The sequence below is a fragment of the Camellia sinensis genome, chromosome 1, assembly GCF_055761805.1.
Source record: "Camellia sinensis isolate YWXY chromosome 1, ASM5576180v1, whole genome shotgun sequence".
NCBI classification, from domain to species: domain Eukaryota; kingdom Viridiplantae; phylum Streptophyta; class Magnoliopsida; order Ericales; family Theaceae; genus Camellia; species Camellia sinensis.
Window position 1 is genome coordinate 209260754 of NC_138961.1, and position 72089 is coordinate 209332842.

Sequence of the window (72089 nt, forward strand, 5' to 3'; positions counted from 1 at the left end):
ATATGAGAATAAACCAAAAGTAAAATTAACACCTCTGCTTTTTTTTCTTTTTTAACTCATGATTCAACTTTTGAATTGATTGAACATTTACGAGCCGTTTATTTTACATTTATAGGTTTTCAAAAAGTAAACACGTTTATCATGCCGAAGACATTTTTTATTTTTTATTTTTTACAAGCCGTTTATTTTACATTTTATAGGTTTTCAGCAAGTAAACACGTTTATCACGAAGACATTTTTTATTTTTATTTTTTTCAGAAAATGCTTAAAACAATTCTTAAGGTCTCAATTGAGGACTAAACATTTTAGTGAAATAGTTATTATAAATTTTTTATCATTTTTTCTATTTTTATGTATATTTTTTTTTAAAAAGTCAAAAAATTATTACAATAATATATTTCTAAACGAGACCTAAATATTGAAAAATGTATTAATATATCACTACTAGAAAAAGGACCTTTTGCTACTATATAATTTGCGACCACTTGATCAGCCGTCGCAAATAACCAATTTATTCCTCTTTTACCCGTTTTCCTTCCTTATATTTGCCCTAGTTTTAGAAAAATTAAAACACGGATTGTTCTCTCTCTCTCTCTCTCTCTCTCTCTCTCTCTCACACATTACAGACATGCATAGCTCTGCTCTCTCGCTCTTCCGCTCGCCATTGTCGTCTGAAGATCTCCATCGGTATGAATCACTCTTTCAATCTCGCTCTCTTTCTCTGTCCCTCAATCTCCCTCTCAATCTCTATCTCTCTGTCTCGCTGTCTCTCTCTCTCTCTCGTTTTCTTGAGTTCTCAAGCTTGTAATATACTTGTCAATTTGTTGAATTTCAGGTGATTTCATTGCAAATCAGGTGATTTCATCGGTGTCTTGTAAGAATAGAAGTAAATTTGCAATCCTCAACCTCCTCTATCGCCTCTGCTTCTCTCTATCTGACTTAGGAAATCTAGGTTTTCAATTATTTGCAATTCTTTTCTCATATGAAATGTTTCTATCTATTTTCAATCTCTATCTTGATTTGAGAACTTGTTTAGCTCCTTATGTGATCAAATTGATCATAAACGTTTGTTTTTCCTCAAGTGAGACTTGAATCTCAGTTTGTTTATTGTGAAAATGTTATAAAACGAGAGCAAAAAAATGTATTTTTATTGTTTTTTTTTTCCATTTTTTAGAGCCAAAAAAATACTATAACCAGATTCAGAAATTATTTTTTTCTTTTCTGTTCTTTTTTCCATTTAGTTTAGGAATACTGAATAAAACTGACAATTTTCCCATTCTTCTATCAATGTTATAGCGATATAGATACACATTATTTATATAATGCTTCTATCAATTTTCCATTGTTTAAAATGCTTGAGGACAGTAAGAAGCTTAAACAGAAGCAACGTGAGAGGATGCAGCCAAAGATGGGAAAAATGGATATTGATTATCAGGTTTATCTCAAATCTTGATTTATACTATCTTAAGAATTTGCAATCTTTCTTTTTTACTCTTGAAATTGAAGGTACAATTTGTTATATATATATATATATATTAAAACCAATGAAAATAAAAAATATAATTTATTGTTAATATTTTTTTTATTTTTTATAATCCTACTCTTTTGCAGTATTGTGACATGCCCCTATGCCTATGGTTTCTGGTTGCAGGTTCTTCATGATGCATTTTTTAAATATCAAACTAAGCCTAAGCTGACTGCACATGGTGATCTGTATCATGAAGGAAAGGAGTTTGAGGTATGAATAGTATTTATTACATCAATAAACAGACAAATGTATGTACAGTTTTGATGTTCTTCAAGCATACTTGATGTTCTTAGTTTTCCCCTTTATATAATTTTGAGCATTCCCTTTGAAGGGCAATTAAACTTTTGTGTTTTTTTAACAAAGCAATTAAACTTGTATTGATGTTTGCTTTTTTGATGTTCTTCAAGCATACTTGGTGTTCTGAGTTTTCTCCTTTATATAATTTTGAGTATTCCCTTTAAAGGGAAATTAAATCTTTGATATATTTCTTGTTCTTTGAGTATCCTTCCTTTCTCCTATATAGATATATGTATGACCACTGCAATGTAGTAGGCCTTGTAGGCATCACATCTTCTCCAACTCAGACAAGGATATCAGTGTGGTGAGTTTCCAATGATGTACATCTTCAAGATTGGTCATTGGGGCTATAGGCTAGCCTTATCAGGGACACATAAATCACCAAGTTTGACAGCTTGGCAACTTGCGTGCTTGACACCGTAGTTTTGAGCCATGCTGCCAATGAACGAGCACATAGCATCGCAGCTGGGGCATGGGATGGAGCATCTCGAGGTGTGGCCCAAAGAACAGTTTGGCTAAGCCAATGATTCTCTATTTGACCATGCCATCTCCACTTGGTGGCAACGTGGCTCAACATCTCTGAGCTTTGCCAAATGATTTTTCGCTAGGGCATGATCCCCCGCAGCCACCCCCCCATTTCTCGTTTTTCTTTATCCAATAGATTATCTCCTACATATAAAGGTATCTCCATCAAAGTTGAGGCTTTGATTTTTTAGATGACACTCCTGAAAGGCTTGCGCATCACAATTTGAGGTGTGCGCTTTTGGTGCACCTTGTATATGGAAGGCTTTTCTTGGACTGTTATTAAACTTAGTCTAATACATGGTTTGAAGTTTGAACATAAAAAGATCCTCTTTTGTGACTATAGTCTGGTATATGGTTTGAACATAAAAACATGTATTTGGTAAAAACAAAAAATCTTTAATCCCCACCTTTGAGCTGTCACAGTGTAATGTAAGTGTTGATGTGTGCATGGTTGCAGTTTAACTGTTCGATAAATTTTCCCATTGAATATTGGTTTTTGGTACCCATAAATGTTTTTGAGCTCTGAGAAATCATTGCTTTCTAATTGTTACAACTAAAACCAGTAACACCAGAGCTGTATGTCCCAACTTAACTAGTTTTTTTTTTTTTAATCATCTTTTAGTTTTCGAAAAAGTGTCCATACATTCAATAGAAGGGAAGTTACATCCCTGATGCTGATACTGGAAATGATTGATTACATACCAAAGGTTTCAAATATCAGAAGAGGTAAAGTAGAAACAGCTATGGTTCTAGTTAAACATTAATTTAGCTCATTTAGTCAAGTCTTCAGTTGCAAGCTTATGTGCATACAGCTTCCACAAGTCTGCTACAGACAAATTTAATGAAGAATTTTTAGACATTGGATATGTATTATGAAAACATATTTGGAAGAATTACAGTATGTTTGGAATTTATTTTACTTGAAGCCAAAACTGGGTCGAGCAATAACACATTGCGGCTTGAAATGTCAGCTGGTAGCTTCTCATAGATTAACTGCAGCAATGTCACAGGTATAAAATCTTACAGAAGCAGTTGAGAGAGAGAGAGAGAGAGATCTTAAAAGCATCTTTGTAGAATTTGCATATGCATCTTGGAGAAGATAGAGCTAGCACTCGTGAATGAATACATGGTTTGGTTACTACTGCAGAATTATGTTAAATTGATGAATTTTACGAATTTGCATATGCATCTGGGAGTACGAGCTTGAGAGAGGTACAATACTTACAAATTGACGAATTTTACGTTTCATCAATTTGTATATATACGTATGGAAATTATTAACACATTATACTAACATATTGTAGGTGTCAAATGCATCTAGTGGGCAACAAGCTTCAAAAGAAAATGAATAAGTATGCCACTCTGCTCTTCAAAAGGAAATTATTGACACATTATACTAACCTATTTCTCTGCTTTTAATGAATGTTTGTTTATATATGGAGTGGGGTCCTTAGAGCTTGCTGGTAATCTTCCCTTAGTTTAATGCAAATACCATAAGTCCTTTGCTGTTGATCAATTCTTTTTCCCAGAAGAATAAATAAAATTAAAAAAAAAACTATCCACCAAGTATTTATGAATTTAGTCAAATTGATGGGCCGTTCCATATGTATTTGGATCTTGAAAGCTTAGTTTAATTAAATGGTAGAAATTTATGATGAACAGGCTTTGCTATTGATAGTTGAATTGTTGTTGAATATTTACTTCAAAGTTGCAAGCCTTTGAAAAATACCAGTGGATGATGGCTTTGAATTCTCTCTAACACACACACATGGTTGAAATTGTCACCATTCGCTTCAGATGAAGTGAGTTAGAAAGAAGCATGTTAGTGTTGGTCATTATAGTTATGTTGGATGATGTGGGCTTTCATATAATTATTGTAAGCATCGGAATTAGTGGAATGTTGGACCTATGGGCTTCTTTTTTTCTGAATTAAGAAATATACATAAACCATAACCTTCCTATGGCAGATTGTTAGTTGCATTGATGGTGCTTATTATTTCCGACACATGGGCAACTCTTTTGATAAAAGGTTTCCAAAATTCTTCATTGCTAATTCTTGAATTACATAGTGAAGTCAGGAGTGAACTTCTAAATAGTGAAGTCAAATTTCTTCTTGTTGTTTTGGTATTAATCTATGCTAGGACAAAGATTATGTTAATCATGTTCATTTTTCAAATTCTTTGGTTTATTCATTAATCTGATTGGATTGGGTGACCATTTTCTTATCTATTTATTTGTGCAAATTACGAATTGGCATCTATATTTTTATACTTTACTTCAAGCAAAAGAATTTAGAGAATGAACCTTTTTTTTTTTCTCTTGACAATTTCTTTTCAAATAGTTTTATTTTTATTATTTCAAGTTAAACTGCATTAAATTTTCAAGTCACGTGTATATGTTTTTGCTGGTTTTGTTGAGGGAGTAGTTGATATAATCGAGCGGCTGATGTTTGGGAGCCAAACTGAGATTATGTTGCTCTTTCTTTTCTTTTCTTTTCTTTTTTTTTTCTTTTTCTTTCTTCTTTTTTTTTTTTTTTTTTTGAGGACTTGAATCTTTTAGCACAATATATTTTAAGAATGGTTGATGGATATTTCTTTTGCATGTATGAAAGTTTATATTTTGTTTGCACACTTATATGTGAATGTATTTCTATTATGAGTTTAAATTAATTTGTTAATTTTGTTATTTTTTATTAAAAAAAATTGTTAGGTGTTTGCAATTGATTTTTTTGTTGTAATAAACGTATATATGATTTTATTATAAAAATAATTATTTGCGACGGTAAAAAAGAAGTCGCTAAAAGTGTTTTTGAATTTTTTTTTTTTTGTTGCGACGACAAAATAGCTGTTGTAAAAAGTAGGTTAGGCAGTCGCAAATAGTTTGCGACTGTTATTTTGCGGTCGCAAAAAGTATTTGCCACCCCCACATTCGCGACCCTCATTTGCCGTCGCATGGGCCGTCGCAAAAAGTCTTTTGCGACTGTTTTTTTATTATTTGCGACGGCTTGTAGCGGTCGCAAAAAGTACTTTTTTTAGTAGTGTATATAATATGAACGTAAGTAAAAATATTTTGAAATAGATAAAAAAAAAAGTGTTAAAATATAAATTTTTTTAATATTATGTGCTTTTTAATAGGAAAATTTACCCATAAATCTCATATGGGGTAATATTGATCCATTTAGTCTTAAGAATTTTCTCATAAATCAATTAGTTATTTTTGTTTTGAAAAGTTGTATTTATTTGATTTTCATTTGAGTTTAAGTGAATACCCTTTGGTGATTTGTTTTTCCAATTTGTTAATTCATTTTTGGGATGGGAATAGAAATGTGAGGTGTGGAACAGTGTTTTTGGGGGAATTGGTGACTGAAGTATTGGTTGTCGAACGTAGAAATCTACATTTCTACTAGTATGGTTTTTTAATATTATATTGGAATGTTACGTTAAAGTATTACGTTTTGTGTTACATTAATTAGAATGTTACATTTAAAAAAAATCTACTAAGGAGTGTTTTTGCAATATTGCGTTGTTACGTTTGAGAAAAATATATTAATGAGTTTTTTAGTGTGTTACATGTCAGTGTTACGTTTGGAGAAAGTACAAGAGTTTTTGTGCTATATTGATTGAAGTATTATGTTTGAGAAAAGTAAACTAAGGTTTTTTTTAATGTTACGTTATTATTTTTAAGAGCAGTACACTAAGAAATTTTTTATTGTATTATACTGCAATGTTACGTTTAGGATAAGTACATTAAGAAGTTTTTTTAGAATGTTGCGTTGTTACGTTTGATAAACGTACATTAATGAGTTTTTTAGTGTTATATTGAAGTATTATGTTTGGAAAAAGTATATTAAATTTTTTATTTATTTTTTTTTTGAAGTGTTACATTTAGTAATTTCAACATTATAAGGAAACCTACATTTATTCCTTAACACATAACACATGCACGTTTATACTTAGCTCTTTATGTAATTCATACTAAAATGAGGTTTTTCGGTCTAAAAAAAAAAAAAGACCAAACAATTCATAATAAGATTACTATTTGAGATTTATTAATGGTTTACCATTTTTAATAATAGTCATTTAGACTGTCATTAGTTTTTTTTTTTTTTTTTTTTTTTTTTAAATGAACATTTGGAATTGAATACATTCCTCATTTCAACATCTGCCTAAGGTATTAATGTCATTATCACACAAATGGTTATCTTGTTCGGTTTTCAAATTCAAAATTTATTTTTGAATATTTTTTCATAATTTTTTTTTTTAATTTTAGTTTTTTTTCATACTTTTTTTCAATTTTTTTTAATGTTTAAATGCACCTATTTTTTTTTTGAAGAAAATTGAAATAAAAAATTCTAAAAATAAAACATTTTTATATTTTTCATAAATATTTTATTTTTAAATATATCTAAATTAGACATATTAAAAAATAATAAAAAATGAATAGATGAAGATATGAAAAACAAGTACTAAGCTTGGGATAAATAAGTCATAGTTATTGGAATTCCTTTTATATATAAACTCTCTCAAATCTTCGTAGAATGAGATCCACTTACAGCTGGTCTGGGATGTGAGTTAATTTTTTAGTTTTTTTAATTTTTTGATTATTTTAATTTAGAATTAAAAAGTTTTCTTTGGAATAGATTTTTTTTTATTTTTTTTTTGATTTTTGTGAGAGAAAAAATAAAATAATTATGAGTTGAATGTGACAATTTATCTTATTTGATTAAAATAGATTATTTTATCTTACGCGACTATTTTAGCCCCAATGAGGCATCCCAAACAAGCTCTCATATGTATATTTAATTTAAATTAAAAAATAAAAAAAAAATAATATCATACACTTTCTTGTCAATCACATACTTTTAGGACTTAGTAAGAAATTTATGAAATCCGTAATTTGATCTGGTCTAGTTCAATCCAGTAGGTTTGAATTGATTTTTTGAATCTATGGTTTGGTTCCGAATTGAAAAATTAAAAATCTGTAGTCCACGAATCGGTTCCGGATTGAACCCCACAGTTCCAGATTGAAACCGATCCAGACTGTATACAAATAACCTATATTTGTATTATACACCCTCCCGCGTAGTATCTTCTCCTATTTCATATAAAACCTAAATCCGCATAGTATCTTCTTTTATTACTTTTGTTTGTTGGTTTTAAGTTTTAATTTATAATGGTCTAAATGCTTATAGTGGATCTAGTTTTCTTATAATTGTTTAAATTCTAGAACGATATGACGTAATTATGGAAATATATATTGTTATTTTGAAACTAATATAATATTATGTTTATGTTTTTATGAAATTAAAATGTTCTATATTTTTTTTATTATTTAATTATGTGAATCCGTAATCCTCACCGTTCAAATCCGTATTTAAATAGATTAGCTCGAATAAGTTTCATGATTTAAACAGATTAAATTAACTCCAATTTTTCAAAAACTATAAATAACAAATTAATTCTAATTTTATTCCAATCCAAATCAATTCGAATCATGCACACTCCTACGTAATTTCAAACCTTCTTCCTCTCTCACACGCACAAGGTATGCTAACTTGTTCTCCCCCATTTGCACACCACGACGTTGACTTTTTAATCAAAATAATAAAAAAAAATCAAAACACATAATTACATATTTTTTTTAAAAATAAAATAGCTAACCTTTTTTTTAATTGAAAAAAAAGATACTCTAAGGTGTCATCACGACATTCATGAGCCCAAGCTCCGAGGCAACCGATTGTCGACCTAATTTGACCCAACCCATAAAAAGGGACCCACCACTAAAGTACCAGCAGAGTTTAACCATACACCACAAATGAGCCTAGATTTCAATCAAATTATAGGGCGAGCTCTTCGAAGAGAGTCGGCTACAAAGCAACCATTTTTCGTCCCTTCTAGAATTCGAACTTAGGTCACGTTTGTGAAAAAAGATCCCTTCTGCACTAGGCCACCACCCCCAGTGGTAAATTTACCTAAAACAGTCATTTTCCAAACATCCTCTCATCACTTTAGCAAATATGGGAAATTACCTGTCAGTGGAAGCAGCAGATGTAAACCACAAATCACTAGGTAATATTGGGTAACGTTTACGTTTTTAGTTTATATTTATAAAAAATTTATAAATTAGTTTTTGTTTATTTTTAAAAAAACATAAATTACAAATGTGTTTGCTTTGAACAAAATATTTCAAAAATTTTTAAAATATAAACTAAAAAATATGTTTGCTCAAACCTAAAATATTTATATTTATTTTTTATTATTTATGACAATGGAATCATACACATTATAATTGAAATATATATATATATATATATATTTGAAAAAAAATAATTGAAAAAAAATTAATTGGAAAAAAAAAATTTATTAGTCAAATTTTTAAATTTATATTCAAAAGCCAGAATAAACTCATTTTTTGAGTTTACGTTTTTTTATCAAATTTATAAACTGAGACAATCATTTAAAGGAAAATCTTTCGTAGCTCGAATCTCTCTACCCTGAATGGCTTGACTGTCCAAAACGACGTCATTTTTTATAGGATTTTATTTTTATTTTTTTTTTCTATGTCTGAAACAGAGAGCAGAGAGAGAAGAGAGGAGAGAAGAAAAGGAAGAGAAATAGAAAGAGATGAGAGAGAAGAGAGAGTAAGAGAGAATAGAGAGAGAGAGGGTCGATCGCCGCCTCCGATCTTCGATTCTTCTCCACCGCCGGGCCTCCGATCTCTGATCTCTGCCTTCGATCTGTGTATGATGATGATGTGTTGAAATTTTTTCAAATTTTTACATTTTTTTTTAGTTGATTTCTATGGGGGGATTTGTTTTTTAGTTGATCTTTATGTGTGATGATGATGATGTGTTTGGTTGATGATGATGATGCTCTCTCTCTTTCTCTGCTATGTTGATGATGATATGTTAGGTGTGTTGGGTGGGTTTGATTTTTGGTTGACGATGATCTCTCTGCTCCTTTCCTCTTTTCTTCTTCTTCCTTCTTCTTCTTCTTCTACTTTGTTCTTCACCCAATTATGGAAAGAACGAGAAAAAAATATTAAAAAAAAAATTCAAAACGATGACGTTTTGAATTCAGGCCAAATTCGAGCTCAGAAATTTCGAGCTATGTAGTGGAACTGATCATTTATAAATCAAAAAAATTATCAAACAAGTTTTTATGACAGTTTTTTAAATTTTTGTTAATACAAACTGAAAACTAAAAACGAAATAGTCATAATAATTGAGACTCCCCCTTTTCCCCCCACCCCCTTTGACCCCCTCTCTCTCTCATTGGTTACTTTTTCTTTTTCTTTTTCTTTTTTTTCCTGCTCCTCCAATCACCCCCTGCCACGTGGCAAAGGGGATGAGGGGGTGACCCCCAAAAGGGGGTCCCAAGCATTATTCATTTTATTTTACATATAATTTTTAATATATAAATTCAATTTTTTTAATTAATATTATTCAAAAAATATGAACAAAATATTTAAAATGAGACTAATATTAAACATATTTAATAAAAATTTAAATTAATAATTCAAAGAATATATATATAAAAAAACTTACTTAATTCAAATAATTTGTATGATTTGAAATTAATGTAAATAATAATTATTTATAATTACTTTTTGAATAGAAATTTTTTTTTATTTAATAAAAAAATGTAAAGACTAATAAAAATTAAAATATTAACTCAAATTGTACAAAATAATAACAATAATCAAACCATATAAATGTTAGCTTAGATTGTCTAAATAAAAAATAATAATAAATCATACAAATAATAATTAAACCATACAAATAATAATAATAATTTATTATTATTATTATTATTATTATTATTATTATTATTATTATTATTTTGAAAAAAATTGTATAACTTTTAAACTACGAATAATTTTTTTTTATAAAATTAATACTGTTAAAATATATCAACAATGCATTTAAAATGATATTAATAGTAAATATATTTATTAAATTTAACATAATAATTTAAAAGTACATTTTTTAAAAATATTTAAATGATTAAAATGAAATGTCTTATTAAAATTGATATGAACAAAAATTGAGCTCATTTGAGAATGAATAAAGTTTGGTAGCTCAAAATTTTCGTGGCTCGACTGGCCCAAATTTCAAAACGACGTCGTTTTGACTTTATTTTTTCCCATCTCTTTTCTTTGTGAAACAGGGAGAAGAGGAAAGAGAAAAGAAAGAAGAAAGAGAAAAGAGGAAAGAAGAGAGAAGAAAGATCCACCCACCAGAGTTGTCGCCATTACCGTCGCGATGGTCCTCTGTGTGTATACACATATGGATCTGTCTCTGCTCTATCTCTTTTCTCTCATCTTCTCCCCTCAGTAGTAGTGGGTTTGTTTTTGGATTTGATTTTTATTTTGATTTTGGATTTTGATTTTGATTTTTTTGATTTGTGTAGATTTGGTAGATTTGTGTAGATCTATGTAGATTTGGTTTGTTTTTTTGATTTTGATTTTGATTTTGATTTAAATTTTTTCAAAGAGTAGAGTAGAGCAGAGCAGAGCAAAGGGGGAAGGAAGAAGGGGAAGAAGAGAGGGAAAGAAACAAGAAAAAATAAAAAAATAAATAAAAAGGTGCCAAATGACGTCGTTTTGGCATCTCGAGCCATTTGAGCCACAATGAATTTGAGCTACCTAGCGAGACTGTTTGAGAATTGACAAATTTAGTTGATTTTTAAAAAAATTATGAAAAATGTGCAAAAAAACAAAGAGAAGAGTAATGTTAGAGACCCACTATTTGGATCCTCAAATTTACCCACAATGATGTGGCAAGAAAGATAGGCTCTACACAATTGAATATATGATAAATCAAAAGGTGACATGCATCCTACCATATCATTGTCGATCAAATTGTAAGAGATTATTTGCGGGTCTTAAATATTTTTCTATAAACTATTTAAATTACTTAAATCAAAATAATTTTTCAATTTTTAAGACTTTAAACACTAATGATCACTATTTGGTTACGTTTTCAAAATTATTATTTTTTGAACTATAAATAAGTTTGATGAAAAAAAATTATGTTTTTTTTAATTTAAAAATATATTTTATAAATTTAATTTATCAAAAGTAATTTTTTTTATCAACTTTAGCCACACATCACATTTTAATTATTCAAATATTTCAAAATAATGTAACTTTTATTTTTTTAATTGTTATTTTATATTTTTTTATTAAATATTCTTGATATTACTGCTGTTTTAAAAGTATGATCCATATCATCTCAATGCTATTAATTTTTAAAAAGATTAGATTTGTATTTTAAAATTTATACATAATTTATAAAAATAAAAATAAAAAAGTCAATAAAATTATCAATAAAAAGAATAGTTATAAAAAAAAAAAGGACTGAAACATAAAAATATTAACTCAAATCATATACTATAAATAGTTACAAAATTAGTTTAAAAAAATTAATCACATAGTATATTTCAATTTTATAAATAGTTATAAAAATAGCAAAAAAATGTTAAAAAAAATAATTCACATAATATATTTGTAGCTTTAAAAATATTTGAGTGGGGTACAATTTAATTGCCTTGCAGGTCCAATCTAGGTAGGGTGCAAGTCCATTTTGTATGGGGTGTAAGTCAAATTTGTGTGGGAGTGCAAGTTTAGTTTTGTATGAGGTGTAAGTCCAGTTTGTATGGATTGCAAGACGAATATGTGTGGGGTTGTAAGTCCAGTCCGTTTGGAATGCAAGTCAAATCTATGTGCTAGTACAGTGCAAGTCCAATTTGTGAATTAATATTTGTATGGTTTGAATATATATATATATATATATTTTATTTGTATGATTTGAATTAATATTTTATTATTAATATAAAAATTATTTATAGTTTAAAGTTGAAATATAATATAAAAATTATTTTTTGTAACTAATATTTGGTTGAAGCTTAAAAGTTGAAATAATTAATTTAAAATATTACAAATAATTTAATATCTGTAAACATTTTATATTTTCAACTAGGATAAATTACACTGACACCCCTTAAGATTTGATCCGATTACATCCCATCCCCTAACGTTATAGAAATTACATTCCCACCTTTACGGATACGGTTAATAGTCTCATTTTACAAACCCCCTATTTATATAAAAGGTAACAACTCCTTATAGAAAACTACGGAAATTATATTGAAAAAAAGAGAGGAAAAAAAGAAGAAGTAAAACAAAGTAAGAAAAGAGAGAGTGTATGAATTTAATGTCTTTTTTATACCAACGTTAATCTCGTCTAAATAATTACAATGACAGGAAGCTCAGTGTAATTTACCAAACATCAAGGGTGATATATATTAAACTCAAATCTCAGGGGGTGTAAGTGCAATTTACCCTTTCACTATTTTTATCATATATATGGGATTTGATTTAATATTATACAAATATTAATAAAAATAATAATAAATAGTGTTCCACCTATATAAATATTAATTCAAATCATACAAATTTGCACCCCACAAAGACTAATTAGCACTTTCGACTTACATCCCACATAAACTGGACTTGCAGCCCCACATATTTGACTTGAACCCTTACACAGATTCGACTAGCACCCCACAACTTGCACCCATACACACACTAAACTTGCACCCCACACAAACTAAACTTTCAATTAATCATATTTGATTAAATTTTGTCTTCTATCATATGATTCTATTTTTTTGTTTAAAAAAAAATAAATTATTTTCCTCCCAAAAAAGATAGAATCATATGAAATTGATTTTTTTTTACAAATTAGTTTTATTTTTTTTTTAAGAAAGATAGAAGTTAGAATTCAATAAAAAATGATGAATTGAATTTCTCATGTCCTAATTTTTTAAAACTATTTTTAATGCTAAAATATATGTTACTATTTTTTATTTTTTTGATTATTTTTAATGAACTTTTTTGTATTAATATGTATTATTTTTAGGGAAAATTGGTCTAACATCTCTCTGCAACTTTTAGTAATGGGAGAGGTCCACAATAATTTTTTTTGAAACCTAAGGTCCCTCACCCACACCCATATATAACACCTACTCTCTCATTCTCTCCCCTCTCTTTTCTCGCACCAAACCTCTCGCTCTCCTAGAACTTGATCGGAAAATTCATCTCCCTCCACTGAAAACCCTATATAAATTCGCAAAATTTGGATCATGAAATCAAATATTCATCGAATTATCTTCCAAACTCACCAAGAACAAATATGTATATATATATATATATATGTATATATATACAAATCAGAGCAACAACAACTAAATCTACAACAGTAGTTGGGTCCCAAAAGCACTAAACTCACCAGAATTGGCAGCAAATTGAGGTTGGATGAAGAAGAAGAAGAAGAAGAAGAATGGCAGCAGAAGCAACAACAGTGATAAGGAGAATCACCGCACAATGCCGCTGTCAACGGTGGTGTCAAACTGCGTGAAGCGGTGGTTCCAAGAGGCCAAAGCCGGCTACTTCTCTAGTGAGTTTGTTAGAGAAATTGTCGATGCCATCAATGTGAGATATGGAGATGTTTCCCGGGTGGACAGCACCAATTCCATTGACAATGCAGCCCAGGAATCATGTTGAATTTTCTCTAGATTGTGTAAATTTTCTTTAGATGTGGGAACTGTGTGAATTTTCTCTGGTTGTGACCATTTTTTGTATTTTTATGAATTTTCTCTAATTGTGTGAATTTTTTCTGGTTGTATGAATTTTCTCTCATTGTGATCATTGTATGAATTTTCTCTGGTTGAGGTTATTGTTTGTAATTTCGTGATTTTTCTGTAGCTATGGTCACTCTGTGAATTTTCTCATACACTATGGGATTTTGATGTTTCTAGAGAAATTTCAAAGAAAATGCCTAGAGAAATTCTAAACATGAACACACAAACACACTTAAAAAATTTCTAAGAGGATTTTGATGTGTCTAGAGAAATTCCAAACATGAACACACAACCACACTCAGCGAAATTTCTCTAGTTTCGAAATATCTCTAGATCGAAATTTCTCTAGAAAAATTTTGAGGGACTCTAATTACTATGAAATATTATGTCTTTTATCCTATAAAATCTTAATACAATGGACTGTAAAAAATTTTTCCTTATTTTTATTGTATGATTTGATTTAATAAAAATATAAAATAATATTTGCGTGATTTAATTATTATTTGTATGATTTACTATTTTTTATTTACACAATCTGAATTAACATTTGTGTAGTATAAAAATTATTATTTTGTACCATATGAGTTAATATTTTTATTTTTATTAGTCTTTACTTTTTTTTTTAGTAAATAAAAATAATATGTTTCTTTTCATAAAGTAATTCTAAATAATTATTGTTTACATTAATTTTAAATCAAACATATCAATTTAATTATGTAAGTTTTTTTTATATATTTTTTGAATTGCTAATTTAAATTTTTATTAAGTATGTTAAATATTAGTCTTATTTTAAAGATTTTATTGATATTTTTTTGAATAATATTAATCTTATGAAAATTAAATTTATACATTAAAAATTTATGTATTTTATTAAAATAGAATAAAATAAAGGGGCCATTTGGAAATATCCAAAAAAAAGTTAAAAATCAATTTTTAATTTATTTTGGATTATATTATCTTTTATACCAAGAAAATTTAAAAAGTTAAAAAAAAAACTTTTAATTGTCTTTTTAAAATAAAATATGTTTTGTTTTTTAATTAAAAAAATGTGAGATGAGTGATGTGATGTGTAATCTAGAGAGAGAGAGAGAGAGAGAGAGAGAGAGAGAGTGTGTGTGTGTGTCTGTGTGTGTGAGAGAGAGAGAGATGTGAGATGTAAGAGATTTGAGAGTTAAGGATAAAATGGTAAAGAGTGGGTAAGAGCGCTAATAAGAGTATTCGTGACGTAATAACTTAAAAAAATAAATAAATAAATAAAGGCTAAAATATCAAATCATATACTGGGACTCACAGATGATAGCTCTTCTAGAGCTCATAATTTAGAAATCTAAAACATTTTTCAATGGCAAATGATTATCAATTTCTCATTCCTTTGTAATTTTCAAAAATTTTCTATTAATTGAAGGTTAGAAAATATTATAAGTTCTAAATTTTTTATTAAATAAATAATTAAATATCTCACATAAGTGTAGGGTCTACAAAATTACGGATCTCATATTTATACAAGACATTTGATTATTTATTTGAAAGAAAATTTAATATGCCTAAACCTCTATTTGGAAAGATGGGTTGGGTTTAAGATTATTTTAGTCACAAAAAAATAAAATAAATTTTTTCATCTAATAAAGTAAAATATCACATTTAATTTATAATCATTATATTTTTTTCTCATTAAAATTTAAAAAAATCAAAAAACGCTTTTCAAATAAAAAATTTTAATTCTAAATTAAAATAGTAAAAAAAACAAAAACATCAACTTACTTTCCCAACAAAGCCTGGCATTGTTTACATCTTCTGTCCCCACTGTTCACCTAGCACAGTGTCTAGAGCCTGTTTGGGAAGGGAGTTACGGGCTAAATTAGCCACTACAGACGAAATTGGCTAAATTAGCCACTCCAGGACAAAAAGGCTTCAGGATTGCATCTTACATACAAGGAGGCGTGAAATTACCAAATTACCCCTGGGTCTTTGTTCACACTATCCCGTTCTCGGGAAAAAAAAAAAAAAAACATTTGCCACGTCATGTGTACAAAATCGTGAACTGAGCCACGTAAAAAAATAAAGTTAAAAATTAATGTATACAAAAAAAAAATTACCAAATTAATGTACCAAAAAAAATTTACGCGACAAATTAATTTACCAAAAAAATTAATTTAACAAAAAAAATTTACCAAAAATTTACCAAAAATCTTTTTTTACATTTGCCACGTAAAAAAAAAAAAGAACATTTACCAAATTAATATATACAATTTTTTTTGACAAAACTGTAAATTAAAAAAAAAGAACGACAAAAATACGGCTCATCCAAAAAATAAAAAATAAATTTTAAAAACCAAAAATGAGCATTTGCCACGTAATTTACAAATACATAAAACACATGAAACCCCATTTTTGAAATATAAACACAAATTAATGTGTACAAAAAAATAAAATGACAAAAACGTAAATTAAAAAAAAAGAACGACCAAAATACGATTCATCCAAACAAAAACAAAAATAAAAAACATAACAACAGAAATTAGCATTTACCACGTAATTTACAAAAAAATAAAACACACGAAAACCCATTTGTCAAATATAAAACCAAATTAATGTATACAAAAAAAAAATTAAAAAAACGTAAATTAAAAAAAAAAACGACAAAAATGCGCCTCATTCAAAAAAAAAGAAAAAAAAAACTAAGACATAGTTAAAAATAAAAATCCAAGAAAAAAAAAAACATAGTTAAAAAAAAAACATAGTTATAGTAAAAAAAAAATTAAAAAGACAAAAACATAAATTCTCAAATAAAAATCGAAAAATTTAAGCACAATACCCCAAATCCAAACCCAAAATGAAAAAAAGTAACAGGAAAAAAAATTAAGCAAAATATGAAAAATCCAAGCGCAAAATAAAAAAATTTCAAACAAAAAAAAAATTAACGCAAAATCCGTCAAACTCAAAAAAAAAAAAAAAAAAACTAAAAAATTTGGATTTGCAAAATTCGGGAGATCGAAACACAACATAAAAAAATTGTCAACGAAAAAACTTAAAGCAAAAAATGCCAAAGCGAAACCCCCCCCAAAAAAAAACAAAAAAAAGGCAAAATCGAAACCCCAACATAAACAAATTAAAATAAAAAAGAAGAACACAAATATAAAAAAAAGCCAAAAAAAAAATAGCAAAATACAAACCCCAAAAAAAGAAAATTAAAAAAAAAAACCCCAAAAATAGCAAAATACAAACCCCAATATAAAAAAAAAAGAAAAAGAAAAAAAACACAAAAAAAAAAGCCAAATCCAAACCCAAAAAAAAAAAAAAAAAAAAGCAAAATACGCGAAATCAAAAGATAACATAAAAAAATAACCAAAATATGTCAAATCCAAAAAATAAATAAATAAATAAATTTAAACAAAAATCCAAAATTGAAAAAAAAAATACCAAAAAAAAAACAAAATTTTTTTTTCCCAACAAAAAGCCAAAATTGTAAAAAAAAAAAAAAAAAAAAACCGAAAATATGCCAAATCCAAACCCAAATAAAAAAATAAAAAAATGGAAAAGGGCAATTTCGTCATTTAACAAGATGACACCTCACCAAAAAGCTAAAAAGCCAAAAAGCCTTTCCCAAACCAGGCTTTTTAGCCCCAGGTTAAAATAGCCAAAAAAGCCAAAAAGCCAAAAAACCAACTCACTTCCCAAACGGAGGCCTAATCACTTTAGCAAATACACTAAGGATTGTTTTGGGAAGATGGTAAAAAGTGACTTTTTGGCTTTTAACCAAACTTTTGATTTTTTTTAGACAAATGATTTAAGAAGTTGGTAAAAAGTGACTTTTGATTTTTTTGATTAATGTTTGTTTATGATGTCAAATCATAATAAAATAACCAAACTATCCCCATTTATTTAAAATATTTACAACTTATGTAACACATTTTGACCCATGAGAGGTAAAATTGTAATTTTACCGTTGACTAAAAACCAACTTCCCAAATAAAAAAAAAGACAAAAAAGTTAACTTTTAACTTTTGCTACTAACCAAAAAAAGTAGCTACAAACCATAGGGCTGGTTTGGGGTGTTCTAAAAAAGTGCACTTTTTGTCTTTTTAGACTAAAAAAGTTGAGAAAAAAATATGGAGGTTTGGGTTAACTTTTTAATTTTTTATGAAAAAATGTGTATTAAAATATTGTATAAAAAAAGTGTGTAAGAGATGATTAGTGAGAGGTGGCCCCAGCTGTACAACCGACTGGAGTGAATTCGCTATGGAAATTATTGCCTAATTTTTGTACAAAGCACTGGACGGTTTTGTTTGGCCTGTGGGGGTCATCACAGGTCCCATTTTAATAATCTGAACCGTTAATGTGTGTAACTCGTCGAACACTATCTATCTATAAAAAATCACGTTAATCGGATATCGATAGCTATCTGATCAGACTTATTTATTTTTCAATCATTAATTATAACACCATCCATTTGTTGTACATAACTGATTTGATCATATAGTTATCGATATCCAATCAATGTGATTTTTTGCAGACATATAGTACTCAACGAGTTCTACACATTTAACGGTTCAGATTATCAAAACGGAATCTGTGATAGGCCCCACAGGCCGAACAACAATGTGTGTGCAAATCACACCCAATCCTTTCATTTAGGTGCACTGCCGCTGCACAACAACTGGCTTGTTGTCAATTCGGTGTGTACTTGGGCAGAAAAAAATTAATTTTTTTTTGATGAATAGTGATATCACTACAGGAAAAAAGGGTTATGGTGGCGTTTTTTTACCGACGTTTTTTTAAACGTCACTGTTATTAACATTTAACGGCGTTTTAAAAACGCCGCATATTCTATTACACAAAACGGCACCGTTTTATAATAGGAAACGCCTCCAAATGCGGTAGCCGCACGCGCCTCGTTTTGTGAAACTTTATTTTGAATCGGAACCCTCTCTAAGCATATTACAGCATATTACACAAAACGAAGATTCAGATCTATCTCTCTCAACATTCAGATCGAAGCGTATTCTTACAAACCATCTTCAAAATGGTTAGTTCTATAAATTCAGATCGAAGATTGAAGCCACACATCTCTCAACATTTTGAAGATTGAAGCCACACATCTCTCTCTCTCAGTGATTTCCAAGACTCAGATCGAAGACTCAGATCGAAGCGATTTCGAGCTCCATCGAAGATTCAGATCGAAGCGATTTTGAGTTCCATCAAAGATTCAGATCAAAGCGATTTCGAATCTCCATCGAAGATTCAGATCGAAGCTACACCGAAGCGATTTTGAAGCTGCACCGGCGAGGTAGCGAGCTCCACCATCTCATTTACAGAGATTCAGTGGTTTCCAGAAGCTCAGATCTGAACGATTACTCGTATTTCAAGCTCCGATGGCGGCGAATAGTCTACTTTGTTTCTGAACTTTAATCGGTACTCTCTCTCTCTGTCTTCTCGGTTTGTTCATGTCGACAAATTGTCCTTTCGTTTGACTGCATTTTTACATGCTATTAGTTTGGCTGTAGTTTCTCTCTAGCTCGAAACTGGTGTTTGATTTGGTTGTCTCGTGGAGTTGAATATGTACATTTTGAGTTTTTGATCACATTAGTTCTATAAATTCCATCCCCATTGCATTCAATCATTGGGGAATTTATCTCTTCTTTCCATGCTTTATGATTTTCCACACATTCAGGTCGAGTCATATATAAGAGTACAATAGCACTGTCTTGGTTTGTCAGGCTTACCATTGTAGTGCTGCATCAGTAAGATTTAGATATAGATACTGCTTTTTTTGTTTTTTTTTTTAATTTTAGTTTTTTGTTTTGTTTTTTTTTTTTTTTTTCATTTTTTCTGGTTTCACCCATCAATCCTGTAAATCCGCAAAACTTACTGAACTTTGTTGACGTATCACACAATAAATCTCAGCATTCATTCATTCAAGTATTTCTTAAATTGTACCGAGTCATGAACATGGCCCAATGGCCCATGGATTGTTGAATCTGTTTAATTTATCCCAGATTAAATAAAATTGCCAAACTGTTGCCAATACTTGAATTCTTTTACTTTGGTTAATATCATCATGTTGCATGATCATTTATTATTATTGTCCCAAATTTCTTTTTTTCATTTTAATGACAAAAGAGTATGGCAGGCATTGGATCATGTCATTGCGGAAGCCAGGCAACACGGAGTTCGGCTGCTACTTAGCTTAGTTAATAACTTGCAGGCATATGGTGGGAAGACTCAATATGTCAAGTGGGCATGGGAAGAAGGTATAGGTTTGAACTCTTTGAATGATTCATTCTTCTTTGATCCATCAATTCGGCATTATTTCAAGAATCATGTCAAGGTAATATTGTGTCTATCTCTTCAGTTTGTTTGGAATCCTTTTTCCCCCTCTTCTTCAATAAGAAGCTTTTGGATGTTGCTTTTGAGTTCTCATGATTTTATCTTGATCAATAGCTCCTAAAACTGTTTTTATAGCACTTCAATGAGAATTTTGAGTCTCTTTTTAAAAATTGAAGGAAATAATAATTTGTTTTTCATGCATCAAAAAGTTGACAATTATGGGAGTGTTAAATGCCTTTTCTCATTTAGACACTCTAATTCATGGTCCAAATTCTCATAACAACAACAGACAAACCTGTGTGAGTGCAAAGAAGATCCTAGAGTAGCAGGTGGTTGCATATATTTGGGGTTTTACCTCAGGTCTCATCGAAGATTGGTGTCGGGGTTCCTCGTCATCAAAAAAGAAGTTCCAAGAGATTAAAGAAGATAAAAGGAAAATTTAGGGATGTTAATACTGCACCTGATTTTGAACTTTCCTAAATCAGATCACTCCATTCCTATCTGGCTTTCAGAATTTGGACAGCTTAGCTACTTGACTTGTCTCAGAAAATACTCACACTCAACACATTGACATAAACAGTTTTCTATGCCTACGTAGTTTTTGAGTGCTTAAGTAGGGAGTTTTTCTCCATTTTTTGAAGCCTAAGAAAAACATGTAGGCTAATTTAAATGCTTTCAAGACATTATGGAGTTGGGTCAAATGATATGTCTTTTGTAGGCTAATTTAAATGCTTTCAAGACATTATGTAGCAACATATCAGATAATAACTGAACATTCTTGCAGGCTTGCCGCAATTCAAGGTGTACTGCCTTCTCAAAAGGATCACTTGAAAGAATTGTGTTTGCGGAGACGGTAAAAATCTAATTTATCCTACCAAAAACGTAACTTCTCATGTGGAAATAGGGCCTATTTGGTAATGTCTTTTGTTTTTCTGTTTTTTGTTTTAAAAAATTTTGAAAAATGGAAACAAAAACAAGTTGGTTAATCTTAAAGGTGGCATACCGCAACTTCCCATTTGGGCTTTTCTTGTCAGCCGGGTACAAGAAGATTCCTCCATAAAGCAGAGTACGGTGAACATCTGCTACCATACTGCATGAAGTTGAGCAATTTACTAAAAACTATACGAGTCCCAGAAAGTGAGGAAAATTTACTCGCATCAAAACAATTATATACATACATGCACACACATGTATATAATTGTTTTGATGCGAGTTGTGGATTGGTGTGTGCCGCATTCAATTGGTTTGTGTTGGCTGTATAAATTGACTTTTTGAAAAAATTGTGAATAGGAAAATTGTATGGAAGGACATGGTTGAAATGTGGTTGGGAGGACTTTGTGACTGAAATACTCTCTTTCAATTTGTGATGTAACCACGTATTTGCATATCAAAGCTACTAAGGCCCAAAAAAAAAAAAACAAAAAAAAAATATATAATCTTTATATGAGTATGTGTGTATATGTTGTTACTTGTTAGTATGAAAGTCTTCAGTATATCGTAACATAACCCTTCTGACATAGGCTCCGATGTACAACAGAGTTTTGGTAGACAACATTCCCCTGACTTTTTAGTGGAGAGGATGATTAGCAACTAAAGATCGATTACTAGTATGGGGATTGCATGTTGACCCTATATGTGTCTTGTGTCAGCAGTGTCTGGAAAGCCATCAACATCTGTTTTTTGAATGTGAGTATTCTAGAGTGATATGGACTAGAATACTTGATAGATTCCGAATAAGAAAAAGCCCTAGGCCTTGGGATCTTGAACTTGGATGGGTTGTGCAACATTTGACTAGGAAATCTTTTTACACTGATGTGTATAAACTGGGTTTTGCAGATACTATTTATCATATTTGGGCTGAAAGAAATGCCAGAATTTTCAGGGAAGGAGTCAGAGATTCTGGGACTGTGTTTCTTGCTCTAGAAAAAGATATCAGAGATTGTTTAAGTTCGTGGAAGCTGATTAAGAATACATATGAGAATCGGTTGACTTGCTTAAACTGGAATGGATCCACTAGGATATTGATAGGCCATAGAATAACTACTAATCAGGTTTGAGTTTAATACGTGTTGTGTAGTTTGGTTGGTTTGTTTTGATTGCTTTTTATACCTATTTTGCGATTTTAGTTGTTGTTTAGAAGGGGTATGCCCCTTTTGTTAGCTGTATTGGCTTTGGTTTTCTGGAATAAGTTTCAATTTACCCCCCCCAAAAAAATAAAACATAGAATTAAACTTTAAAACCATATCAAATAGGGCAAAGAGCCAGCATCCAAAAAAGTATTCCATTTTTTTTTTTCGGTACAATGTCTTGGTGTAAACACTTCTATTAATTTTTAATGAGGCAACTAGTGACAACCTCAAAGAGAGAAAGAAGGCAGTTAACGCGCCTTGATGTTCAAGCTGAAAAATCCTTTCTTATTTTTTTTTAGAAGGGTTAGCCCTTTAATATCATGTTAGAGAGGGAAGGCAACTAGATATCTCTGCCAATGTACTGCTCTTATAAGTTATATGTATGGTTTTACTTTAGCATTGAACGATGTCAATGATAAATCACCATAAGCTCTTTAATTGAAGTCTTCATGGCTAATGCTGAGGGAAAAAAATAAAGGTATCTTCTGTTTGGCTCATAATTTATACGTTCTGTTACTGTAGAAGAACATGCTCCTGGCTGTTATGAAAAGGCAAGACTGCGGTTTGCTCATGCAGAAACTCTGCTTCCATTCTCATGTCTGATTGGGCTCTTTCTTGAAGGTTTAGTGTAATTGGAAACTAAACCTTAAAAGAGAAGTTTCTGTCATTTTAATAATTTCATAAACTTTAGGGGATGTTGGTGTGATTGAAAATAAAACCTCAAAGAGGTTTTTCTACCATTTCATTAAAATTCAATGCTCTTATCATTCAATGTTTATCAAGTCCTGTTAGAAACACTGTAAGGCGTAAAACTTTTTCCTGGGTTATTTTAAACTGAATGAATACATCATTTCAATTGTTGTTGTCTCTTCACTTCTTGAAGTTGGGGTCCATCATAGATTGGAAGGAACTCTGAATTAGATATTAAACCACCATGATTTCATAATTTGAAGGAAAACAAAATAATTTACATTTTGTTTGTAGAGAACAACATATTTGAGATAGTTTTTTTTTTTTTTTTTTCTTTGTAGATACTAATCAAATTATGTTTTTAATTTTTTTTTTTTTAATTTATACATACGGTGTAGAAATCATATTCATCTATGTTTCTAATTCAAGTAAATTACAATTTGTAGGTAAATTATGCTCTTGGGGCTCTGTATTATCTGTGTAATGGTTCTAACAAGGAAGAGATATTGAAGCCAGAGGTGGTGGATGTCATCAGAAGGTATGCAGCAGCTGGTACTAATTCATTCAATGATGTCATTCATATTTGGTATAATTTGTGTCACATTAATATCGTAACTTGACTTCTTTGTTGTTTTAAACACCTTGTAAATATGCACTTGCCTTTGTTAATAGTTATTACCTCTGTTTTCATTGAGAATTACTAGTATTGTACTTTTGTAGTGGTTACTAGTTAGGTTATCGTGCACTGAGCCGCCCTTTACAGTTCTTTTCTGTTAAATATTTCAACTTGGGGTTTAAAAAATTCCCATCAGTGCACGCCCTTTACAGTTCTTTTCTGCTAAATATTTCAACTTGGGTTTTAAAAAATTCCCATGACTGAATTTAGATAAGAATTTAAAAAGAGAAAGTGTGCAAAACGTATGTAAAATATAATTTACATTTTATTCACATTTCACCTTTTTTTTCTCTTTCACTGTCCAAATCCCTCTCCATATCCAACTTTAAAATTCTAGTTAATTTTTTTTGTTTATCTGGGAAACTAGGCTTACTGTATTTTGGTTGCATAGCAAGAATTGCACTATCATGTTGTTTTGCTAAATCAAACAGGTGAAGAGCACTTCATTAGAGAACACAAACTCATTCACAACAAAACCTGCTATTTTATTTCAAAAGTGATCTTACACTAAACACAGGAACAGAACACACTAACAAGCACAAACACAAGTCACTAGTCACAAGCCACTCTCAAAATCCAGACAAGGTCACCACTTCTTGTTCCCGTCCCACCACAGATGCCAGGTATGAATTATCTGAATTCCTCACAGAACAATTCGCCCGAATCTCCCCTTCCGTCCCCGTCAACACTGTCAACTGGCCCATCTTTGTCATCGACAACACAAACTTCTAGATTTTCTAGATTTTACAGTGTTTCTAGATTTTCTTATGAAATGAGAAATAAAGCCTTACAGATTGTCACTGTCAAAGAGAAGTAGAGAAATAAAGCCTTACAGTGTTTCTAGATTTTCTTATGAAATGAGGCCAATTTTCCCAAACAGATTTGTTTGAGATTCTTTTTTAGTTTCCTGGAAAGAGCATTGATAAAGAAGTAGAGAAATAACGGTTCAAATCATCCATAGGCTAATGCAACTGTAGAACTTCATATCAGCATCGCTTGTTGCTTCCATTGGCTCTGTAACCATGCATATATCATTTCTTAACCACAACGATGTTCCCTGCTCTGCTTCATTACTTAGATTAGCAAGTATGTCATGAAATATTTGTGTTAAGGAATTTTTTGGAGCAGATTGTTGTTCGCTAAATGAATTACCTGCAGAACCTTCAGAAATCATGGGGAGTAGTGGCACACCAAACGAGCAACAACTGCCTGGAGCATGTAATGTTGCTTTTAATTCATTGCCGACAATACATATAAATGAACAAATAGCACCACAAGAGGTTAGAAGTATGCAAAATCAGCTACTGTTTTCATCTGATTCTGGTGGAAGAATGCTTTTAAAATCATATCCCAAGACAATTGCCTGGAGCATTTTTGTGGGGATGGGTATGCATTGACAACTTTTTACAGCCTTGGGGAAACCGTTTTTGCTCTCCACTTCTACCTGTTGATATCCAAAGGTTGAGATGTCGTGCTCTGTATTATGCTCTCCACTTCTCTCCTTTCTATTGACAATCTTGGGAAGGTTAGAACTTTTGTCTCTCCAGCATTCATCTGCCAAATAAATTTGGAATCTAGTTCCAGTTACAATTGAATTGATCTTACCAAAATTCTGAATGCTCCTTAGAATTGTATTACAAATTTTGGGACTTCCTGTGTTGAATTGATAATGATTATAATCAATGAAACATTTGCCACCATGCATGGTTTTGGATCTATTACTCCATTTGAAATGGAATCACAAAATTTTTGAAATCTCATTAGCATTTAAAACCTTACGAGGTTTGTACAGAATGTTGCTCCGAGTATGATGTAGGTGGTAATTTACTTTTGAGAGGTCTCCTATGGGGATATTCCTGTTAAATTAGGTTCTGAGAATACATGACAGTGAGACCGCAGAAGCTGGTGGAGCGGCTGAGATCCCGTGAGGGAAGATACATTGCTCTTCATCTGAGATATGAGAAAGACATGTTATCTTTCACTGGCTGTATTATAATGTACATTCTGGGTAAATGCAATTTAATTGTCTTGGCTATGTATCTTATTCTTATATTTAAGTTATCAACTTGGCTTTTTTCAGTGATGGTTTTTTTTTTTTTTGTGGTAAATTTGTGATGTCTTTGTACTCTTCAAGTTATGTAATTTTGTATTCTTTCCATATGACTTGAGTTGTACAATTTTGATGGTATAGAAGACAAAAAAGAAAGTATGGGCCTTGCTTAAATTTGATATTGTCTGATATAGGTCTCTCTTTGTATCTCCATAAAAGTAAAGAGTATACTCAGTAATTTTAGTCCTCACTGTCCTCATTGGATGCAGGTCTGGGAGAAGTAGCTCAGCTACGGACCAAGTGTGTGTGTGTGTGTACGTCTATGTAGGTTTTTTGTTCATAAATATATATAGAACTCGGATAACAAGTTGAGTTGTGACTAGTTCTCATAATTTTCACATTCATTGTTATTGACCTCGCCAAGGGAATTTCTGATATCTATAAGTTTCCATTTGTCGCAGATTGTTACTTCACCTTGAAGGCATGGAATGCACAGAATGCTGGAGCAGCAGCTCTTCTAGTTGTGAACGACAGAGTTGAACCTTTGATCACCATGGACACCCCAGAAGAAGAGGACACAGCACCAGATTATCAACGACGACTGTGGGCCCAAATGTGATAGTCAGATCGAGTTCGTCAAGAGTTTCAAAGGATTATAATGTTTGATCTTGTTTAATTGGATTATAATGTACTGTATAGTTCCAAATGTATCATCTGTTGCATATAGTTTAGGCTCATCTTTGGATATAGTTGGAAGACAAGTGATATTTTTAATATTATAAGCCATATTAGTGTGCTTTCTATTCCTTTTTAATTTTTTTGGACAAATTACACTTCTTGACCATTTTGATTTTAATTGATGTATTTAAAGTCTGAACACAAATTGTTTTTATTTTTAGGTGTGCAATGCATTGTTTCTTATTTTTAATTTTGTTTTCAAGCTTAGTTTATTTATTATTTTAATAAACATCAATTATTAGTTCTTAATAATTGTTTGATAGGTATTTTTTTTGGTCAACCGTATACAATTAGCACAATTTAAAAATAAAAAAAAGGTTATGGTGGCGTTTAAAAAATGTCACTATATCCCACCCCAACGGTTAGATTTTTAAAAGTTATAAATGTCTATGACGGCGTTTTCAAAAACGTCGCTAAATGTTGCTGTGACGTCATGGTACAGTTAGGTAGGACATTTGGCGGCGTTTTTAAAAACGCCGCCTATACTAATATAACGACGTTTTTCAAACGCCATAAAGCTATAGCGACGGCCGCGTCATCGGCGTTTGGTACTAAACGTCACAAAAAGAATTAGTGACGTTTCTAATACTTTTAGCGGCGTTTTTTAAACGCCGCTAAAAATGAATTTTCCAGCAGTGTATCTTTTTGAATTTTAGAATAACTTTTTGACTTTTTAATATATATAGTATAAGCCAAACCAGGCCTATGTGGTCAAAATAGGCCTAACACCATCATTGGAGCATCTGTCTCATTGTTTGCTGGCGCAACTACAGCATGTGAGAGAAGGGACATGTGTAAGGTTCCGTTGTGGGATACACATTTGACTAAAATAGTGTGTAAGGCTCCGTTTTGGGATACATATTTGACTAAAATAGTTATTATGGGGATGTTTGGCAAAGATTATTTTTTAGTTTTTAGATTAAGGCCTAGTTTGAAAAGATTAAAAAAAGAGAAAAAGTTAAAAAGTCACTATCCTATTTAAGTCACATCATCTTATTTAAGTCACATCACCTCTCTAATACATCACTTCAAACTCAACTAAACCCAACCCATATTTCATAAAAAGTCAAAAAGTGTACTTATTTAATCTTTCCAAACTAGGCCTAAAATTTATAAAAAGATAAAATAAATAATAAAAAATATTATATCAAATTCATAATTATTTTATTTTTTCTCTCGCAAATATCACATCTAATTATAAAAAAATCAAATTATCTTTCCAAACACAAAAATTTTAACCTACTAAAATAGCCAATAAAATAGCAACTTCTCAAACACCCATATGTAGGATAAATTTGACTATTTTAACCAAATAAAATAAAATTTTGGGTGATTCTATTTGCACACCAACAAATCTTTTAGTACACATCTTTTTCACAATACATACCACATATTTTTCATTTTTTGATTTCTTCTTACTTCACACCATCACTTTTCAAAAATCCTAAATTACCCTTACCTTCTTCAACTCTCCATCCCAAACCCTACTAACCTTAACCATCACCTCCGGCCACCACTCTCTCTTTAGCCGCCTACCTTTCTAGCACCACCGAGCGCTGACCGCCATCCCTTCTTAGCTCATCACTTCCGACAACCCCCTTAAGCCTTATCTCCTTCCGATGAATCTCTATCACCACTTCTACTCTCTGCTGTTGCCTTTTCTTTCAGTCATGTTGTTTATCGCCATCATCCTTTTCACCACTGCCAACGTCTGTCTCTTGATCCCTAACTACAACTGCCATCTCTAGCCACCAAGACAATCGCAACTCCACCATCACAAACAACCCACTTCCCCATCGTCATCACGATTCATCTCCTCACCCCTTCTATCGTAACCCAACTCTTGTCCACCACATGAAGAGAGAGAGAGAGAGAGAGAGACCTAGGGTTTTCAAATCTCAGACGAAAGTGCAAGTTGCAGTGGCAACGGTGGAGAAGGGAAGCACGAAAGATGAAGGTTGGAAGAAGAAGAAGAAGAAGAAGAAGAAGAAGAAAGAGAGAGAGAGAGATGCAAAAGAGGAGATTGAGAGTTGCCGGCAAATGAGGAGTTGGTGCGACGGGCTGGGAAAGGTGCCAGTGGTGGTTGGTTGATGGTGTCGCCGAATGAGGGGTCTGCTGGTGGATTTGATTTTAGGGTTTTTATCCAATATGATAATTTCATTCAAGGACACATTGGTAATTAAAAAAATTGGACAATAATGTGTATTGAGAATAATGATGGTGTGTAAATAGAATTATCCCCAAATGTCACATTTAATTCATAATCATTTTATTTTTTCTCTTACAAAAATTAAAAAAGTCGAAAGGACAAAAAACCTATCCTAAATGAGGTTTTTTAGCCTCAAGCTAAAAAAATTAAAAAGCTAAAAAGTTAATCCACATCCCAAATGAGCTCTAAGTGTGTTTGTGATGGAATGTAAATAAAAGATTGTGAAGGTGCCAATGTTACTTGTATTCTTTTATGTATTGGTAATTTTATTTTTATTTTTATTTTTTTATTTATTTTTTTACCTGCATGTAATTTTCCTTATTTGTTAGTTAGCTGTGACTAACAAGTATCAAAAAAAAGTGTAAAGTTTCTTGAATTTTTTTGAAAGTGTAAAAGAAAGGGTGTTTTTGAAAGTGTAAAATTTCTTTAAGTTTTTATTATTAAAAAAATCACTAAAATTGAAAAAGGCTTAGTGAAAAAAAACCATTAAAATAACCCATTCCATAAATAAGGAAGAGAAATTTTATTATTTCATTATAAAATTTAACTTTTTTTTGAAGTTAAGATAATGGAAAGAGAAATCTTAATAATAGTTTGAGAAAGTAGCAATGCAGTGGGATAGAAAAAAATAATTATAAAAAATAAAAAAATATTACAAATATTAATAATTAAAATTATAAATCTTTTCATTAATATATATTAAATTACACTAACACCACTACAATGTTATACTTTATAACAATTTCAATTATAAATGAGATTTATGTAATTATTGAAATCATAAGAAGATTCTTGCAATTATTCAAAACCTCAACAAAAGTCTATGTAATTTCAAAAGAAAAAAAGGAGGCAAAGTGTGTTAGTAGTCTTTATATTTTGCTACTTGTGTCATTTGGTTTCTATATTTTTAATTAATTTAATTTTGATTTTTAAATTCTTAAATTTTTAAATAATCACTAAATTAGTTGAGATTAAGTCACTTAATTGATCAACTTTATAATTTTTTTTCCTAAAAATATGACATAGGTCTCTCATGTGTATATTTGCCATAAAAAAAATGCTGACAATTGAAATCAATTGGCCCTGCAAAAACAAAAATAAAGAGTGTTTGCAAACTATAAATACAAAGCTAAGGACGCCAAGTTCTCCATTAATTCTTGAGGGAGAAGTCATTTGGAAAGAGAAAAGCCTCATCTCTTTTTAAGGTCAGGTATGCTTTCGATTATATTCATGGTCTTTTTTTGGTGCCATTGTGTTTTGCTTCTTGAGACTCCTCAAAAATTTCTGAGTGCTGTTTTTGTTTCTTCAAGTGATCAATGTGATAACAGGTCATGTTTCTTTCCAACCACGTTCATCGGTTTTTCAACTGTATCGGTGTTTTCTGCCGAGGAAAATAACTAACAATAGTGAGAAAAAAAGCTGCTTCTTTGTTTTCAATTATTTTACGGGTACAAAATCTGATAACTCCTATCAGAGAGGATTGTGTCTATTAATGAGAGAGGATTGTGTCTATTAATTGGATTATGTGTATTTATAATTTTTAATTTATTAATGTAGTGAAAAGATATTATCATTAATTTAAGGGTACATTACACTGAACTCTCATGCAGTTTAATAATATATAATAAGGTCAAGTTTGGCAATCTAAAATAAGTATACACTTTTTATCTTTTTCCATCACATCATCTTTCTACTTTTCTGCACATCTTTTCGTAAAAAGATAAAAAATATACTTATTTATGTCATCCCAAACAACTCCTAAATTGGATAAATTATAATTATAATCCTTAAAGTGTAACACCTTTTTTTGTTTAATTTTTTAAAGTTTTAATTTTGTCAATTAAATCTCTAAAGTGTTAAATTAGAATCAATTTAGGTATTATTTGGCAACATTACTTTTTAGTTTAAAAGTCAAAAAGTCACTAAAAAAATAAAAAGCCAACAACTTATCAAAAAGTCAAATATTTTATTTTCTCTTTACTTTTTGCACATCTTTTTGTAAAAAATCAAAAAGTCATCCCAAATATACTATTTTTTTTTTACATTATATTTTAGTCAAAAAGTCAAAAAATTACTAAAAAAATCTTTTTCCAAACAAGACCTTAGGCTTGAGGACAATATAAAAATAGAATATAAGCCTAAAAGTTATATAAAGTTGTGAATAGGCCCAGATTTTAATTTATCGTTAACTTAATGTATCTTCTAGATATGTGTTTTTATAATTGATACATTTCTCATAGATTAATTAATTCTAATTGCTTATATAGGTCATTTTTTTTTTCCTGTTGTTATTTATTTCTTGTAATACGCAATTATCCATTTTATCTGATTTTTTGGCTATTTCTGATATTATTTTATATTCTTTTTCTTCTTTCACCATTGTTTATAATTCTTCAAAACTATAATTACTTAGATCCATTTTTTTTATTTTTTTATTTTTGGTGGTAATAATTGAAAAGATTCACTTGGAGAGTTTCCCTATAAAAATAAGAATAATTATTTGTATTATCTTTTACAAGAGCTAACGGGTGACCTTTCATCCAATACTTAGATGTTGAACTTTATGTATAATTTCAATTCGATTTTCTTTAAGATTTTTGTCAGGCTCTTTAAAAAGCCTGATTATAATATTATATTGTTCAATAATTATTTATAGTGTAATACTATTATTTAAATTGTCATATTCAACTTCTTCAATGTATCTAATGCTCATATAGCAAAACTAAGAAACCAAACTCTGATATCAATTCTATAACACAAGTGCGGAGGATAATTAAGTTAACAATAAATTAAAATTCGGGTTTTATAACAATTTTATATAACCTTTGGGATTATGTTTTATTTATATTGTCTTCACGACTAAATTGATTTGAATTTAATACTTTAAAGACTTAATTGACAAAATTAAAATTTTAGGGAGTTAAACGAAAAAAATGTAAAACTTTAGAGACAATAATTGTAATTTATCCTAATGAATCTCATTAATTTAACATAATTATATTATTATTTTTTTAATTTTAATTCACATAATATTTAATCCTTTTTCATCATTAATTTGATAGTCATAGAGATAGAAAAGTATAGAAAAGTAAAATTGTCAATTCTTTTATATTATAATATTTATATTTATATTTTATTTATCTTTTTATTTTTAATTTATAAATTGACTAGCGTATGCGTAAATAATGTTAGGATTAAAATATAATTATAATGTTCAGTGTAAATAATGTCAATTAATTAATTAATTTAATGCAACCTCAACATTTTATTAATCATGGGGAACATGAATATATTATAAACAGTGTATGTTGCCACCACACATAAGCCAGTTTTGTTTGAATAATTGTAGGTATCATTAAAATTTAGGAAAAATTAACAAAAAAAAAAAAAAAAAAAACTTAAAATTTAATATATTCATGTGGGGTCTGTCTTTAGGAAGAAAAAAATTGTGTTGAAAGGCAATTTGTCGATAGGAAGAAGTAGCCATCAGTCCTTTGCGGGGTCTATCTTTCACATATTTTTTTTGCATTCCTATTCAAAAAATGAGCTGCACCATGTACAAAAAAATGCTTCATTTGTATATTCTTCTCATTCATAGCATAAGAATCAACTGTGTCAGAACTTCATACAGTATTTCTTGAACACAACCATTTGCCACTATCTTACCATCACAGCCCTTCCATCAAATTAAGCAAAGCAGAACACTACACAATAGACTTCAGAGCAAAACAAAATGTTCCTAGACAAAATTCAAAATAAGCATTATTTGCATTGGCTCTATAATAAAAAAAATCACCAAAATGTATGGAAAGTAACTTCATTCAAAATAGGTCCATTAAAAAATTGCACCTTTGCAATAAATACCAATAATAAAATCATGGGCCCAAAAAGAAAGAAAGAAAAAAAAGATAAGGTCATTTAAAAAAAAACTTATGCAAATGTATTGCAACTTAGGCAATGAAAACTTTAACAAAAACTTATTTTTTGACCCAAAAGAAAGAAAATTCAACAAAGACAGTAAAATAAAATAAAAAAACATGTTTAACATATTGTCAAGTAAGTGAAAAGGGTTTTTGAATTTATATAATAAGGGAAAATATAAAATGTAAAATTCAAATATAAAATGACTTAAACAGGAAAATTCAAATAATGCTTATAAAAATGAAAAATTGACTGCAAAATAATGGAAAATGGAAAATTGTCAAATAATGCTTATACAAAATAATTTATTAAATAATGCAAAATTGACTGCAGCATCAAATTTAAGGAACAAATAATTTATGAAGTAGTTATTATGGCAATGAGGCTACTAATATCAAATAGAAGACTAATTTAATCAAAGGTTCATTTGCAATTTTCCTAGCTAAGAATGTTAATGACATCTTCATCACGTGCACTGAAAAGTCCAAATTTCCCTCTGTCAGGAAAACAGGATCAGATCTAAAAAAGCTCAACAGGTTCAGATCTAAAAAAGCTCACATTCTGGCTAAACCAAGGGGGGTAAAAGAATTTATCACCCCCTGTAACTATCATTGTGCATGGTATGCAAATCATTGACCCACTGATAGTACTTGTGATACCCAACACCTAAAACCATCATTATCAGTACCTAATTACATACCAATAGCATTACCAAGCTCCAGCTTGTATTCTATGGAATCACGACTCCGATATGAAGAGTTGAAAGAGTAACCAGATGGACTAGCTGGTACAACTCTAGCCCATATCTGATTTGCTGATATAACATGAGGGTTCTCCAATCGAACAGGAAATTCTCTGACATGGAAACCAAAGAATTTTTTTTTTTTATCAACTTTGAAAGTCATGATGCAACCAAGTGATATAGCTAAGAATAATCCATGTAAAGCCAATGCAAATAAATTAAAAAAAAAAAAAACCGTTCTCCCGTATTCAAAAAATAAAAAATAAAAAAATCTCAGCCATTCAAACAAAATGTAAAATTAAAAATAAAAAAGAACCCAATATTATTAAAATAATAATAAAAGCCAGTTTTAGTGAATAATACAGAGTGAGCAAACCCAATATTTGTCCAAAGTAATACAGAGCATCCAATATTTGAATTTTGTTCAAATATTTGTCCAAAGTAATACAGAGCATCCAAAGTAATACAGAGCATCCAACCTAATAATAAATTAATGGAAGAAGAAGAAAAAAAAAACTGTTCTCCCTTATTCAAAAAATATAAAAATAAAAAATGGGTATTGATGATTTACAGTTTCTCTGCGATGGAAGACGGAGGTGCCGTAGTGGGTTGAGATCGGAGGCGACGCGATGCGACGGTGGAGATCAGATTATGCCCAAATAAGAATTAGCATGCAACAAATGCAACTTAACCTTCATAAGTTCATATGACATAGAAATAAATAAATACAGAGATAGACATAGAAATATCATGATTGTACAGCTCTTTCTGTTAATCGATTTGAGATTGGCAAGCTTAAATATAATTTTAAACCAAGAATATCCTATTGATAGCATCAAGAATTAGAACAAAATTTGAAAAAGTGAGCAATACGAACACAACTTCACAAAATGGGTTTAACTTTCACAAAATTTAAAACATGGGTTTAACTTTCACAAAAGTGAGCAATTTGAAAACATGGGTTTAACTTTTACAAAATTTGAAAAAGTGAGCAATAACAGAAAACAGAAACATTCTCATCAAACCAAAATTAGAACATGGGTTTGCACTAAAAAAATAAAATAGAACATGGGTTTAACAGATTCAAAAAAAACTTTACCAAAATTAATACGGACACAACTTAAGGTTAACAGATATGCACAATTTTTTACATAAAGATACATAAAGAAGATGAATAATGGATGTTTCAATAAAGAGTCACAGGGGACCAAATTAACAGAGCCATCAGATTACAGAGGGTGTGTGTTCAAAATTATATATATAATAATCAAACTCATTTCATAAATTAAAACCATGTGAAAAATCAAGCATTGGGCAAACATTTCAAACATTTCAAATTATATATGATTCCAATTTGAAATGTATGTGTATATATAATAATCAAGCTTTCCATTCCCATCTCGACTCCCGGAAATTGCTTTCTTTGCAGACACTTCTTTCTTCTGTGATTTGGCTGAGACCCCTTTTTCACCGTCTTTCTTTGAGCGGTAGACAATCATCAGGAAAGCAAGTACCACAAATCCCAGAGCGCAACCGCCAATTATGATTCCCAGTATTGCAGGTTCACTAAGTTTTGTTGATTTCTTTGATGGTTGAGCATTGGGTGGAAGTGCAGGAGGGGATGAATTTCTAGCAGAAAGATTGTTACCTAAGAATGCCCAACTTGGAAATCTTTGAAGAGATCGAGGTACAGTACCGGTGAGATTATTGTTGGATAGATCGACCACTTGCAAGCTAGGGAGATTCAAGTCGGGGAGTTCACCAGAAAGCGAGTTGGTCTGAGGTGAGTTAAATTTGCAATTGAAGAAGGGATACTACCAGTGAAACCATTGTTGGATAAATTGATGATTGAGAGAATTTTCCAAGCCGAGAAATCCGAAGGCAAAGGGCCAAAGAAATTATTGAATTGAAGAAAGAGGCCAGTCAAGTTTCCAAGTTTGGAAAAATCAGAAGGGAAAGGACCTAATATCCCGTTGGATCTTAGACTCAAGATCTGAAGTTCTGGTAATGTTTGAAATGTTTGCCCAATGTTTCAAACATCAGATTACAGAGAGTGTGTGCAAACATTTCAAATTAACCATTTCAAATTAAACATACATATTGGAATCATATATACACATATACAAATAAGCAAATTATATATATCATAATTAGCAAAATAAAAAAATAAATAAAAATACACACCTGAATTGCTTTTTTTAGGCAGAACAGATGCTTCATGCAAACCAAGCAATTGGGCAACCTTCAAGAAATAAGCAAAACTTAATGCTGCTCAAGATTCACTCATGAAAGAGTACAAAAAATTGAAAACAGGATCAAACTACCCATCAAATCCACAAAAATTAATTACAAAGCAACAAAAGACGACTCAATTTACAAAAATCAATTACAAAGCAACAAAAGACAGCATGGTTTTGATTTATATATAATTTGCTGGAGGTTAAACATTGGGTTAAACCAAAACTAATTAATTTGTTGCAACACACAGTGCTTTGTTACACAAAAACCTCCATAAAAACCCAATGTTTGAAATTAATTATATATGATTAAACATTTCAAATTAAACCCAATGTTTGAATCCACAAAAACATTTCAAATGCTGGAGGTTAAACCCAATGGGCAATCCACAAAAACCTTTGCTGGAGGTTACACAAAGAGAAATAATATTCAAGAGATCAAAACCCATTTGCTGGAGATAGAAATCAAAAGAAATAATATATTAGAAATCAAAACCCATTTCATATTCAAGAGAAATAATATATTCAAGAGAAATCAAAACTTTGCTGGAGATAGAAACAGAGTTAGAAACCCATTTACTGGAGGTTACACAACCAAAACTTTTCAGTCCAAAACCGAAACCAGCGAGCTGGACAGAGAGATGGAGAAGGTTTGTGTGACAGTATGATGAACAGAGTTTAAAATCAAGGATGAGGAGAGAGGGAGAGAGAGAGACAGACGGGGGTAGGTTGGCGACCTTTCAGAGACATGGGAGAGAGAAGAGTTTTTGGGCGGGAACTAATATTTGAGAGGATTGATCTGAATCATTGATATATATATATCTAAGATTCATCTCAACCATTGGATCAAAATGTATCTCACATACATTTTTATACATTTTCAAAAAGCTTCCTCCCTTATTATATAGATTGGGACTCTATAGTGAGGAGAAGTTATTCTATGAGTCTGGCATATCACGTGAATAGTGTGCTTGACCAATGGGAACAACCTTTACGTTTGGTCAAGGCAGAGTGAGGGGAAGGGGGGTCAGGGGGTTATGGCCCTCAGAAAGTATATATATATATATAAGTTTGGCATAATAATTTTTTTTTAAGCCATTATCAATTTTGCATAGTAATGTTTTAGATAATTGTTTCACCAACTAATAAAAAAACAGAGTATGAGATTAAACGTTTTTTCTCTTCTACTTATTGGTTTGATTCAACTATCTAATAAAACTGAGAAGATTATCAATTTTTCCAGTTTTAAAACTGAGAACATTATTAGTTTTTTCATTAAATTTTTTTTTTATAAAATTTTTACACATCAATATTCCATCACCGTGCTCCTTTATAAACACAAATTTCAATTTTGCACAAAAAAATAATTCAGTTTTTTCAAAAAAAAAAAACAATTTTTTTTTCACATAATTATTTATTTAGTTTTTTTAGTTTTTTCAATTGAAAGTTAATGTTTTAAAGTTTTGAAAATCAAAATAAATGTCAAATCATCATCTTTTTTTACAAATAATCTCATAAATGATGAACAATCATTGTTTGAAGGGCAATTTCGACTACTAAAAATTTAATGGGACTTGAAAGTCCAAAAAATCTTAATTATGGCATCGTTTGGGAATAAGTTTTTTTAGTAATTTTTTAGCTTTTTGGCTAAATATGATGTAAAAAAAACTAGTATGTTTGGGATGATTTTTTGATTTTTTATGAAATGATGTGTAAAAAGTAGAGAGAAAATCGGTATTTTGATATAAGTTACTCTTGAAAATTTGTTTGTAGAAAATCTTTGAATTTTTTATATAAGTTATTGATTTTTTGATTTTTTAGTGACTTTTTGACTTTTAGGCTAAAAAGTAATGTTGCCAAATGAGACCTAATGGAGTATAAGTTCGTAAATTAAAACTAATGTATAAATGCCAAGTAATTAAACTATTTTAACCACTATGCTGTTTTCAAAATTGTAATGCTTCACTTGCTCAATATCTTAATAAATTTATAAGATAATAATTTGTATACACACAAATTATAAAATAAGTAATAAATTTTAAGTTGTTTTTAATTATTTTTATTTGAGTAATTCAAAATTTTATTAGAACCGATCTGATTAGATTTTCTATATTACAGAATCTATCCTATTCATTTTCGTTTAGTCCCCCACTTTTACAATCCTAGCTTTGCTTCTGTTTGGGGGTGAACTTTTTTGGTTAAAATAGTAAAAAAGATAAGACACCTAATCATATCATTCTCTCTACTTTTTTTATACGTATTTTTTATTTATTTATTATTATTATAAATAGTCAAAAACCAACTAAAATAGCTTAATCCTAAATAGATATGGAGAAGAAAAAAAAAGCCACAATACATGAAGAAATTTTAGCAATTTCGCCAATGTGTTATTGATTAAAAAAAACACTACAATTTTTCTTTTTTGTTTTTAAATTTTATTAGTTAGACACACTACATTAGCATGATATAATTTTTGCTATAATGACCCTACAAACAGACTTTTTCATTTGTGACATTTTAGTGACTTCTTCTAGAATAAGCTGTTTAAATACGATTAAACAATGGATGCGTTGGCATCAAGTGAATGGCTACATAAACTGGTAAAGTTTGTTAATAAGTTTTATTTTACTCTCAAATTTACTATCTAAATCTACCAAATTTTAAATGGACAGTTAATTAATTTTGTTTTTAATAACCTTTTTTTAAAAAGTTTAATTCTCCGAAATGATATTTTTATTCCAAATTTATCCTTCTCAATTCAGATGAATTCGGCCGTCGATGAGTCACTTGATGAATTTTTTTTCAAGTGTCTATTCCCAGAAGTGTACTCTTCTTACACCTCTATCAATAATGAGAGCATACCCATTGAAACTTCCGAACAAATCGTAGCCGAAAATGTCAGGACTGACACCAATCACAATATGGCACTCGTTGACTCGTCCACTTTCAACGATAATGATATTTCGTTGAAGCAGTTGGGCTCACCATCGACCCAGCCAGAGCAACTCAATGGTGCAAATACATACTGTATTGGGAAGCCTAACGACGATGAATTGATGTCTCAAGAAAACATGAACTTGTCGTCGCCACTGAATTCTGGACAGAGTTCGGAAGAGAACCAAAATAATGCATCGGAAACTAGGAAAAGAAACAAAAGGGTTGGAGGCCGAACTAGGGGATCGTTGCATGCCCGAAATCACATTTTGGCAGAGAGAAAGCGTCGCGAAAGACTAAGCCAGATGATCATCTCTCTCTGCGCCCTCATTCCAGGCCTAGCCAGGGTACTGATCAATAATTATTTTACGTGCACATAATTAGATACTATTTTCTCATAGGAAATGGAATCTGCATATTCAATAGACCCATTTCATGTAATATGGAATCTGCATATTCAATAGACCCATTTCATATAATTGTGTCCAATTCTATTATTAGATTATGTGTATTTAAAATTTTTCTATTGGGCTCTTTACTATATACTGACCCATGATCTCTGAATCAATTATTTTGATCGACTAAAAAAAATTCAAATATTTTGTAAAAGGTTGTATATAGATGAATAATGTAAAAAATTACATAATTTTATTATATTTGTTTGCAAAAAACTTCGATAAACTATTTTTAAAATCATATTAGTTATCTATTATTTTGAAAACAAATATGCTATCATGCAATTATGGTTATCAGATCAATTCTTTTTTAAATGATCTATACACAATAATACATTTTTATATCATATTTAGTTTATCATAGATGTGTTTTCATTGCATTAGTAATAATTATGAATGTGATGACGTATTTAACTCGTACAATTATAAAATATGAGATGATAAATGAAATTTGGTCATTAATTGCAACGTTGTTACACAAGAATTTGCAAAATAGACAGCTCAAATCATTAAAATGAGATTCATGGCAGCCTGATGATCCTTTTCTTATTTTTAGATCAAGAATAGTAAATATATTGTTTTTAATGTTCATCAATATGAAACACAGATGGACAAGGCTTCAATTCTGGAAGGTACTGTTAAGTACATAAAGCAACTTCAAGAGCGTGAGAGAACTTTGGAGAAAGTGTGCAAGAGAAAACTGGTAGAGCCAACTGCATTTCCTGCGAAGAGATTTCAATCTTCTAACGACGATGATGATGTTTCATCTGAAGATAACTTTGATGAAAAGTTGAAGCAATTATCTCCTGAAATTGAAGCAAGACTTTCTGAAAATAATGTGCTCATTAGAATTCACTGTGATAAACATCATCGTACTGATATACCGGCAAAAATATTAAGCGAAATGCAAACACTTCATCTGAATGTCACCAATAGCATTGTTGTTCCATTTGGCAATGCCGCTATTGATATGACTATTATCGCTCAGGTATTTTCATCATTAATTAAAATTTAAAATTAATAATTTATATTTGTCACATTTTATAAGTTTTATAATTTTTCTGAATTGTTTTTAAATTTAAAATATAGAATTTTTATGTGAATCTTTGACAATTATTGATCGTGAAATAGAGAGAACCTAAATCCACAAAATAGAATTTTGTGACCTGCGCTCAATTTTCAGTTAGAATTTTGATTTGTAATAATAAGAAATGAAAAGATAGGGGAAAATAAAGTTAAAAATTAAAAATTTTAAAAAAAGAGAGGTTTTTTTCACTTAACTAGAGATTTTTTATTTGTTTCTCATGCAAATAAATTTGTAATTTTAGTAGGTGAAAAATTATTATTCATTAATCTCGATTTTTGGCACAGATGGACAATGGATTTAACATGACAGCGAAGGATCTTGTGAAAAACCTAAGGTTGGCTCTTGTAAAGTTGCTGTGATTCCATGAACTACTACACCCTGTTGTGAGTATGCCTGATTGAACCAGCCTAGCTAGGAGTAGGAAGAATGGAAGCTGAAGATATGGGTTCCAGATGGCTGCTGGTTCGAAGATTGAAGAGTTTTAGTTTGAATAAAATTGTTGTAATTTCATTTAATGCTTTTATATTATGAGTTTTATCTATAAATAGGTTTTGTAGTTAAGTGTTTTAAGTGTGGGAGTTGAGTAGAAGAATAAGAGAGCTAGAGAGTATGAGTGTTTCAAATAGAAAGATAATTTCCTCACTCCTTGTTTGTGTTCTAAATTATTTGAGTGAAATAAATTTGTTTTTCAAATTATAAATTCTTTCTTTTGTGTTTGTTTGTGAACCATCATAAGTGGTTTCATACCCCACTCTCACCAACAGTGGTATCAAAGCCAAATTGAGCCATAGTTGAGCAGAATCGTTGAGTTTTTCAAATCTGTCCAGAAATCAAGTTGCTCAAAATTTATTTTTTGGTATACTAGGAGGTGTTTCTCCACAATACAAGTTCAACAACGCAAAAATAAGCTCAAACGGATATCGGGTGAACCACACCTTCCAGTTAAAGCTCGAAACATAGTCAACATGCGCAGTACACACGTCTTCTCGTTAAGACTGGTAATTTCAGTCAATCAAGAGAAATTATTTAGTGCTTCACAAATCCAATAGATCTGAACTCTATACGATTATTTTGGTTTGATCTAAGCCATCTAGAGTCCAATTTTAACAATCCAATAGTCGTTTCCAGCTACTTTGATCATTCCGGACTCATTCATGAGGTCTGTTTCTCTAAATTCAAACTTGACAATTGTGTGTAGCTCATTTGAAGCACAAAGATCAACTGATAGCCAACATGAACAATTATTTGTTGCCCCAGTTTTCAAAATTAAGCGAAGAGAACTATGAAAATTGAAGCATTCAGATGCAAGTTATACGAGTCTCACAAGATTTGTGGGAATTAGTAGATCAAGGATATGACGAGTTGGCCACTGCTGAAGATGAAGGAAAGTTAAACGAAACTCAAAAGATGGCGTTAGAAGATTCAAGGAAGAAAGATAATAATAATAATAAATAAATAAATAAACCTTGTATCTACTCTATCAAGGCATTGATGAGTCAAGGTTTGAAAGGATTTCAGCCACAACAACCTTTAAAGAGGCATGGAGTATTCTACGGAGTTCACATTGAGGAATTGAGAAAACCATTAGAATTCGACTCCGAGTATTAAGAGGGACTTCTAATTATTGCAAATGGAGGACGAATGAATCAACTTCTGAGTACTTTACAAAGACTTTGACCATTGCGAACAAATCAGAAGATGTGGAGACAAGATGGATGATGTTCGAGTGATAGAAAAGATAATTTGATCCCTAAGTTCGAAGTTTGAACACGTAGTTGTTGCAGTTAAGGAATCAAAGGACCTTATCACCATGGTCGTGGATAAGTTGATGGCCACGTTGGAGATCTACGAGTAGGGGATAAACAAAAGAATTTTCGCAAGTTTCCTAGAGCAAGCTCTTCAGTCAAAGTTGACGTTCAGAAAGAACGAATAAGAGCAATGGGGATGTAGACACCCCATTTTTGACCGTTCTCAAGACTTGGACGTCATCGTTTGAACACTCGATGATTATCCATGCTCGTGTTCGTTTTGAGTTCTCGGAGGTCTCAGCCGCGCGTCTTGCCTCAAAATCTCTCAACTTGTCTGTTTTGTGCTTGGTTGTGGACCAAGCACTTGTGTTTTTGCTTCTGAGGGAAGAGGGTGGCTTGTTGGCTATTACCTCAACCCACTGGCCAAGGCTTGAAGCCATCGGCCTTGTTTTCTTTCCATCGGCCAAAAGTGTTAGCCGATTGGCACTATTTTTGGTTGGTCGGCCCTTGTGTTGGTCGATCGGCCATGTTTTCTGGCCGAACCCTGTTCATCTGCTTTATATAGATATTTTATGCCAGCTGGCACATCTGGCATCTACAATTCACCCCCCCATACACGTGTATGGAGGGATTTGTCCCTTGCCTTAGCTTGCTTAGGAAGCTTAGAATTTTGAATTTTATAATAAGGGAGCTCCTCCTCCCTTCTCAGAGGTTCTAAAAATTTAGGATTAGAGAGTTGTATCTATCTATCTCTATATCTCCCTCTCTTCACATGTTTGTGTGTGTGTTTGTGCCTTAAAGGTTGTTTGTTCTTACTTTTGCACTAGAGCACCTAGTAGAACACCATCCTTGGTTGCTGAGGTACTAAGGAGTTGGTGTTAGGATTCTTGAGGTGATTTTGATCAGAGAAACCTACTGGTGTTGTGTTCTTGGAGGTGTTCTTCAAGGGTGAGCAAACTTGCTTTTAATACCCCATTCTTGCTTAAGCTTTTAGCCCTTCTTGCTTATTGTTTTAAGCTTAGCTATTAATTGATAAAAGTTCTATTTTTACTTGCTTTAGACCTTTGTTTAAGGTCTCTTCTTGGTTTGGGATTGTTTACCCCCTCCAAGGCCTTGTTAGGTCTTGTTTTAGGCCATTCCTTTTGGCCTTTGTTCTTAGCCTTGCGTGACCTTTCTACCACTGAAATCCAGAGGATTTTCAGTGGTGGAAAGGTGGTTTTGAGGTCTTAAATAGGAGAGGATCATCCCCTCTCCTTGTTGTCTTGAATGCTTGCATAAATGGCTTATGTTGGTGGCCTGTATGCTTAGCTTGTTTTAGCTTCATTTCAGTGTGTATTAGGCTTTTTTTTGCCATAATATACCTATGTTTCAAGTTGATTTGATGGCCTCTTATATGCTTCATATACTTGTCTTGCAATCCTCTTGTTTGCCTCAACATGCATCATGTTGTAACATGTCATTTTAGTATGATTTTGACTCAACTCCATGAAGCTTTTAGCCTTGTTTTACCATGCTAGAGCTCTGTTTTTCCTTGTCTTAGTCATGCTTGCATTGTTTTGTATAGTTACCATGTAATCTAACTTGTTAGCTTTGAGTGTCCAAGTCACTAGCATGCTTTACTTGGGTCATTTCAGTGACTTGGCATCACTTGTTATGTTATTTCAGTCCATATAGTATGCTCATATACTTGCACTTATCACTCCTTTAATGTTTTAAAGATTTGATGTCTTATGTCTCATGAATGGACCATTGGTTATGCCTCCATGTTTAGGCCTCTAGGATGCCATTTCAATGTGTTTTTGGTCTTGTTCTAACATGACATAACTCTGATTTTGGTTACTTAAATCATGCCATGTTTGGTTTTGATAGGTGTAGCGTAACACCTCTTTTGTAGCTTTGCATGTCTCATGCTTTCGGTCCTTTATTCTAGCATGTTTTGGTCTCATTCATTGCATGTTCTAGGCTTATTTTGGCATGCTTTAGGACTGTTTTGGTTCACTTTGGCCATTTACATCATGTTTCCTATAGCCTTGGTTTGAACCCCTTGGCTAGCCTTAAGCCTTGAGCCTTCTTACACGATTTGCTTGTTTTGTTTGGTTGGTTTGGCACCTTTCCTAACATGATTTCAGAGCTTACAATGTATGTCACATGTCCATGTTTGTCCTCTTTTAAATGCTCTTGAAAGTTGCCCTCCAATGCCTAGGTATTGGACCATTTACATGTGCATATTTGCTTTGCATTTTCATGCTTCTAATTCATGACTTTGGCCACTGATTTGGGCATGTTTAAGAGCTGTCTACTTTAGTTTAAGTCCATCTTTGCATGTTGTTGCATGCTTGTCTTGCATGTTGTTGCATGCTTGCTTTTTTTTGCATGTTGTTGCATGCCATGTATCTTCACATGTTTGCATACTTACGTTGTATGCCTATCGAATATTAGGTGCATTGCATGATCTTGTTGCATACTTGTTGCATGCTTGAGTTGCTTGCATCCTGCATGCATGTTTGCATTGCATTGTGTGTGCGTCCCTTGCTTCTTGATCAAGCATGATAGAGGTTGGGCCCCCCTGTGTTTTTGTGCATTTCATTTGATATTGAATTGCACATTTGGCTCCTTTGGCCATCATGCATTGAAATACGTGATTGGTGGCCCGAGGGTCGAGAACTATACTCCCTTGAGCTCATGACATGATAGGGAGGGTGGTTGTGCATACATTGTCTTGTAAATGTATTGCCATGCTCTGTTTGTCCTCTGCTGCAGCAACAGGAGCTTTTCACAGGAAGAGATGGTCGATCGACCACATTCAGTGCCGATCGGCAACAAACACTTGGCCGAGAGCCTTATATTTGGTTGATGATCAGTTTCCCTTGGCCGATGACCCTATCTTTTGGTCGATGACCTCCCACAACACTCAGGGAGTGGTTCAGAAGCATCCTTGAGACTTTTGCAGTTTTCAGAGGTGCAAAGTAGTGCAAACGGAGGCAACATGTGGCATGGCGACGGATTTCCAAGCGAAGCCGACCGAGCATGCATTGGTCCCTCTTCCCGAGGCTGTTTTACTGTTTTCACAGCTTAATTAATTTGTTTAATTAGTTAAGGGTTGTGTAATAATTAATTAGCTTGTTAGTTAGTTAATTAGATGATTTGTATTATTCTTTCGGACCCTCCGTCGAGAAGGCGCAATTATGTAATAAGTGTGCGTGTGTGTGATGCATGTCTTCCAACCCCCATTTCTTTCTCCCTTTTACTTAACCGCTTACGATGGTTAGCTCTAGGGCATATTTCATTTAGCATCCTTATGCTATGCATGTTTGCATCATTCATCTGTATTGCATGCACCGGGCTCGGCGCATCATACTAACTGCATTGTATTTCAATTCCAATTTGAATACATGTATCGAATTGTCGCATCTCATATGCCATTTTAGAATAGCCGAGCCTATTTCTAGTTGCATTTTGCATGTGTTGCATTAGCCATCTTAACATGAACTAGGGTCATGCATTGATTTCTAACTAGTTCTCTATTTTGGCTCGGAGTACACTGTGAGTGTTTATGATTTAGCATACTACATGTGTGTTAATGTTTCCATGTCAGCATGCTTGCCATGAGGCTAATTGCTTATGTGATATAACTGCTTGAATGCCTGTGGGTGAAGGTTGGATTGCTTGAATTGGAACGATTCATTGAAATCCGTGTTTTAGCCTACTTGCGAGTAGCAAACTTCAAACCATTTCCAAACAAACGGAAATGCAATGCTTTGTTCCAAATTAGGCGATCTAGTCTATACTTGTGTGTTGTGCGCATCACATAGTAAATTCTAGCTAATAACCGGAATAAGAACGCATATGTTTTCAAAAACAAGATATCATGAATAAGAACGCATATGTTTTCAAAAACAAGATATCATGCTTAGTACATGCCGATCTTTGATCGGGCGAGCGGGGGTGCTCATAGATGACCTTTCCCTCTCGTACCCAAGTTTCCGAGCCGAGACAACTTTGGTGATGACGGACACGTGGCCTTAGGCACGAGTCAGGGTTTCCTAAATTCCTCCAAAAATAAAATATTTAGGTGGCGACTCTGTATCTGGCAAAGCAGTCCATGTTTGGCACTTCTTTCTTAAAAATTAGTTTTTCAAAACGATTTGCTGGATTTGGACTCTTTGGTGATTTATCAATCCCACATCGCACATTATGAGATCAGATTAAGAACCGTGACAAATTGAGTCCAAACTGTAGCATGAAGCCCAAGGGCGCGCCTACAGGGGAACACCACAAAGAAGTGAAGGAAGAGGTCGTGGACAAGATAGAAGTGACCCCAACAAAGGGGGCATAAGTAAACAGTTGGTTGACAACAATGGATAACAGGTGGTTATTCCACGAGAGAAACAACAGATGGTTGTTCTATGAGACAAAAATGGTCAACAAAAGGTTAACAATAGAGAACAATGTATGGTTGTTCAGAGAGACATAAGTCAACAAATGGTTGACAGGAGAGGGCAACAGATGGTTGCTCCACAAAAAGAAAGGGCAACAATGGGTTGACATTAGAGGAAAAGGTCATAACAAAAGCTACGTGCAATGCTATAATTATAATGAGTATGGTCACTATAGTAGTGAATGCCCAAAAAAAGTGTGATGGGTCGTTTCATACACCAAAATTAAATACTAAACTATACCAATTCCTTAGAATAATGGTAAGTCGAAGTATCGATCCACAGGGACAAACGGGAAATTAAACTAATTTAATTGTTAAATTATTCAATTAATTTTGATAAAAAGATTGATTATTCATAGCCTAATAATAATTAAATTAAACAAAGCGAATAAATTAGCAATTATAAATAAAGATGAATTTACTGATTTGGGAAAAAACCTAGGGCAATGAGTTCACCACTAGTTACGTAAATGAGGTTTCAATTTGAAATCAATTATGCTACGGTTTGAATGGAATAATACTTCACAACTACAAGTTTGAAGCATTTATCCAGAAAATCATCACATTCAATGTACAGGCACAAACCATCTCAAATAGTACGAATCGTTCTCTCTAAACTAGGGCAGCGATATGACTTGTCCCTTGTAGTATGGTTCGTGTCATACATTGAATATGAAATAATAGAAAACCATTGTATGGAAAGCATTCGACAATCACAGAAAGCAAAATACTTAAAGAGATAATGAAAAATATATGTTTGAAACTTCTTAAACACCACATTATTTGTTCAAACCTTTACATAATCAAAAAGTAAAGAGAAAACGTAATTACATAGCTAGGGTTTCATCAAAACCCTAGAAATGGGAGCCTAGCCACTCATGGAGGAGCGGGAAGAGGTAGAGGTAGAAGAACCATCCATGGAATAACAAGTTTGAGAATGTTCCCTTCCAAACCCTAGCCTTTTCTTTCTCTTGAAATTTTTCAGAACCGTATTCTAGCCTATTTTATGTCTTTTTATACCTTTTTTGTCTTCCAAACAAGTTCAAAACAGCGGCATAATTTTCGAGGTATGGCCGCACGTGCAGGAGTGGTCATCGCACGTGTGGGAAGGGGTACCGCACGTGCGGAAAAAACCCTTTGCGTGTGCAGGAAGTTGAGGCTCTGTTTGGCTGCGAGGTAAACGCCGTACGTGCGGGAAGTAATTTTCTGCTCATTTTATGCTCCCACTATGTACAAACTTGATTGACATTAAATAGGTATAAAATGTATAGTTTGTTAAGTAAGTAAAGTTAAGAGATCCTAACTAACAGCCTTAGTATTGCACAATTCGGCCTTAATCACATCCTTCAACTTACAACTTACTAGTCCTCAAGCAAGGAGGAAAAAAAAAAAAAAAGAAGAAAAATAAACTTAAACAAAATCTAACTATCTTCTCCTTCGTGGGAAGAACGGTTGCATTTAGCATATGCAACAAGCCTTTAAACCATAAAGTTACCCCAAGTAGACGAGTAAAGTCTTGTGAGGGTTTCCAGAAAAGAAACCCATAAACATTAACATATTTACATCTATCTCGCAATAATCAATCACACTACACCACTCAAGAATTAACTTATGTGCCACTATAGTGCAATATTAAGACATGATGAGTCATTGAAGGCACAGTAGACAAGCATGAAGGAATCTATTGAGTAAAGACCGCAATTCAGTATTACACAAATCAAGTTATATGTACTTGTGAATGCTAGTAGAACACATCCTCAGTAACCTTGGTGTAACGTGCAATCTCCATATTAGCTAATTTACCACTATAATAGCCTAATGTAACTCATATACCCCCAACATATACAAGCAAGATTAAACTTTTGTAAGCAGGATTCTCAAAATGTTTTTTTTTATTTAATTTTTTAAAAGACTGTGTAATGTCCTGATCTGTTAAACTTTCTAATCAACCCATGTAACAAGCATTAGGCTAATGACTCCCAAACCAGACGGTTTTAGGGCACTAGGTGTGAAGACACCCATACGGGCTTAATCACTCAAGTTGAAAATGCTACAAATCCGAACAAGTCAAGTGTTTTTTTTTTTTTTTTTTTTTAAATTTATTTATTTTGAGAATCAAGGCTAGTCATTTATCATTTTCTGCAACACTAGCAACTATCAATGATGTATACCGGGGATTATAATAGAGAGGTCACCGCTATGATAGTGTTCATGTGAATCAAGACATATTTATAATATGTGTACTAATACCACAACCACAAACGACTATCTTAGTGCAAACATCACATGCAAGTGTTTACCCAATAAACCCTTTTCATACAAGTCTACAATGCTTCCCAATTAACATATGCAAATATCATCACCCTACTAGCAATAAGTCGACAACAAGTGAAGTAGTGCAATCAAGTGAAGCAAGTATAAGCATGAACTACGAGCCCAATAGAAATGCACAAAAGAAAATATCCTCATCCCCTAACTTGAATATGACATTTTCCTCAATGCAAGAGAGAATATTACTAGAGATTGAAGGTGCACATACAGGTAGACAAATAGTAACACACACACACACACACTTTTTTGTTTTGTTTTGTTTTTAGAAAGAGAAACAACTAAAAGTAAATACAGAAATAAAAGAGACAAAGAAAAAGATAGTCTAGTACTACTGAGAATCCGGTGGTGGCGGTGGAGGGAAATGCTGTGCAAAGAAGGCGTTCATCAATGACCGCGTCTCGAACGTTTTGTCCTGAACCCGAGCGCCGAGCTGGTCAAAACAGCTGGCTGGACTTTCGATATGTATACAAGTCAGTTTGCAGTGATGCAACTGACTGCTGAATGTCGAGTTGGCGGTCGTTGAGCTGGTCAAAAGTTGCCTGAGCATAGTCCCGATGAGCTTGAAAATCCGTGTGCAACCCCATGAGGATCTGGTGGTGATTGTGAAGAGTACTATGGACCTAATCCACAGAGTGCTGAAGCTGTAAATACTCCTCGCGAGTCATGTGTAATGGGTCCCCTTAGGGAGGCACAAGGGAGGCAAGATGAGGTGGTTGGTCGTGGACTGGGTCATGGGCCTCATCAACCGGGGCACCAATTTGTTGCAGGATGCAAAATAAGCTATGCTGCCATTCTTGCTGCCCGAAAGTCAGATAAACTGTGTCAATCTCCTTAGTCAGATCAATTGGGAGGCCATTCAGCTCAAAGACAAGTATGAGTAAGTTGGCAAATGGCAGGGGCCAAGTCAGGTTCTGCATAGGTTGAGGCTGAATGGCCTCCTGTAGAAATTTGTGCATATGCATCCAGACCACATACACAAGTAAGACCTTATAGCCATGCTGATAACCATGTAGGACTCGAACAAACTCCATGCGGTGCTCAGCTTTATACCAAAGTGGAAGGGCATTCTTATGTATCACTGAGTCAATGAATAATAAGCGGCCAGGCAGCTTGCTCCGACGCAAGCATGTGTAACTTGCATCACCATAGGCCCTTAGGAAGTACTCTTAGATGAGGCTATGTATAGGTTGTCGACCCTCAACTTTCAGGAAAGACTGGTGGTCCACCTTGGAAAAGAACCCTAACACTTGGACAATCATGGATTCTGTGATGTTGACGATGTGGCCATCAACAATGGACAAAAGTCCTACCTCAGTGAGCAACTCGTACATGTTCTGGTAGAAAAGCCGTACCAGACAAGGATAAGTGGGCGTCTTAACAGTGCAAAGGCCCAACTGTTGCTGGAGGTAGAGCTACTCAATGGCCCAAGAGGTGAGTGGGTCATTCTGAAAATAGGTGATTGTGGAGAAGTGGTTCGGAAATACTCTCTTGATCCTGTAGGACGCTCTTGATCCTGAGCTAGTCATCTGAAAAGGAATGAACACTTCGGTTGGGGGTGCCGGAATTAGCACTCCAACGGATAAGTCAGTATATATTCTCTTGGTTGCTTGTATCTTAAGTTAATCTTCCTTGTTCTCCCATATCTTTCTTTGGCTAATATTCCTCTATTTATATATTTCTTTTGGGCCTCAGGATCGGGCCCACTCTTAATCCATTGCACGTTTATGTATTCGGCCTTAGTTCGACTGGTTCCACGGCCAATTAATATATTCGGTTTTGGGATCATCCAGGATGAAGCCGAGTACAAAATCCGACCTTGATTGTCCTCATATCGTTTTTCGGCTTTATTGCCCCTATAATATTTGACTCCTACAGTTTCCCCCAAACATCTTATTAATGCTAGTTAGTCGGCATGTTTGGTTTTGAACTTGAAAAGTCAAGGAAAGAATGGCGGTTAATCCTCATTCCAACGCATGTCAAAACACGCTTTTCAGGCATCATTACACCTTCTCGCCTCTTCGTACACTTCCTTCATTTAATGCGATTTGAAGCTATGTTGTCCCTTCAAGTGTAAGTTCTTTGAATACTCAAAACTTCTGGTTTGCCTCTCGATATACTTCCATTTTACGACCTCTACAACTTCCTCATGTTTCTCACTGTCTCTTCTGCTTTTTGTAAGTTCTCTTCTCCTTCATTTCGAATCCCATTTCCTTGTTTATTTATGGTTTCGCATAATCCTCAGGTTGGCTAGGATGGAAAAACACTTGAAAGACCTCCTTTCTCCAGAACAAATTTCCGGTTTTCGACGCCATTATTCCATCCCTGACGACGTCCATCTGTCACACATGGCAGACAACACCACTGATATGGAGAGGACTGATGAAAGTACAATAATCTTTTCTCTCTTATCAATTGCTGAGGGTGGAGTCCGTTTTTCCCTTCACCTATTTTTAAGGGTCGTCCTTCGATACTAGGGTCTAATCCCTTCCCAACCTAATGTAAATTTCTTCTAAATCATAATGGGGATTATAGAGTTGAACCGACGCCTTAGGATTAATCTTAGTATTCTTGCAATTTGGTATTGCTATGCCTTAGCCAAATCTACTAGCCGGCTACGATGCTATTTTCTTAGGGCCAATGATACCGATCATCACTTAGTGACTATGCTTGCAAGCTTTGGCAAGCGTGTTGACGATGTCATGATCGTTGTCCGCAGTAACTGGGAATTCGACGAGGGCAAAGATCGTCTAGATCCAGTGCCTAGGCGAACGAAAATGCGAACCAGGTTGCCGTATAATCCCCCATGTTATTTGTTGAGTATTTATCCGGCTTAAATTCTTTGTACTTACGATTTTATTTTGTGCAAGTAACAACTTGAAAAAAGTTCTTGCTTTGGCCGACGACGCTGTACTTGCACAGATTAAAATCGCGCTCTAATTCTTTGGCCGTTTGAATCTTCAAAAGCAAGGCAGGGCGGTCCACATACTTTTAAGATATGAGCCGACCTACTCCACATTTTCGGTTACAGATAACATTCCGATTCCGGGGGATGAACAGCAGCTTACGGCGCTTATTTTTCCAAACTTCAAGAATCTTAGGCAAATTGGTCTTGAAATTTCAGATTCGGAGCCAGTGGATGAACAAGTAGCCGAGGTTGTTGAGCAGCCAGATCAACCCTCGAACAGCTTCGAAAGACTAGAGTTTGACGCGGCACTGAATTTGGCTTTTGAGGAAGCCGGCTTCAATCCTCTATCAACTTTGAGCCGACCGGACGTCTCCTTCAAAGATATTTTCACCGACTTAGGGGACCTACTCGGCTCATATACTGATAACATGGTTGGTGAATCACTTACTCAGTTGGCCAAGAAGAAAAATGCTGAGAGGATGGTTGCACGCAAGAAAGCTGAAGCCGAACGATCTCAGCCTCTACCCCCTCCACTTGAAGTTAGGACTAAGTCTACACTGCCTGCTCCTGTTTAGAAGACGGCTCATGCTGATACAGCTGAAACTAAGCTTGTCGATCAACCAGAGGGCCAGGTGTCGGAGCAACGGAGGGAAAAGAGTCCGGCCGAGACCGAAGATTATTTGAAAAACCTGGTTGATAAACGACCACGCATAGAAGAATCGGACCTGGTTGTGCCGTTTATAATACAACTCAAGATAAAGAACGTGTCGATTGCTTCCGATGCATCGATAGTGAGAGATGCTGCGGTGGCCTTGAGCTTGGCCTCTTAAATTTCATTGCCGATTGACAGGGCGACCTTTCGGGCAGAGCCTGATCTGTTATCCATAGCATTAGCCGCTCAATCGGCGATATTGGTATGTGTCTTAATCCTTAGTTCTGCATCAAAAACTAAAAAATTTTGTATATCACCTATCTTATTGATTTAGTGGTTTGTAGGCGGCGGGGACGCAATCGAGCAGATCGGCTTTCTGACTACCGAAGTGGAAGCTGAAAAAAATAAAGCAGCAGAGGCCTCTTGTCGAGTCGAATCTGAGGCCGTGAAAGCAGCAGAAGAAAGAGCGAGGGCCGATGCTGAAGCTGACAAGGCCAAGAATTTTGATCGATTGAGGTTAGCCGCTGAAGGAAGATCGAATGTGAGCGAAGAGGTGCTCAAATTGGCCAACAAGACGATATCCAAGCTGGGGCAGCATTGAAAAGATAGCTTTGGGAATGGTGCACCCGTGGGTAATAAAAAGGGTGGTTGCTTCGTGCGCGTAGGTCCCATTAGTGTGTTCAAACTCAACTCAAACTAGTCAGTCGAAGAAGGTTAGATAAGTGTGAATGTCAAGTAGACTATTCTTCAATAGTAGAGGAGAAGGTAGGACATTGGCTGAGCTGGACTCAGCAATGAATCGAGATGGGAAACCTTCACGAATGGGAAGTAGGACGTCTAGGGAGTGGGAGAGGCGTCACTCTCTACGTCGTCGAAGTAGGTCACCTAGGAGGGAGAAGTGACAGCGAGAAAACTCCCCTCATTTGCGAAGTGAGACCAGACTCTGCCGGTTGCCTTCTGGTTGGTCTTGGCATTCTGAGTTCCCCCACTCTTCTGGTGCTGCTGCCCGGTAGATCCTGTCTTGTTCGTCCAAGGCTTCTGCCCACCTAATGCCTAGGCATTTGCTCCGGAACCTTCTCCTTGGTACCCAGATGGAGGGAGTTAGGGGCATTCACTCTTTTTGGGCCCTAATTGTTGGCAATGAAAGCACTGGAGTTGTCCTGCCGGCCTTTGTTGATAGCCTCCCCTCTGGATCTGTTGCTGTTGTGGTTGTGGTCTGGAGTAGGGCTTTGAGGTCATGTTTCTTTTCTGGTTCCTCTGAGGTCTAATAGACGTCTGACTCCTTCTCCGCTTGTTCCAAGCCTTTCTAGCGTCGGTTATTTCCCTTTCAGACTCTAATGTCGTTTCCAGCACCTCGGCATATAAGTGGAGTCGTTATGGAAGAACTCTTCCCCTGATTGTAAGGTCTAACCCCCACTCGAACATCCTTGCTTTCTTTTCATCATTTGTTACATATCTAATTGCGTAACGGGCTAACTCTTCAAATTTTGCAGCATACTGGGTCACGGTTATATTTCCTTGTTCCAGGTTTTGGAATTCCTTGACTCGTTCTCGGCGGACCATATTTGGGAAATATTTATTTAGGAACAGTTTCCTGAACTGGTTCCATGATAGGCTTGCTACGCCACGAGTATTTTTGATTAACTCCCACCAGTGGTTGGCCTCATCATCAAGCTCGAATACTGCCAAAGCTATTCTATCAGCGGCCTCGGTTATACTCATGGTGTCTAGCATTTTCTCTATCTGCCGAAGCCAATTTTCAACTACCTTTGGGTCCGGTACACCTGCGAACTTTGGGGGCCTCTGTTTCCGAAATTCAGAAAAGAGTCGAGTCTTCTCATTCTGCCGATTGTTCCTTACTTGCCCTAGTTCTTCCAAAATTTGTTGACCTAGGCTATTGGGGATGTCAGCCCCTATGGGGACGGGTCCGTGTTGGTTTCTGGGACAGTTCCGTGCATTGTTGTTGGTTTCGGTATAGCCATTAGCTCGCATGTCCACCATTCTGTTCATGGCACGTGGTGAGTTGGTTTCTAGTTTTAGAGAATCTTACTACTTAGATTTTAAATGAAGGTTCAGTTTCCTTAGGGTGTACTACAACAAGTAACAGTCAACAACATAGATCAACACATCATTCATATATTATAATAGGCATCATTACAAAAGGGCTCCTAAATCGAAGTTACATTCAAAGGGCATCTACGCATTACAAAGTTCAAGCTATCTTATTCTAAGGATCTCCATCAACGGATCTTACAAAAGTCTAATTTTACTATTCCTCGAACTAGTTCTCGTTTCCCGACCAATCAAAGTCTTCTTCTGGGTCTTCATCAGCAGAGTCAGTTGCTTGGTCCGGATCGCGGGGCGTGTACATTGGTGAGGGGGGATTGTGTTCAGATGACACCTTTATAGGGTAGGCTTGGGTTGCCCCTTGCTGTTCGGGTGGCTGCTCCATATCCATTGGTTGATTGTCGCCTGGCCCCTGATAACAAGATTCGTAGCTTTTAGTCTGAGTCGGTGGTCGGTGGTATGCTATGGTGGTCAAAGCTTGGTGTATCAGGGAGTCCATCCTCTGATCATCTTGCTCCATTCGGATTGCCTTCTTCGCTGCCCGACTTAAAAATTGTAGGCGGTGTCGCACCAGGGACCTCTTCTGCTCCCTTGTATAGCGGGAGTACTCCGTTTCCACCTTACGTATCTCTGTTCTGATCATTTCCTCAGCAGCACTTGTACAGCGTCGGCGGCTAAAGTAGGGGCTGACAGACATAGCCCTCCTTCCTTGCATATGGAAAGTACCCCATGAGTCGAGACTGACGCCGCGTCATAGATAGTCTCCCAATGACATCCTAAGGTGGAAAACATTTTTATTTGTTAGTCTTCTTTAAATATAATAGCGTGATAGAATAAAATAAGATAAAGGGGTAAGGGTTTCTAGAGTCGCATATTGGGTTGTGAGGGTTAAGGGTTGAACCTAGGCTCTGATACCAATGAGTCCTATGGTCAATAACCAAGTAAGATCCCAGATCGCCGGAGGAGTCAAATTAGCCTCCTTTCTAAGTTCAGCTTTCTTAGGCAGCGCACTACCCTTTTGACAGATCTTAAAAGGTATTGACACAAAGTCTCATAAGCAACGATAAGGTTCATACATATATATATATATAGAATATAAGTACATAACAACCACGAATATCCTTAATTTCAAAAGCTTGTTCCATTACATTACATCCCAAAAAGAAAATTTAAAACTTCACATGAGCCTTGCAAAATAGCAAAAGGGAAATTTTTAACTTTTCTAAGATAGCCAAAAGTCTTCGAAGGTTTTAGGCTCGTTGTCTCCAGCTATAAGCTCTTCTTTGGCACCTGGCATGATACGCCGTGAGCTTTGAATGCCCAGTAAACACACACACACCCCGTCCCTTTTTCCCCAGTTCAATACACAATCACAATATGACAGCAAGTAGTAAAGCATGATACTCAACTGAACAAATAAATGGTTACAAGGTTAGACGTTAGTAAACTAGAAATCCCCCAAAGAGATTTCGTCCTCCTAACCACAAGAATCGGACGCGGATTATTCGGTATGCCCCCTCTTTTACTGCTTTGTTGCAGACCTAATCTTGGATGCCTACCAACGGTTATGTACCATGTAGCGCCAACTGCAGGGCCTCAAAAGAGACGGTAAAATAGGGCCTTGCCCAAATCCCTCCTCACACCAAACCACCTAGGGTCCGAATACAACAGCTTCGTTCAAGGGTTCCGAAAACCACTTGCGCAAGACTTTAGCTTCCAAATAGGGAACGCATCCCAACAATCCATACATCACATATTATCACCCTTTCATTACTCAAGTGATCGAAAACCCAATACAATCCCAATTAAGTTTTCTGTTGAATTAAATGTTTTAAATCAAGGTTAGACTAACTTAACAAGATAATAATATCCACATAAGCATGCATCATTAAGATGAAGAAGAAAAAGAACATAACCATAACACATATAATATCATGCCAAGATATGATCATAAGCTAATAAGCATTTTCATGAACACAAGAGCATAAAAACATCCATGCACAACAGAATTTCTAGATTCAATATCACATAAGGATTATAATGAAAAGGGATATTTTAGATTTTTACCGGACGCGACCTTCCTATGGTTCGTAGATCATTTAATCTAGTTTCCAGAACATATTTCGGAAATGGGATAGCTTTTCTAGATTTTTAGTTATTTAAGAAACACTCCAGCGCTGTCCAGATTCGTCGACCGTTACGAAAATTTGATTTTCTTACAAACCGCTCACTGTTTTTCAATGAAACCAATTTTATTTGAAAGATAACTCCTTAAGGAAGATTTTTACATAAAATAGAGGTCCAGAAAAATTTTCTACATTTTTCTAGAAATTTTGAAAGTTGGCTGAGAAAATAGATTCTAAGGCACAATACCCAAAACAAGAAGATTTGTGAGAAAAGAGATCCACTATGGGAAAATTTTCATTTCTTTTGTGATGGAAACATGATAACTAACATATATTAAACTCAGAAAATTTTCTTGAAGGTGTGCCTTTGGAAATTTTGAGAGATTGGTTGAAAAAGATAATTTTGTACCGAAATGAGGGAAACTACAAGAGAGATAGAATCATGGCTCAACTCTTATCATTTTGAACACAAGGAAATCATTAATAACACATTTGAAAAGATATTATTTTAAATGTTATTCTCGATTAATTATTTAAAACATATTATTTTAAATGTTATTCTCGATTAATTTAATGAAACATATTATTTTAAATGTTTGCATGTTATTTCAGTCTACATTTATAGATTTAGCTATGATAATTTTCCATTTTATGTCAACTACGTTTATGCATCAATCACAATATTCATGAAGAGGGCTCTGAATTCGGATGCCCTTTCGTGCAAACCGTGCTTTCTACGAAGGGTGTTCCGAATTCGGAGGCTTATTCGGCCTAAACGTGCCTTGCATGGATGGGGCTTCGAATTCAGAGGCTTTTATCTTTGCCAATCGTGATATCCATGAAAGACGCTCTGAATCCGGAGGTTTATTCGGCCCAAACCTGTCATTCACGGATGGGGCTCCAAATTCAGAGACTTTTGTCTTGGCCAATCGTGTTATCCACGAAGGCACTCCGAATCTGGAGGCTTATTCGGCCCAAACACGTCATTTACGGATGGGGCTTCAAATTCGGAGGCTTTTATCTTGGCCTATTGTGATATCCACGAAGGGCGCTCCAAATCCGAAGGCTTATTCGGCCCAAACGTGTCATGCACGGATGGGGCTCCAAATTTGAAGGCTTTTATCTTGGCCAATCGTGTTATCCATGAAGGGCACTTCGAATCCAGAGGCTTATTCGGCCCAAACGTGTCATGCACGGAGGGGGTTCCGAATTCGGAGGCTTTTATCTTGGCCAATCGTGTTATCCATGAAGGGCGCTCCGAATCCGGAGGCTTATTTGGCCCAAACCTGTTATTCACGGATGGGGCTCCGAATTCGGAGACTTTTGTCTTGGCCAATCGTGATATCCACAAAGGGGGCTCTGAATTCGGAGGCTTATTCGGCCCAAACGCGTCTTGCACGTATGGGGCTCCGAATTCGGAGGCTTTTATCTTGGCCAATCGTGATATCCACAAAGGGCGCTCCAAATTTGGAGGCTTATTCGACCCAAACGTGTCTTGCACGGATGGGGCTCCAAATTCGGAGGCTTTTATCTTGGCCAATTATGATATCCACAAAGGGTGCTCCGAATCCGGAGGCTTATTCGGCGCAAAGGTGTCATTCACGGATGGGGCTCCGAATTCGGAGGCTTTTAATTTAATGAACTAAATTTCGGATAGTGAGGAAATAAGAAACCTTGCATTGAAAAAGTGAAATTTGTACACGGGGAATATTCAAAACAAGTATCCTGCCCCACAAGTCGGGTTAATGATAGAATTTAGGCAAATGCATGGAATTCCAAGGACATGGCAGACTTCTCCCAGACATGTCTTTGAGCCGATATGCCCCTGTGCCGGCGATTGACTCAATCTGATAGGGGCCGTCTCAGTTGGGACCTAGCTTTCCGTCGGCGGGGCTCCTAGTAGCGGGAAGAACTTTCTTTAGGACCAATTCTCCGGGTATATAATGTCGCAGCTGCACACGTTGATTATAGGATTTAGCGAGTTGCTGCTGATACCGTGCCATAGACGCAAGGGCTCGATCTCAGCGTTCTTCAATCAATGTTAGATCCAAAGCTAACATCATGTCATTACGGCCCAAGTCGAAGACCTTTGTTTTTAGAGTGGGTAAGCCAATCTCCAGGGAGATAATTGCCTGAGTTCCAAAACAAAGGGCGAACGACGTTTCCCCAGTGGACCGCCTTGGTGTAGTGCAATGAGCCCACAACACACTGGGGAACTCTTCAACCCACCTGCCTTTAGCTTTCTCCAACCATTTCTTGATGCCGTCCAAAATGGCTTTGTTGGAGGCTTCAGCTTGACCATTGCTCTGTGGATAAGACGGCGTGGAGAAATAGGGCCGAATACCATACGTGCTGCACAATTCTCGGTAGACGCCGTAATCAAACTGGGTGACGTTGTTTGAAATAAGTGCTCTTGGAATTTCGAATCGTGTTATGATATTTCTCCATACAAAATGTTTAACATCGGTATCTCGAATATACGTTAGTGCCTCTGCTTCGACCCATTTTGTGAAGTAATTTATTGTGACAATCAAAAATCGCTTATTGCCTGGGGCACGAGGTAATGGTCCGACGATTTCAAGTCCCCATTGGGCGAACGGCCAAGGACTGGTGATAGAGCTTAACTTCTCAGTAGGCAAATGGGTTAAAGGGGAAAACTTCTAGCACTGTTCACATTTCTTGACGTAACACTCGGCATCAGCTCTCATTGTTTGCCGATAATACCCCTGTGTCACAGCTCGATGAGCCAAAGAGCGCCCGCCAGAATGGGCACCACAACTACCTTCATGTATTTCAGTCAGGAGTTCCTCGACTTTATCCGGATGGACGCATTTTAGGTATGGGCTAGAAAGTGATTTTTTGTAGAGCTTTCCTTGCGAGTCTAAGTAATATCGCAGGGTTTTGTTTCGCAGTTTGTGTGCTTCTTTCTTATCCGTTAGGAGCTGTTCAGAAGATAGGAATGCAGTGATAGGGTCCATCCAACTTGGACCTGATTCTATGATATTGATTTGAATTGACTCTGAGGGGGCAATGCTCGGCTTAGGGATGAATCCTAGTTCAATTGTCTGTTTGATTTATGAGTTGATGGCAGAGGCTAGGCAAGCTAGGGCATCTGCATATGTGTTCTAATCCCAGGTTATTTGATTTAGTTCATGATGGTTGAATTTTGCTAGCGAAGAATTCGCCGTTTTCATATAAGCTACCATACGGTCATTTTTTGCTGCGTATTCCCCCTTCAATTGGTTGATGACTAGCTTTGAATCGCAGAAGATAAGCAGACGCCGAGCACCAAGGAGATGTGCATTCCGTAAGCCGATTAACAATGCTTCGTATTCGGCCTCATTGTTTGATGCATCGAGGCCCAGTTTGACAGCCTGCTCGATTATTGCCTCGACTGGAGCCACGATCACTACGCCCGCCCCACTGCTACGTTGGTTGGATGATCCGTCACAATACATCTACCAAACGTCCCCAACATAAATTCTCCAGTTCAGCTTAGGTTGAATTTGATCAGACTTAAAGTCGACGAGACATCCAGTGAATTCGGCCACAAAGTCGGCGAGCACTTGCCCTTTAATTGAGGTTCTGGGCAGAAATTGAATATTGTACAGGCCGAGTTCGAGAGCCCAGTTTGAAATACGCCCTGATGCTTTTGCACTATGTAGTACTGAGCGGAAGGGGTAGTCCGTTAGTACCCTAATGGTATGCCCCTGAAAGTAATGCATCAGTTTTCTTGCTGCCATGACAAGAGCAAGGACGAGTTTTTCCAACAGAAGGTAACGTGTTTCGGCGTTAACCATTGCTTTGCTCACATAATAAACTGGCCGTTGCTCCCCTAGTTCTTCCTTTAACAGTACGGCGCTGACGGCCCGGTCAGAAACTGCCAGATATAAAATGAGCGGATCACCTGCCGAAGGTGTTGTCAAGAGTGGAACTGATCGGAGGTAAGTCTTCAAACCGTTCAAAGCGACTTCGCACTCGGGGGTCCATTCAAAAGATTTACCTTGCCGAAGGGTATGAAAGAATTGCCGGCAGCGATCTGTGGAACGACTGATGAATCTATTGAGTGTGGCGGCCATTCCTATCAGTTTCTGAACCTCTTTGATCGACCGAGGAGAGCTGAGTTCTTAGATTGTTGTGATTTACCTCGAGTTGGCTTCGATTCCGCAGTAGTTAACAATGTAGCTCATGAATTTGCCGGATCCGATGCTGAAGGCACATTTGGAAGCATTCAGCTTCATTTTGTATTTGTGAAGAATGCCGAATGTCTCTTTCAGATCGGCTAGATGAGTTTGCTCTTCTTTGGACTTGACCACCATATCATCGATGTACACTTCCATAGTACAGCCGAGTTGCTCCTTAAACATGGTAGTGACTAGTCTTTGGTAGGTTGCTCCTGCATTCTTTAGCCCGAAAGGTATAACCTTATAGCAGTGACTAGTCTTTGGTAGGTTATGTCATTGGAGAAGTTTGCCACGTCCACATCCAGGTTGCCCCCGCATTCTTCAGCCCGAAAGGCATAACCTTAGAGCAATTCTTCAGCCCGGTGAGGAATGCAGTTTTGTCTTGGTCCTCCAGATGCATGGCAATTTGATGGTAGCCTCTATAAGCATCCAGGAAGCTCATATGTTGGTGAAGTGCTGTTGCATCTACGAATTGATCTATTCTGGGGAGAGGAAAGCAATCCTTGGGACAAGCTTTGTTTAAGTCTGTGAAATCCACATAAACACGCCAAGTTCCATTTTTCTTCTTTACAACCACAGTATTCGACAGCCATATAGGATAGGTCACTTCATGGATTGCCCTGGCATCAAGCAACCGGTCAACTTCTTCGACAACGGTAGCATTGTGTTCCGCAGCTGAACGCCGGCTTTTCTGGATAATCGGCTTACATTTGGGATCAACGTTTAAGCGGTGCTGGGACACAAATGGATCCACCCCCGGCATCTCATAAGGTGACCATGCAAATACATCAAGGTTGTCGAGTAAGAAGGAAATTAGCTCTTGTATGTCGGCTTTATTTAGGGAAGCGCCGACCATGAAGAACTTGTCAGGATTCCCGTCAATTTCGACCCGATCCAGGGCTCTGGTTGCCTTTTCACTTGGGAGTCGCCCAATGTCGTCGAGGCTCTCTTGATTCGGCACCTCAATTGAATTCACCTCCAGCTCTCTTGGTGTCTTTGCAGCAAGAAGATAACATGCCTGCACCGATTTCTAGGAACCTCAAATTTGCTCGATGCCACGTTTAGTTAGAAAACGAAGTAGTTGATGATAGGCGCTTGGCACGGCCTGTATGGTATGCAGCCAAGTTCGTCCCATGATGAGATTATATGGTGAAGGCAGCTTAATAACCAAAAATTCTACATCCACTGATCAGGAGCCCTCCCGAACTGGTAGTGTGATTTTGCCCAACAGATATTCCGGATTAGCGTTGAAGCTGAATAATGGATAATGAGCTGGAGACAGGTCCGATTCAGTGAAGCTAAGTTTGACGAAGGTCTTATAGTACATAACTTCCAAAGTACTCCCCTGGTCGATCAGGACACGTTCAACGGTGAATCGGTTTACGCGTAGTTCGATGACCAAGGGATCATTGTGAGGGAGCGTTACGCCAACCAAATCAGAATCATCGAAAGTAATACTTGCAGCTTCATAGGGCCGTTTCACTGGTGTGATTTGCTTTTAGTGGTTAGAATGCAACTGAATTGTATGTACCGTGGATGCCGTCGACAAGCTATATATCATATAGATTACGCCGAGTAGAGGTGAATCCTGCCGTAAAGCAACTATTTTGGTTAAGTTGTTCTTTCGGACGTCTTGCTTAAGCCGACCGTCCTATACCAACTCCTCAAGGTGATCCTTCAACGCATAACAATTGTCGATATCATGACCATAGTCTTTGTGATATTCGCACCACTTATCCCGTCTCCTCGTGTCGGGAGGTCTCTTCATCTTGGGTGGCCATTTAAAAAATGGAAGGTGTTGAACTTTAGACATAACTGTGCTGATCGGCTCTGATAACTCTGTATATTTCTTGTCTGCGCACCTTATGTGCCTGCTATCCACTTGAAGTTGTTCATTAGCTTGGTGTGAACATTGGTCATTTGATTGGTGCGAATCTCATCTTTTGCCTCGTTTAGCCCAATTCCGTGGTTCAAGGCTCTGTGATGGTATAAAATTTATTGGCTGAATGATTCCAGATGGGGCCGTCTTGTTGGCCTTGTGCCCGACTTTGACTCGCAGGGCGTCATCTTCCATTTTGTAGTGTTCCTCGACTTTCTTCATTAGCGACCACACTATTTTGGGGGGCCTTCTAGTCAAGGAGCTGCGGAGGGCACAATCAAGATACAATCCCATCTTAAAGGCGGTGATGGCCATGGAGTCATTGTAGGCGTTATCTACTAGATTAAAGCATTCCCAATAGCGCGCCAAATACGCACGTAGGGTTTCCCCTAGTTAGATCTGTATGGCCCAGAGGGAATCGGCCTGCTTCGGCTGGACCTCATTGGTGATGAACCTTGCCCTGAAGGACTTTTGGAGTTGATGGAAGCTTTTGATCGATGCCGGCTCCAATTTATAATACCATCTGACGGCCAATGGTCCCAAACTACTCGAAAATATTCAACACATGAGGGCCCCGTCGTCTGCATGATGCGTTATGGCTTGCTTATAATGACGAATATGATCAGTGGGGTCCGATTTTCCATCGTATAGGGTGAACGATGGAGCTTTGAACTTCTTGGGTAGCACTACCCTTGCGATCTGTCGCACAAAGGCGTCATGTTGATCCTCATCGTCTGAATCATTTCTTCTTCTCTTATTCCGTGCACGCGGACTTCCTTCAGAAGAACTAGAGGCTTCGACTCATCCCTTCTTTGTAAATTCTGGGGATGATGGGTCAGAATCGCTACCATTATCATGTCTCCGAATTCTAGGTCGTCGACCATCCCTTCTCAGAGGTCGTCCCAGGTCTTGGTGTGCAGCCTATTGGGATTTTGCCACCTCCAAGGCCAAATCCTGTCGAAGGCGCTCGTTCTCAGCCATCATGTTTTCCAACCTTTGTTCATTTTGCTTCACTTGATCCATAATCGCTTGCATTGTCTCATATGCTGATGTCGAGGGTGAGTTGAAGTTCAAGGCCCTTCGTGCGATCATATTCTCTAGCCCAAGCATGTTGCTTACAGTGGTATCATCTCGTGGTGTAACGTCGTCAGCGACTACCGGAGGATCTTCCGTCACGCCCGCCATGGATGTACTAGAGTATTCCCACAGACGACGCTAATTGTGAAGAAGTGGTTCGGAAATACTCTCTTGATCTTGTAGGATGCTCTTGATCCTTAACTAGTCATCTGAAAATGAACGAACACTCCGGTCGGGGGTGCCGGAATTAGCACTCCGACGGATAAGTCAGTATATATTCTCTTGGTTTCTTGTATCCTAAGTTAATCTTCCTTGTTCTCCCATATCTTTATTTGGCTGATGCTCCTCTATTTATATATTTCTTTTGGGCCTCAAGATCGGGCCCACCCTTAATCCATTGCACGTTTATGTATTCGGCCTTAGTTCGACTGGTTCCATGGCCGATTAATATATTCAGCTTTGGGATCATCCAGGATGAAGCCGAGTACAAATTTCGTTCTTGACTGTCCTCATACCTTTATTCGGCTTTATTGTCCCCATAATATCCGGCTTCCATAGTGATGTTGAACTGTGTAAGCTTGTGAAGCAGCTGAGAGGCCCACTCCAGTCGTGGCAACTCAACCGGTGGTGGTGGCGAGGATGGTGGTGACGGTGGCAGCGGTGGCCCTGAGAGGGACGAACCTCTGGCCTTTTTGGAGGCCCGGGTGGATATCCGTCGACTCATGTCCTGTACACATTAAAAACATACACATATTCCCGTGGAACCAGCATGAGAATAAAGTAAGATATTAAAGCACAAGTCTGCCCACTGATGTACCACAAGCAATTCTCATCACTCTAAATAAAATAAACTAAACACATTAACATTTTATTTAAAAACTAATGACTAAACAAATAAAAATGGACTACACTAACAAGTAATGAATTAAACTAATAAGTAATAATGAGATAATAAAATAAATAACTAAACAACTAAATAAATAAATAGACAACCTAGGAAATAAAATAAATTAGAAAAGCTAAGCATTAGATTTTTTTTTTTTGAAACCTAAAATAAAATTAAATAAAAACGAACGAAACTACACATATGCATGTAAATTAAACTAGTTACTTAACTATGGAATAATAAAACACATTAGCATTGTATTTAAATAACTAATTACTAAGCAACTCAAAACCAATTATACTAACAAGTCATCACTAAAATAACAGAATAAATAAAGTAAAATAAATAAATAAACAACCTATAAAATAAAATAAAATAAAAAAACCAAGCGTTAGATTTTTTTTTTTTTTTTTGGGTTTGACGCACGTGCGCAGGAGATAACCGCACGTGCGGTGGTCGTCTTCTTAGCAGACCGGAACTTTTATTTATTTATTTAGGAATGAACAATAGATCTTTATTAGACTATCCCTAAACCTCGTTACAAGGGAAGATTGAAAGAAGAAATATAAAGTTTAAACAAAAAGGAAGGATTTACCTTTAAATAGTGAAGAAAGAGAGAGAAAGAAGGGAGATCGCCGGACGAAGAGAGGGTAGGGCGCCATCGGTGTGGCTCTGGTAGTAGAGTGATGGTGAGAAGAGGTTGGGTGTAGGTTAGTGATGGTAGAAAAAAGAATGAAGAAAGTTGGGGGTGGTGGTGGGGTTTGAGTGAAAGAGAAAGGGATGAAAAAGATGATAAGGTAGAGAGAGAGAGTGAGAGAATATGAGAGGTAAAGAGAGAGAGAATCTATGAGAGTGAGAGTGAAAAGTGGGTCTAGGGTTATGTTGGAGCCGAGTATTTACGATTGTAGAGGGGGGGCCGAATAAATACTTGGAAGCTTATTATACGAACATCTTATTCGGCCCCATCTTGCCTCATCCGGAAGCTGAATATACCAATCGGCCATAGAACTAGTTAAGCAAGAAGCTGAATAAACATCCACAAGGTGGATGTCTAAGTGGGCCAGACCCTGAGGCCCAGGGAGCAAGTACAAATAAAGAAACAACAGCAAAAAAAAAGGTATGTGAGAACTAGTACGCTTAACTTAAGATACAAGCAATCAAGAGAGTATATATTGACTTATTCGTCGGAGTGCTAATTCCGGCACCCCCGACCGGAGTGTTCATTCTTTTTCGGGTTACTAGCTGAGGATCTTGAGTGCCCCATTAGATCAGAAGAGTATTTCCAGAACCACTCCCCCACAATTGACACCGTCTGTGGGAATACTCAACTATATCCATGGCGGGTGTGACGGAAGATCCTCCGGCAATCGCTGACAACCTTACGCCACCAGTCGATATAACTCCAAGCACCATGCTGGGACCAGAAAACATTATTGCAAGAAGAGCCTTGAACTTTGACTAAGCTGATGAAACAATGCAAACGGTAATGGATCAGGCGAAGCAAAGCGAACAGAGGTTCGAAAACATGATGGCGGAAAACGAGCGCCTTCGACAGGATTTGGCCGTGGAGGTGGCCAAATCCCAACAGGCCGCGCGCCAAGACCTGGCTCAACCTCAGAGAAAGGATGTTCGACGACCTCGACCTCGGAAACAAGATAGCGATAGTGATTCTAACTCCACATCCCTAGACCCCAAAAAGAAGGGGCCAATCGAAGTCTCCAGTTCTTCTGAGGGAAGTTCGTGTGCACGGAATAAGAGAAAGAGAAATGATTCGGACGATGAGAACAAACATGACCCCTTTGTGCGACGGATCGCATGGGCAGTACTACCCAAAAAGTTCAAGGCTTTATTGTTCACCCCATACGATGGAAAATCGGATCCCACTGACCACATCCGCCATTATAAGCAAGCCATGACGCTGCATGCAGACGACAAGGCTCTCATGTGCCAAATATTTTCGAGTAATTTGGGACCATTGGCCATCAGATGGAATTACAAGTTGGAACCAGCGTCAATTAAGAGCTTTCATCAATTACAAAAATCCTTCAGGGCAAGATTCATTACTAATCAGGTTCAGCCGAAGCAAGTCGACTCTCTCTGGGCAATGCAGATCCAACCAGGGAAAACCTTACGAGCATATTTGACGCGCTATTGGGAATGCTTTAATCTTGTGGATGACGCCTGCAACGATTCTATGGCCATCACCGCCTTTAAAATGAGATTGCATCCTGATAGTGCCCTCCGCAGTTCCTTGACTAAAAGGCCCCCCAAAACAGTCTGGTCGTTGATGAAGAAAGTCGAGGAATACTGCAAAGTAGAAGATGACGCTCTGCGGGTTAAAGTCGAGAACAAGGCCAACAAGACGACCCCTTTTGAGATTGTTCAGCCGATAAATTCTGTACCATCACGGAGCCCTGAACCGCGGAATTGGGCTAAATGAGAAAAAAGAAATTCGCGCCGATCAAATGACCAAAGCTCCCAGTGAGCTAATGAGCAACTTCAAGTGGACAACAGGCGTACAAGGCACGTGGACAAGAAGTAAATGGAGTTGTTGGAGCCGATCAGCACGGTTATGACTAAAATTCAACATCTGTCATTCTTCAAGTGGCCGCCCAAGATGGTGGGGCCTCCCGACACAAGAAGACAGGATAGGCGGTGCGAATATCACAAAGATCACGGTCATGATACCAACAGTTGCTATGCTTTGAAAGACCATCTTGAGGAGTTGGTGCAAAATGGTCAGCTCCAGCAACATGTCTGAAAGAACAACTCCACCAAAACAATTACCCTACGGCAGGATTCACCTCCGCTCGGCATAATCCATATGATATACAGCCTGCCGACAGCCCCCGCCGTACATTCAATTCAGTCTCATCCTGGCCCCCAAAAGCAAATCACACTAGCAAAACGACCCTATGAAGTTCTGGGTATTACCTTCGACGATTCTGATTCGATCGGCGTAACTCTCCCCTACATTGATCCATTGGTCATTGAATTACGCGTAAACCGATTCACCGTTGAACGCATTCTCATAGACTAGGGGAGCACTTCTGAGGTTATGTATTACAAGACCTTCATCAAACTCAGGTTCACTGAGTCAGACCTGTCCTCGGCTCCTTATCCATTATTCGGCTTCAACGCTAATCCAGAATACCCGTTGGGCAAAATCACACTACCAGTTCGAGCGGGCTCCCGAACAGTAGATGTGGAATTCTTGGTTGTCAAGCTGCCTTCGCCGTATAATCTTATCATGGGACGAACTTGGCTGCATGCTATGCATGCCGTGCCAAACACATATCATCAACTGCTCCGCTTCCCAACTGAACGCGGCATTGAAGAAATCTGTGGTTCTCAGAAATCGGCACAAGCATGCTATCTTCTCGCCGCAATGACACCGAAAGAGCTAGAGATGAATTCTATTGAGGTGTCGGAACGCAAGAGCCTCGATGATGTTGGACGGCTCCCAAGTGAAAAGGCCACGGAAGCCCAGGATCGAGTTGAAATCGACGGAGATCCTGACAGGTTTTTCATGATCAACGCATCCTTGAATAAAACTAAGGCAGCAGCTGATTACCTTCTTACTCGGCAACCTTGATGTCTTTGCATGGCCACCGTATGAGATGTCGGGGGTAGATCCATCTGTTTCTGAGCACCATTTAAATGTTGACCCAAATGTCAGCCAATTATTCAGAGAAACCGGCGGTTAGCCACAGAACACACCGGTGCCATTGTTGAAGAGGTTGACTAGTTGCTTGATGCTGGCGCAATCCAGGAAATGACCTATCCTACATGGCTATCCAATACTGTGGTGGTAAAGAAGAAAAATGGGACTTGGCGTGTCTGTGTGGACTTCACGAATTTAAATAAAGCTTGCCCCAAAGATTGTTTTCCTCTCCCCAGCATTGACCAACTCGTAGACTCCATAGCATGTCATCAGCGTATGAGCTTCCTCGCTGCCTACAGAGGCTACCATCAAATCGCCATGCATCCGGAAGACCAAGACAAAACTGCATTTCTCATCCTAAGAGGAACCTATTGCTATAAGGTTAGGCCTTTTGGGCTGAAGAATGCAGGGGCAACTTACCAAAGACTAGTCACTGCCATGTTCAAGGAGCAGCACGACCGTACTATGGAAGGGTACATTGACGATATGGTGGTCAAGTCTAAAGAAGAGCAAACTCATCTGGATGACCTGGAAGAGACATTCGACATTTTACGCAAGCACAAAATGAAGTTGAACGCTTCCAAGTGTGCATTCGGGATCGGATCTGGCAAATTCCTTGGCTACATTGCCAACCACCGAGGAATCGAAGCCAAAAACGACCAAAACAGCAAATTTCTTGGCTAAAGGGGGAGTTGTAAACACCCCATTTTTGACCAACCTTAAGACTCAAACATCACCGATTGAGCGCTCGGTGACGTTGCATATCGTGCTCGTTCAGAAGTCTCAGAGTTGCGGCCGTGAGCCCTGCCTCCGGATTTTCGAACCCTCTTCTTTGCCTTGCCTCGGTTTGCGAACCAGACTCGGTTTTCTCTGTTTCTTTTCCTGAGGGGAGGGAGAGGTCTTGTAGACCATCTCTCAGTGGCCGTGGGCTACATTTTGTGGCTGTAGGCCATTTTGTCCATTTCGGAGCCCGGTTTCCGGTTTTCGGGACCGTCAGGCCGTGTGCCTCGGTTCGGGACCGCCTAACCATCTCCGTTTGTTCTGATTTTTGGCATACTTCCTTTTTACTCCCTTTTGAGGGACACTGGGGTCTGAGAAACCCACTTCGTGGCTGAATGCCACTTTCGGTGCTTAACAGCCCGTTTTCGGGACCCCGAACTGCGTGTTTTGGTCCTCGAACTTTCGTTTTGCATCGGTTTTTGTTCATTTTTGGCGGGTACCTCTGTTTCATCGCCGGGAAGGTCACTTAAGGGTGGGAGGCCAGCAATTATCTTGGCAACCAGTTATATTCCATTTTCGCCCTCCGACACCCGTTTTTCTCACTTCCGAGCCAATGTTGAACACGTTGGGGCCACTTTCTTCAACCCCAAACCACATATTTGTGTTATACACACATGGGAGGACCCTAAAAGTTTATGGCCGGCCAGAAACTCCAATTGAACCTTTTGAACCCCTCCTAAAAATGGCTTGTTCTCTCTCCTGTTTTAGAGTTTCCAAATTCGAACCACAGGGTTGTGATGAGGGGACCTAGGAGGCCATCTTTTTGTGGTGGCCGGCCACTAACTCAACTTGACCTTTTTGACCCCTAGCCGGCCGGCTAGGGGAGGTGGCCGGCCGGCCACCTGCAGCTCCAAAAGGTGGCCAGCCATGTTCCTTGCAATACACACTTTACAGCTGTATAGCTGTATCCCCTAGAAAATATCTCAATCCGGGGGATATTTTTTGGGGGAAAACTTGCCTCCTTTTCCCCCACCTTTTCCCCACCTTTACTCCCTTTTTTTGTTCCATATAACCAGGGGCCAGCATTTGTATTAGGGGTTACAAAAAAATCCATTAAGCCTCTTGCATTATATCCCATCTCCTTCTCTCATTTCTACCCTAAAACACCAAAGTTTCATCCCTTTTTCTTCACTACCACCTAACACCATCACCACCACTCCATTTCCAGTAGCAAGGAGGGCTTCTCAGAGGCTAAAGGTGCTGCAACTTGGTCCAAGAAGCAACCAAAGATTGGTCTACAAGGGTGAGTTGCCATTTCCTTCTTTTTAAGCCAATTTTTGCAACATTCCTTAGCCATATATGCTTGCTATTTTGAGCTCCGGCCCTAACCAAAAGTGGCCTTCTTTTGAGCTCTTTTTCACTTTTTCTTAAGGGCTCAACACTGTTTGAGCCCCCCATATTGCACTTGCTTCAATATCCTTCTTAAATACCGTTATCTTGCGTAGTATTTTTAGCTTGTGTGTGATCTGTTTTGGAGCATGATGTAAACTGTAAATAGGCTTATTTTGAGCCCCTATTCAACATTGAAGAAGGGCTCAACACTTTTTGGGACCTCCATGCTATACTTGCCATTATATTCTCTTTTGGGTCCCATTCTTGCATGCTTTGGCATCCCATTATGCTTCCATTTTTGGGCATTTTACAGCACTAAAAATAGTCTTATTTTGGCCCATTCTTCATGTTTGATTTAGGGCCTTTCAGGGTTTGGGACCTCCATATGCCACTTCATGTTATATCCCTCTTTGGTCCCCATTTTTGCATGTTTTGGCAGCCTATTATGCTTCGGTTTTTGGCCTTTTTACAGTACTAGAAATAGTCTTATTTTGGCCCATTATTCATGTTTCATTAAGGGCCTTTCATGATTTGAGGTATATTTTATACACTTCATGTTATATCTCTCTTTTGGTCCCCATTTTTGCATGCTTTGGCAGCCCCTGATGTTGCTGTTTTTGGACTTTGGTCCGAACTGAAAACAGCCATATTTTGACCCCCTTGTAATGTTTCATTAGGGGTCTTTGGCTGTTTGATGAATATTTCGTATACTTTGTGTTATAGCCACTTTTGAGCCTCATTTTGCATTGCATTTCTACCATATTTGTATACTGATTTTGGGGCTGTCATAAACTGTAAATGTGCATATTTTTGGTCCCTCTTCAGTGTTGTAGAAGGGAATTTTTCAGTTTGGGCTTTACATATACCACTTGTTTCATTGCCCTCTATTGGCCCCTATTTTTGCATGCCATTGTTTCCCTATCTTTGCTTGCTGTTTGGCCATGATTTGTACTGGAAAAATGCTTATTTTTGGGCTGCCTTGCTACTGTCTCTTCATTGCATGTCCATATTGTGCATATTTGGTATAGCTATAGGCCATTTCGGGTGCCAAAGTCCATGTTTCGGGACTATTCCATGCATCGGGTGTGTTTTCGCCTTATTTCGGGGCTGTTTTCCCCAACATTTCAATGCTGAAATTCCATTAGCATGTTTGCATATCATTTTCCATGCTATTGCATTGCGTATGACATTGCCTCGGTTTGCGTGCCCGTGTGCACGCATTTCGAGGCACTTCATTTTCATCCATCGGCCTCTTATGTGAGTGTAGCTGAGGCTCTCTCATGTTAGTGTAAGTCCATGTTGCATTCTATATGCCATTTTAGCCATATTGCATTGCGTATGCCATTGCCTCGGTTTGCGTGCCCGTGTGCACGCATTTCGAGGCACTTCATTTTCATCCATCGGCCTCTTATGTGAGTGCGGCTGAGGCTCTCTCATGTTAGTGTAAGTCCATGTTGCATTCTATATGCCATTTTAGCCATATTGCATTGCGTATGCCATTGCCTCGATTTGCGTGCCCGTGTGCACGCATTTCGAGGCACTTCATTTTCATCCATCGGCCTCTTACGTGAGTGCAGCTGAGGCTCTCTCATGTTAGTGTAAGTCCATGATTGCATTCTATATGCCATTTTAGCCATATTGCATTGCGTATGCCATTGCCTCGGTTTACGTGCCCGTGTGCACGCATTTCGAGGCACTTCATTTTCATCCATCGACCTCTTATGTGAGTGTAGCTGAGGCTCTCTCATGTTAGTGTAAGTCCATGATTGCATTCTATATGCCATTTTAGCCTTATTGCATTGCATTTGCCATTGTCTCGATTTGCGTGCC

At 35.8% G+C, this 72089-nt stretch overlaps 3 protein-coding genes and 2 long non-coding RNA genes across 6 annotated transcripts; 3 read left to right on the plus strand and 2 right to left on the minus strand.

The window, feature by feature from the left end:
* The first annotated feature begins 835 nt into the window (after positions 1-835).
* On the plus strand, positions 836-4006 carry LOC145790573 (uncharacterized). The gene is made up of 3 exons (XR_014329398.1): positions 836-1435; positions 1652-3562; positions 3655-4006. It is a non-coding gene; the product is annotated as an uncharacterized LOC145790573 (long non-coding RNA).
* A 14722-nt stretch (positions 4007-18728) lies between these two features.
* LOC114268694 (uncharacterized) lies at positions 18729-26795 on the plus strand. Of its 2 annotated transcripts, XR_014344161.1 has the most exons (7): positions 18729-19407; positions 20126-20246; positions 21107-21175; positions 22159-22373; positions 23588-23679; positions 24976-25342; positions 26329-26795. It is a non-coding gene; the product is annotated as an uncharacterized LOC114268694 (long non-coding RNA). The 2 variants fall into 2 exon arrangements; XR_014344151.1 differs by lacking the exon at positions 22159-22373.
* An 8019-nt stretch (positions 26796-34814) lies between these two features.
* On the minus strand, positions 34815-35990 carry LOC145822390 (inactive leucine-rich repeat receptor-like serine/threonine-protein kinase At5g24100). The gene is made up of 2 exons (XM_082919282.1): positions 35985-35990; positions 34815-35291 (listed from the first exon to the last, which is right to left on the minus strand). Exons 1-2 carry the CDS (start codon positions 35988-35990, stop codon positions 34815-34817), a joined length of 483 nt encoding a protein of 160 aa, XP_082775408.1.
* Positions 35991-36073: 83 nt separating this feature from the next.
* On the plus strand, positions 36074-40549 carry LOC114280744 (uncharacterized). Its single transcript, XM_028223118.2, has 4 exons — positions 36074-36364; positions 38477-38995; positions 39711-40091; positions 40475-40549. The coding sequence occupies exons 1-4, from the start codon at positions 36074-36076 to the stop codon at positions 40547-40549; spliced, it is 1266 nt and encodes a 421-aa protein (XP_028078919.2).
* A 13089-nt stretch (positions 40550-53638) lies between these two features.
* On the minus strand, positions 53639-54265 carry LOC114280745 (uncharacterized). Its single transcript, XM_028223120.2, has one exon. It carries the CDS (start codon positions 54263-54265, stop codon positions 53639-53641), a length of 627 nt encoding a protein of 208 aa, XP_028078921.2.
* Between the last annotated feature and the right edge of the window lie 17824 nt (positions 54266-72089).

What these genes read in the sequence shown, in the direction of transcription:
- LOC114280744 (XM_028223118.2), top strand. Translation starts at nt 36,074, where the DNA reads ATGCTGGAGGTTAAACCCAATGGGCAATCCACAAAAACCTTTGCTGGA. An exon ending in TGGACAGAGAGATGGAGAAG is followed by an intron (nt 36,365 to 38,476) that starts GTTTGTGTGACA and finishes TTCTCAATTCAG; the next exon opens with ATGAATTCGGCCGTCGATGA. An exon ending in ATATGACTATTATCGCTCAG is followed by an intron (nt 40,092 to 40,474) that starts GTATTTTCATCA and finishes TTTTTGGCACAG; the next exon opens with ATGGACAATGGATTTAACAT.
- LOC114280745 (XM_028223120.2), bottom strand. Translation starts at nt 54,265, where the DNA reads ATGGTGGACATGCGAGCTAATGGCTATACCGAAACCAACAACAATGCA.